The sequence below is a fragment of the Chionomys nivalis genome, chromosome 16, assembly GCF_950005125.1.
Source record: "Chionomys nivalis chromosome 16, mChiNiv1.1, whole genome shotgun sequence".
Taxonomy (NCBI): domain Eukaryota; kingdom Metazoa; phylum Chordata; class Mammalia; order Rodentia; family Cricetidae; genus Chionomys; species Chionomys nivalis.
Window position 1 is genome coordinate 53,500,842 of NC_080101.1, and position 71,634 is coordinate 53,572,475.

At 44.1% G+C, this 71,634-nt stretch overlaps 2 protein-coding genes across 2 annotated transcripts; both read left to right on the top strand.

The window, feature by feature from the left end:
- Positions 1-2,797: 2,797 nt before the first annotated feature.
- Positions 2,798-15,565, top strand: Tmem70 (transmembrane protein 70). Its single transcript, XM_057790609.1, has 3 exons — positions 2,798-3,090; positions 6,696-6,801; positions 13,620-15,565. The coding sequence occupies exons 1-3, from the start codon at positions 2,890-2,892 to the stop codon at positions 14,075-14,077; spliced, it is 765 nt and encodes a 254-aa protein (XP_057646592.1). The 5' UTR covers positions 2,798-2,889; the 3' UTR covers positions 14,078-15,565.
- Positions 15,566-23,863: 8,298 nt separating this feature from the next.
- Positions 23,864-47,835, top strand: Ly96 (lymphocyte antigen 96). Its single transcript, XM_057790882.1, has 5 exons — positions 23,864-24,104; positions 28,520-28,609; positions 34,966-35,094; positions 45,112-45,164; positions 47,726-47,835. Exons 1-5 carry the CDS (start codon positions 23,954-23,956, stop codon positions 47,822-47,824), a joined length of 522 nt encoding a protein of 173 aa, XP_057646865.1. The 5' UTR covers positions 23,864-23,953; the 3' UTR covers positions 47,825-47,835.
- The last annotated feature ends 23,799 nt before the right edge of the window (positions 47,836-71,634 follow it).

Sequence of the window (71,634 nt, forward strand, 5' to 3'; positions counted from 1 at the left end):
TGACTAGAAACCTAGGACCCTGTACATTCCAAATAAAACTCTGTGCTCTGTCCGTGTGTTCCAGATGAATTCATGAAGATGTCATCCACAGAATATCTGGTCCCAAGAAATCCCTTTGCCCAAAGTCTGGCATTTAGACAAAAAGCCAGCACCCCATCCTGAACTTGGGAAAATAGTGTCTACCTGCTAAAAGGAACTCTTTCATTAACACATGCCATTGGGGCCTATTAGCATATCAAGGTCTATTATACACTTCAAAGTCTTCTATTAGATTCCTCTCCTCCCAGGTACCTGTTTCCCTTAAACTCCTGTGTACATCCCCCTCCCCACCACCCAATTGCCTTTCTCGTTTCCCCGAGAGTCTGGGCAGTTTGGAATAAGCCTTTTCTTTTTATCCACAGCGGGGCTACTTTAGTTTCTTTACTGCACCTATATTTTTTTAATATTTATTTTACTTTATTTTATGTAGATTGGTGTGAAGGTGTTAGATCTCCTGGGATTGGAGTTATAGACAGTTGTGAGCTGCTGGGAATCGAACCCGAGTTTTCTGGAAGAGCAGCCAGTGATTTTAACCCCTGAGCCATCTCTCCAGCCCCTGCTGCACCCATTTCATTCACTGGGTGCTCAAAACCTGGAAGAGGCATAAATGAGTGTGGTGGTTTGAAAGAAAATGGCTCCCAAAGGGAGTGGTACTATTGGGAGGTGTAGCCTTGCTGTCGGGGTTGGGCTTGGAGGTCTCTTTTGCTCAAGCTTCCCTCAATGTGACCGTTAGTTAACTTTCTATTGTCTGTAAGATGTAGCATTGTCAACTGCAGTACCACATCTGCCTGCACACAGCCATGCTTCCTCCCTGTCATGATAATGGACCAAACCTCTAAAACAAAACAGAACAAAAAAAACAACTAATACAATGAGCCTCCCTCCAAGGACTTGTCCTCTCTCTTTTTTTTTTTTTTTTTTTTTTTTTTTGGTTTTTCGAGACAGGGTTTCTCTGTGGCTTTGGAGCCTGTCCTGGAACTAGCTCTTGTAGACCAAGCTGGTCTCGAACTCACAGAGATCCGCCTGCCTCTGCCTCCCAAGTGCTGGGATTAAAGGCGTGCGCCACCACCACCCGGCGGACTTGTCCTCTCTTAAATGAACCAAACTGCCAATTTTGCCCTCCTGGGTGTAGATCGCTTGCTCGGTGGGGCTGAATTCTGCCACCAGCCATATTTTGGCTCCAAATTCTGGAGTCCAACTCTTCAGCTGTGCTACCCCGCACCTATTCTAACCATCTGACTCTCCTAAACTATTGAGTGTCTCTTGGGCTCCTGAAACTCACCAAGCCTATCTGGGCATCTCTCCATACCAAGACACTTTCCTCTGCTTCTACTGAAACCCTCCCTTTCCCCCAAACCTCTTCCTATCCAGCTGTTTTCTCCTCTACCTGCTCTAACCACTCATCTCCCCTTGTCTGCTGGGTGTTACCCCAGAACTCCCTGCTTTGTCTACTATTCCCATAAAGCCCCACTGGCGTACCAGGGAGCTCCTCTCACAAGGACAAGAAACATCTTTCCTCTGGAATTTGGAACACTTCTCTTTGACAAATCTCAGTCTGCTTGGGGATGCCCTGGATTGATAGTCTTGTTACCACACTTACCCTCCTCTATTTCCCCTGCCTAAGTCTCCATTCCCCTCCCTGCTCTCCTCTGGACTCTCCCAGATACCCCTGCCTCTGTGGATGCTCTCCCTCATCTACCCGATAAACCTTCCCCTCCACCATACCAGGGGCTGTCGTGTTTCCTTTCCTTTTCTTCTTTCTTTCTTTTCCGTTTTCATTCACAGAGGAGGACAATAAATGGTTCTTAAGAGATCCTGCTGAGGACCCCAGGTAAGTTGGATCTGGATTTGCAACTCTCCACAATCACTGAATGGTAGGCAAGCTCCATTCCCCACCCCCACACGATACCTCTTTAAAGAGCAAAGAACAAATGTGTGTATGGATGAAAATATCTGTCAAAAATTAAAAACTATATTACGTGAAAAAGTTCCATTTTCTCCCATCTCAGTGATTGAGCTAAATTATCACTCGTTTTGTTCACAGCATAAAGTATTACATTCTTTTTGGAATGATAACTCTAGAATTATTTCTGATAGGTTAGAAACGTTTTCCCAAACCACTCCCTTCCACCCCCACAAAGACAGGGTTTCTCTATAAAACAGCACTGGCTGGCCGGGCGGTGGTGGTGCACGCCTTTAATCCCCAGCACTCGGGAGGCAGAGGCAGGCGGATCTCTGTGAGTTCGAGGCCAGCCTGGTCTACAGGAGCTAGTTCCAGGACAGGCTCCGAAGCTACAGAGAAACCCTGTCTCGAAAAACAAAACAAACAAAACAAAAAACAAAACAAAAACAAACAAACAACAACAACAACAAACAGCACTGGCTGTCCTGGAACTGGCTTTGTAGACCAGGCCTCTAACTCACAAGAGATCTGCCTTCCTCTGCCCCCTGAGTGGCCCGGATTAAAGGTGTGTGACACTAAGCCTGGCTTTCCATAATCACTTTTTAAGACCTAGAAAACGATTGCTAGGCTTCGGAGCTTTGTCTTTTTCACATGCCTCCCCACTCTGTCCTTGCGCATGGTCAGAAAGCCAACCAAATGCTAAGAACTCGGAACCCACTCTAGGCCGGGAGTTGGAACTCGACGATCCTTTGCTGCCCGGAACCCACTAGGTGGGGGATGGTTGCAGGCCGGCCGCATATTCTGCGCACGCGTGGGCACCAATCCGGCTGCGTGTACAGCTTTAGGGGGCGGGGCCTCGCCGCACTCGAGGCGTCGGTGGCGTGAGTCGCCTTTTGGCGTCCTTGGCGGCAGCTGGAGCCTGGCCGTGCTCTTACCAAGCTCGCGCCATGCTGCTGTTGGCTCTGGGTGGCCGGTGGGCAGCGGGGCTGCGGCCCGGCGGGAGGAGGACTCCATGGTGTGCGGCCGCCGCGCTCCGAGGTTCCGGGGTCGCCTTGTGGCGTGCGGCCTCCCGCGCCGAGCCCGCGCGACTGCTGAGCGGCGGACTCCTGCGGGGAGCCCAGCCTGGCCCGCGAGCCGGGGGAGCGCAGGTCGGCCATCCGGGGGCCGGGGTGGCGGGTGCGCCGTGCGGTCTGGGGGGCTCCAGTGCGGAGGGAACCCTCCGTGTACGGGTCCCGGAGGAGCAGGCCTCGGCCTCGGGTCCCGCCGCGGCTGCAAAGGGAGAAACTGATTCCTCTTCCCTAGACAGTGCAATCACTTCCCGGGTGGTTCCAGTTTGCGTGGTTTGTGATAACGACGCTGGGCTTATAGTTTCTTCTTTTGTGCGAAGTCAAGGCGTCTCTGTTGCCTCAGCTAGCCTGACTTCGCTAAGTGGACCAGGTTGGCCTCGAACTCCCAAGACCTTCCTACCTCTGATTCTCTAGTGCTAGGATATAAAGAGTGGGCTCGGGCTAGTTTCTTACCTAAAGCTGAAGGTCAGAAAGGTTGATTTGCTAAGAAATTAGTGCAGCACCTGGAAATGAACGTGAACGAACTCGTACAACCTCGTTCTGAGTTCTATGTTTGTCTCTGTTTTTAAGAATTTCTTTGATTATTGAGAGAAAGGTGGGGTATGAATGTTACCTTTCCATTTTAATATGAACAAGCTACGTAAGTCCACTTTCTAAAGTATCAGAATTAAACAATGCTGGGGAAGCGGGTGCATGGCAGAGACAGGAGGATCTCTGTGACTGCAAGGCCAGTCTGGTTTGCAGAGCTAGTTCCGTGACAGCTAAACAGAGAAACCATGTCTCACAACAAACAAACAAACAAACAAACAGTCCCAAAACATAATAATAGTAATAAGCTTTGAAGAAATGCCTAAAGTCGAAATTGGATTATTTGGTTTTTTTGGATCAGGGTTTCGATATGTAACCTTCGCTGTTTTGGAACATGTAGATCAGCCTGGCACTGGCTTCAAACTCCTCTTGTCTCTGCCTCCTGAGTGCTGGGATTAAAGGCATATGCCACCATCCTGGGAAGATACTAGCTAGAGTCTTAGCTGAATTTCAACACAAGGAAATTAGGTTTTGTTTTGTTTTTTGTTTTTTGGTTTTTTTTGGATTTTTTGAGACAGGGTTTCTCTGAAGTTTTTGGTGCCTGTCCTGGAACTAGCTCTTGTAGACCAGGCTGGCCTCGAACTCACAGAGATCCACCTGCCTCTGCCTCCCGAGTGCTGGGATTAAAGGCGTGTGCCACCACTGCCAGGCATTAGGTGTGTTTTAAATTTTTAACTATGAGCAAAGTGAAATTCATTTTGTTGTTTAGTTTGTCGAGACAGGGTTTTTTTGTAGCTTTGGAGCCTGTCCTGGAACTAGCTCATGTAGACCAGGCTGTCCTCGAACTCACAGAGATCTGCCTGCCTCTATCTCCCAAGTGCTGGGATTAAAGGCATGCACTACCACTTCCTGCATGAAATGCATTTTTATTTATTTATTATGTATACAATGGTCTGTCTGCATGTGTCCCTGCAGACAGAAGTTGGCACCAGATTTCATTACAGATGGTTGTGAGCCACCATGTGGTTGCTGGGAATTGAACTCAGGACCTCTGGAACAGCAGTCAATGCTCTTAACCACTGAGCCATCTCTCGAACGCCGAAATGCATTTTTATTTATTTTCTCAGTTTGCATCTAGTCCGAGGTTTATTCAACAGTCCTCTCACTCTACACAAGTACAAATGACTTTATCTAAAATACTACAAAGTCATAAAATTCAAAACAAAATTAATAGTACTGACTGTACAATAAAAGCAAAAACAGGCAATGAATACACTGCCACGGTTAACCTGCAACATCCCTGTGAACGGCAGGTGACAATGAGTGTGGTGGCAGGTTCCATGAGGACCCTGTAGAACTGGCTCACCAATTCAGAGAATAACGGAGACCTGGGGTAGGGAAAGATAAAGGTGTTTAACCCTAGAAGTTGACGAGGACTCCAAAGGGGACATGGTCAGGTCTAACAGCACAGCAGCTTGGTCCCCTTTCCGCAGATGTGGCACAGCAACAGCAGGAGCGCGACCAGGCTGCCTAGGTCCTAGGTCATCTGTGGAAAACCGTGTGTTGCAATATGGAGGCTTGCTCATCCCAGCTGGCTCTGCTATAAACCAGACTCTCAAGAACGGGAAGGGTGAACTTTCTAGCCAGAAAACTACAGGGCACTTTTATGGATGGGCACAGTCCTGAATCAACAGTACCTCTGCAGCCAGAATCCTCCTGCAGAGGAAATACCTCAACTGCTGTCTTCAAAGCCCACCCCGTTATGGGATCCTTCCCTGCAGATCCTCATTGGCTAAAGAAAGGACAAAACTGAGTTGGGGGAATATAAGTTACAGAGGTACGAATCAACGTCCCTGCTTATCCCGAAATGCATTTTTAGATACTCATTTTCATTCACATATTTGGTAAACTGCTAGTATAAAATTCATGTAGCTTTTGAGCAATGTTTTCTTTTTCTGAGATAAAAGGGTTGGGAATGGTGGCACGCTTACAATCCAGTGGTAGCTTAGGAGGCTGAGACCAGGGATCAGCATGGGCTACATTGCATTGTGAGCTGGAAGATTACATCTTGGCGACCTTTATCTTCAAAACAAAAAATGAGGTACAAGGTATTTACAAGGCTTTTAGGGAAGCAGTCTTTTTTTTTTTTTTTTAAATGCTAGTTATAATGTAAGTAGTTCGTAGGTACAGACTTTAAAGCCATAGGGTTGGCAGGATGGCCTAACCTGTGTGAAGGCTCTTGCTTTCATGACTATAGTTTGATTGCTGGACATGGATGTGCTCATACATGTACACACCCACCCACACAGAACAGCCTCAATTTACAGTGTTTTGCTAAGATCATTGCATTAAAACTAATTTTAGAAATTATTTGTGCATGTTTAGTATGTTTAAGTACACTTGTGAAGGTTGACATTAGGTTTCTTTTCCTTTTTGTTTTTCGAGACAGGGTTTCTCTTTATAGTCCCAGCTGTCCTGGAACTGTAGACCAGACTGACCTGGAACTTGGCGATCCACCTGCCTCCACTACCTAACTGGGTGTCTTTTCTGTTGCTTTCAATCTTATTTTAAGATTTTTTTTTCTGTTTATGTATGAGTGTTTTGTCTTTATGTATGTCTGTCCACCATATGCATGCAGTGCCCATGGAGGCCAGGAGGCCAGGAGAGGGTCTTAGATCCCATGGGCTTGGGTTACGGAAGGTTGTAAGCAGCCATGTGGATGCAGGGACTCAACTCTGGTCCTCTGGAAGAACAGTAAGCCCTTTTAAGCACCGAGCCTCTCCATCTCTCAACCTGATTATTTTTTTTAAATCTATTTATCATGTATACAATGTTCTGTCTGCATGTATGCCTGCACACCAGAAGAGGGCACCAGATCTCATTATAGATGGTTGTGAGCCACCATGTGATAGCTGGGAATTGAACTCAGGACCTCTAGAAGATCAGTCAGTGCTCTTAACCTCTGAACCACCTCTCTAGACCTCTCAACCTGATTTTTAAGAGATAAGGTGTCTCTGGATCTGAAGTTATCTGAGAATTCTTTATGTCAATATGTAACAAATTCTCTTCACACACACACACACACACACACACACACATAGCTTTGATAACTAAAAATTTCAAAAAGCCAGTTAGTCGATTGTTTGTTGTTTCAATAGATACCCGTTTGTTGGGAGCGTTGTGTTCGAAGTGCACATACACAGTTTGATAAACCAGAAGATGGAAGACTGATTTATACTGGGAACCTGGCCCGCACAGTATTTGGTAAGTATTTCTCCCTTCCCTTGTCCTGCCTTCAAACCCTCTTGTGTATTCCTTCTTACTCTCTTTCAATTTCATGGCCTTTTCTCTTCACTAATTGTTATCACATGCCTGTGTGTGTGTGTGTGTGTGTGTGTGTGTGTGTTCCTAACTATAACCTGCTGAGTCTGTACAGCGTTACTTGTTCGTGTTTTCAGGGCTGATGGTTTTGTACTGGAAAACCAATTGGTGTGCTCTTCCACCCTCTCACACCCAGCTTTACTTAGTTGCCTAGAGTTCTTGTGTGGGGTTGAGGCCTTCTGGGCTTGTCCTACCTAGTAAACCTTTTTAGCATATGTTACCTATGTTCTTAGCATCGCTGAATTATTATAACAGGTAAGGAAAATGGTTTTTTCTCTGAAGCCCATTGAGACAACGTAGAGGTTGATACTTTCCCTTTTGGGAGTTTTAAAATTGTTTACAGGCCGGGCGGTGGTGGCGCACGCCTTTAATCCCAGCACTCGGGAGGCAGAGGCAGGCGGATCTCTGTGAGTTCGAGACCAGCCTGGTCTACAAGAGCTAGTTCCAGGACAGACTCCAAAACCACAGAGAAACCCTGTCTCAAAAAACCAAAAAAAAAAAAAAAAAAAAAAAAATTTGTTTACAGATTGAATTGTGGTTTTGTGATCTTACAGAAGGCATTGAAGCTTCCCTTAAGTCACTCATCTTAGAAGATGCAACAGAAAAGTAAAACTATGTGAATAGTGTAAAAAGAGTGGGAGAATATTGTTATGGTTTGACTTAAGTATCCCTCACAAGCTTGTGCGTTTAATGTAGTCTCACTTCCCCAGCTGGTAGCACTGTTTAGAGAGTTCTGAAACTTTAGGAGAGTTGTCTTCCTCTGGAAGTCACTGGGTGTAGGTTCTTGGAGGGAGGATTTTGTTCCTGGCTCTTTCTTGTCCTCTCTCTGCTTCCAATTTGTCATGAAGGTCTTCCACTATCTAATAATACACTTGTAGGCATGATGTTGTCCAAGTACATAGGTCTAAGTAACTGTGGGCTGAAATCTCAGAAATTATGAGTCATAGTTACTTTTCCTTTTTTAATTATTTTTTATTTTGTGTGTATTGGTGTTTTGTCTGTATGCATGTCTGTGTGAGGGTGTTGGAACCCCTAACAAGATTTACAGACAGGTGTTAGTTGCTGGGTGGTTGCTGACAATTGAACCTGGGCCCTCTGGAAGAGCAGTCAGTTCTCTTAACCACTGAGCCATCTCTGCAGCCCCCACCTTTTCCTTTTTTCAAGTTGCTTTTCTCCAGTATTTGGTCACAATACAAAAACTGTGACTAAAAGCCTGGTAGCACCTCTGTTCTGTTGTTTTTTTCAGACAGGATCTCTCTGTAGTCCTGACTGTCCTGTGTGCCTGTCCCTCTCATAAAACCTCTTCAGAATGGTTGCTTGAAACTGGATGTTGTGATGCACACCTTTAATCCAGCACTTGAGGGGCAGAGGCAGGTGCATCTCTGTGAGTTCTAATGCTGCCTGGTCTGCAGTGTGTGTTCCAGGGCAGCAAGGACTACACAGAGAGATCCTGTCTTGAAAAACAAAAACAAAAAAAGGACAATTGTAGGTTGTAGAGGAAAGTTATTGCCTGAGCCTTTCAGTGCTATGGATAGTAGAAAGTCGCTGTGTCAGAGGTCAGTGCTGCTTTCTACGTGGGAATGCAGGGAGAAACACTGAGATAGTGCTGTGGTTCTGGAACTTCCTCACTGCCACATAGGTAGCCTCCAGAAGGCTTTTCTGTAGTCAATGTTAATTCAGCCCCAGATAATTACAGATACCATACTGGCTGTGTCTTAGGAATGAAACTTAAAGGTAACGCAGACTCTTACAGCCAGTAGGAAAGAAAAGTGAATATGCCATACAATCAGCCGTATTTGCATTGTTATGATTAGGTATGAGTTCAGGCTGCGGAGTGAAAGAACAGAGTGGTTGTATCAAGATGACTTCCCCTTAGGTCTTGTCTGATGAGTGCAGACTGTGAAGATGTGAAAGGAGCACATATGTCGCAGGTGCAGAAGTCCTCAGTACAAGCAGAGGCAGAAAGGTTGTCTTGGTTTGGACTGATTGACAGCTTGAAGGGATCTAGACTTAATGGAGAGATGAGCCTCTGGACATGTCTGTGAGAGATGGCCTAGGTTAGTGGAGCTGGAATGGTCCACCTTCAATGTGGGTTTGCCATTCCAAATGTGGGACCCTAGGCTGAGTAAAGAGGAGAAAGCTCTCATGACTGGATGCAGTGTACCTGGTCTCATCAAGTTCCTGCTGCCACGCCTTCTTATCTAATGGTTTCTTTCTTAAACATGGAAACAATAGAAGTAAATGTATTTTCTTACAGTTCTGGAGGCTAAAAATATAAAAGTAGGGTATGCACTGGGCCATGCCATGGTGATGGCTCAAGGAAGTCTTACCCCATCCAGCTTCTGGTCTCTCCTGGTAGTCCTTAACATTCTTGGCTTGTAGCTTGCCCCTCCCTGTGACTGCTGCTTGCTGTTCCTATGGCAGCCTCCCTGAATCTCTGATTTTTTCTGCCCTTATAAGGGCACCTCATTAGATTTAGAGCCCACCTCAATCCAGCATGATCTCATCTTGTTCTTTAGATCTGCAAAGATCTTATTTCCAAATAAGGACACATTGTGAAGTTCTAGTTAGGCATCAGTTTTACTACAGTGTAACAAAAGTAATAGGGAGAAAAGATACTTCAGAAGGGTGGAGGAGTTACATAGGAGGCACCATGGTCCTCATTTATCCCATGCATACTGATGTCATAGCAACCACCTGTGGGAAGAGGAAAGGAACTATTTTTAAATTACTGACAATATAATTAAGCTTTCATCCAATAGCACTATATGAGTGGCTGCTTAGTTCCAACTTTATGAACAGTTGTCAGACTTTTGCTTTTGTCAATTTGGAGCAAAACAGTAACATTAATTTTAACTACATGTATCTTATGAATGAGATTTTTGTACCAATTTATTGAAATTTATTTAAAGGGCCATTTATGTATTTACCCTTAAAGTGTCAAGGTTTTCGGTTTTCTCATTCCACAAACATTTTATATATTACGGATACTAATCCTTCTCATATAAATTCAGAATATTTTTGTCATGGACAGGATGTAGCTCAGAATGACTTCCAACTTGATAGGTAAAGTTGGCTAGCCTTGAACTGATCTCTTTCCACCTCAAATAATGAGTTACTGGTGTGTGTGGCTATGTTTTCCTTTTCTTTATTAAAAAAATGTAGTCAGATTGTCAGTCTTTTGACCCTGGCTGTTTCTGGAACTTAAAAAAAAAAGATTGATTTTAATTACTTTTTAAATAATGTGTTTGTGAATGTGTCTTTATGGGAGCATGCCACATGCATACAAATGTCCTCAGAGACTGGAGATGTTGGATCCATCAGGTTGGGGTTTCGGGCATTGAGAGCCACTGGAAGTGGGTGCTGAGAACTGAACTTTGAAAGAGCAGTACTGGCTCTTTACATCTTTGCCATCATGTCCAGCTCTGTCCATTCCAGATTATAAAGGACTTCATGAATACCTCTATGATTTTTTTCCCCCACATTTAAATCTCTGACCTTTTTGGATTTTTCATGGTTTATGGTATAATGGATGGATTGAAGTTTATCATTTTCTTTTTAAATTTGTGTGTGTGTGTGTGTATATGTGTATATGTGTATGAAACATGGCACATGTGTGGAGGTCAAAGAACATTATAGCCGGATGTGGTGGTGCTCTCATTTAATCTCAGCATTCAGGAGGCAGAGACAGATCTGTGTGAGTTCATGGCCAGTCTACAGAGTGAATGTAAAACAGCAGAGCTACACAAAAACCCTGTCTCAAAAAAGGAAAACAGAACAACATTATTGAGTCAGTCAGGGTTTCTCTGTGGTTTCTCTGTGGTTTTGGAGCCTGTCCTGGAACTAGCTCTTGTAGACCACGCTGGCCTCAAACTCACAGAGATCCGCCTGCCTCTGCCTCCCAAGTGCTGGGATTAAAGGCGTGTGCCACGCCCCCACTGCATAGCTTCTCCCGTTTTTATGTGGGTTCTGCGCATTGAAATTAAGTTGTCAGGCTTCTGAGCCATCTTGCTAGCCTCAGATTTTTCTTTTTTTTTTTCTTTTCTTTTTTTTTTTTTTCGAGACAGGGTTTTTTTGTGGTTTTGGAGCCTGTCCTAGAACTAGCTCTTGTAGACCAGGCTGGTCTCGAACTCACAAAGATCTGCCTGCCTCTGCCTCCCAAGTGCTGGGATTAAAGGCGTGCGCCACCACCGCCTGGCTAGCCCCAGATTTTTCACCATTTTTCTAAATAACAGTTTTTATAAACCTAACATCACTTACTAAAAAGTTAAATCGTTTTACCTACTGATTTGTTTGTTTGTTTTTTAAGACATGGTTTCTCTGTGTAGCCCTGACTGTCCTGGAACTGGCTTTATAGATCAGCCTGGCCTTAAACTCACAGAGACCCACCTGCCTTTGCCTCCCACATGCTGAGATTAAGAGGTGTGCGCCACCACCACCATCTCACCTACTGATTTTAGATTATGTCTTTATTCTGTATTAAATTTCAACATATATTTCAATGTATTTTTTTGTTTGTTTTCTATTTTGCTCTGTTTATTTGTCTCTTTTTGTATGCGTCTTTTTGTATACACCAGTCTGTCTTTTTTGGGGTGGGGAGAAGGTGCCACACTATTTTATATAGTTTATTAGATTTTAATATTTGAGATTAACCCTTATCTCTTCGCCATCTTTTCCCCAAATGTACTTTATGATCAACTTTTTAGAATCTCAACTTTTTTATTTTCTAATTTTCTATTAAATTTTCTATTTAAATTATTTTGTTTTTGTTTTTTTTTTTTTTGTTTTTTTTTTTTTTTGGTTTTTTGAGACAGGGTTTCTCTGTAGCTTTGGAGCCTGTCCTGGAACTAGCTCTGTAGACCAGGCTGGTCTCGAACTCACAGAGATCCGCCTGCCTCTGCCTCCCAAGTGCTGGGATTAAAGGCGTGCGCCACCACCGCCCGGCTGTTTTTGTTTTTTGAAACAGTCTTGATGTGTAGCTAAGGCTGAACTTGAACTCACAGTCTTCTTGCCTCAGCCTCATTCATGAAGGGTCAGGTTACTTGGGTTTGAATCCCAGCCCAACTACTTAGTAACTAGCTGTGTGGCATTGTACATTGCTTTTTCCCGTCCTCATATGTGGGTGTGGGGAATGTCTGTGTGACAGAGGTTGTTTTCAGGTATTTTCCTCCATTGCTCTTCTTCTGGTTTCACTCTGTTGCTGTTATACGATACTCTGACCAAAAGCAAAATGTCAGCTTCCAGGTTGTACTCCATCACTGAGGGAAGTTAGGGCAGGAGCTCAAGCAGGAACTTGAAGCAGAAACTTTGGAAGAATGCAGCTTACTGGCTCACTTACAGGCTAAGCTAGGTTTCTTTTGCAATGCAGGACCACCTGCCCTGAGAATGGTGCCAATCAAGACAGTCCTCTCTAGACATGCCCACAGGCCAGCCAGTATGATCTGGGCAGCCTCAACTGAGATTCCCTTCTCAAGTGACTAGGCTATGCCAAATTGGTGATTAAAGCTAATTACAGCAAATCTCTACCTTAGTTTTTGAGACAATCTTGAACTTGGAGATTTTTGGTTTTGATTTTCAAGATAGGGTTTCCTCTGTGCAGCTCTGGCTGTTCTGACCTCAAGAGATCCCCCTTCCTCTGCCTCCTGAGTGCTGGGCTTAAAGGCAGCATGTGCTATCATGCCCAGCTTGGAGATCACCATTTTGGTTAAACTAGCTGGGAATCTGCCTGTCGTCGCTTCCCCAACTGTTGAGTTCCAGCTGTGTGCTGCCATGCTCAGCGTTTATGTGGGTGCTGGAGATCTGAGCTCAGCTTCTCATGCTTGTACAGCAAGCCCTTTACCTACTGCATGATCTCTCCAGCCTGTAGCTTAGGCTGGCCTGTACCTCACTCTATCCCAGGCTCGATCTTCCAACCCTAGCCTCTTAAGTACTGGGATTATAGATAGGAGCCACTTAGTTTCAGTTTTCCTCGTTGTTCAAGATTTGGCAGTGCTGGGGATCAGCCTAGGGCAGCAAGCATGTTAAGCAGATACACTCCATAGAGTGAATTCTATTTACTTTCCTTCTCTTTGGCTTTTTCAGAAGCAGTCTTACCATGTTGTCTCAAAATTGTGATCCTCCTGCCTCACCCAGTTCTCATTTTTTAAATGGAGCAATGATAACAATTATACACCTCTCCTTGAGCTTTTATATATATATCTTATGAATAGAATATGTAAATTGCTTGAGACAGAAGGCAGAAGCCCTGACACATAATAAGCACTTCATTGTGTTTGTTGTTGATGGTGAGTTTATGATTATTATAAGTATTAGCTTTGTCATCACTGTGACCTAATATTCAAGAAAACTACTTCATGGAGGAAAGATACATTTTGACTCACAGTTTTAGAAGATTTGGTCATGGTTGCTTGGCCCCATGCCCTTGAACAGAACATCAGGGTTGTAGGAGTATATGACAGGAGCTTCCTTACTTCATAGCATAGGAAAAAGAGGTGGGACCGACCTCAGTGCAACAGCCAAGGTCTACCTCCTAAAATTTCCCAAAATTGTGCTTCCATTTAGGGACCAAGTGTGCAGCACATGAAACTAGGGGATCTTTGTGCATTCAAATTGTAACAATGGTATAGGAAGAAAAGGTTAGAAGAATTGATAGGGTAGATTGATTTATAAAACTTAGTTACTAATTTTTTTTTTCTCTTTAGGTGTGAAATGTTTCTCTTATTCTACAAGTGTGATCAGCCTTGCATTTTTACCGTATCTTTTTTCACAAAGTAATGTGACATTTGGAAGTCTGCCTCTGCAAATCTTATTTTATGGAATCATGGGAAGCTTCACAGTGATCACGCCTATGCTGCTTCACTTCCTCACAAAAGGCTATGTCATTCGGTTGTACCACGAAGCCATAAGTGACACTTACAAAGCCATTACATACAATGCTGTGCTTTCGGAAACCAGCACGGTGTTTCATCAAAATGACGTGAAGATTCCAGAGAGCACACATATATTTACCACCTTTTATGCAAAAACAAAGTCACTGTTAGTTAATCCAATGCTCTTCCCAAACCCTGATGACTTTAACCATCTAATGGGTTATGACAAACCATTTACCTTTGATATGGAAGAAGTCAGTGAAAAGAAACTGCGTGAGGATGGGAAATGAACCTATTCTTCGGTTTTGTTTACATGCCATGTATATTTCAGTGTGTAATAAGATTGCCTACATTTTGTTATTGTTAGTGAATGATTGTTTTTTAAAAAAATACAGTTTAAAGCCCGAAGACAGTGCAGTTGGTATAGTGTTTGCCTTACATGAGGTCCTGGGTTTGACCCTCATCATATAAGTAGGTATGCTTGTATACACCAGTAACCCCAGCACTTGGAAAATGGAAGTAGGAAGACCAGAAATTTGAGATCATCCTTGGCGATTCTAGTAGGTTTGAGTCAGTCTGGACTGTGTAAGACCCTGTCTTAAAACAGAATGTTGATCTGGGTGGCGCATGCCTTAAATCCCAGCATTCCAGCGGCAGAGGCAGGTGGATGTCTCTGAGTTTGAGGTCGGCCTGGTCTAATAATCGAGTTCCAGGACAGCCAGAGCTGTTAACACAGAGAAACCCTGTCTTAAAAAACCAAAACAACAGCAATAACAAACCCACCAAAGACCTCAAAAGTTGAAACTATCAAGCAGAATTTCTGATTAATTTTCAGATAATGATGTTCCCATGTAATAAAATACATTCAAGAACAAGTTGTTTCTGTTAAAAAATGCGGATAATCAGCCAGTTGCTAGGAGAGACAGTCTCACAGCAAACTCCCCGAGTCTCTGTGTCTTACAGTCTTCCCATCCCTTCTTCCTAAATATCTCCTGAACCTTAGCCCCAAGAGGTTTTGTACATATATCTGTTGGGACTGGGCTCCACAACTCTGCATTTTGATTGGTTGTGGTTTTCTGTAATGGTCTCCATTACAAAGAGAAGTTTGTTGCAAAGAGAAGTTTCCTTGATGGGGTGAAGACTGCACTTCTCTGTGGGTATAGGGGCAAATATTCAGAATGCAGTTAGGGATTATGCTAGTTTTGTAAAGCAGTGGTTGTAGGTTCTTCTCCAAGATCCATGACTTCCCTAACCATGGGTTGTTGGCTAGGTTTTTAGTACCAGGCATGTTGAGAAGGCCTGTTCAGTACCCTCATGTTGAGAACATCTTAAGTCTAATTAAAGACCTGCTGGTTACTGCCGAGGTGTGTTTATCACCGTTGCACCATAAGGTTATCGTGCCATTCAGGTCATCGTTGTGGTTCACAGGGGTCATAGCTGGGTAGGACCATTGGTTGCTTTCCTCCTTTGAAAGTGTGCATGGTGTTTTTTGCACCGTGAAAGCTAATCTTCAAGGAGGGGGCATTCAGATCAGTTCCACCTCAGGGGTCTCTGGGCCTGTGTCTGAAGTGCATGGTGGCTTCAGCCATAGGGATTTTTCCCTATTGTGAGGTAACCTTGGGCAATAGCAATAGTCTGTAACATTTTGGGAGCCTCTTGAACAATTTGGACCAACAATTCTTTCCTCCATCTTCAGTATTTATCTTCCTCCCCTCTGTAATTAGAGCCCTGCTCCTTTTCCCTATTTCTCTGATCAGATCATTTTCCCTGCTATGTCTTTATCTATTGCTCCCCTACTCCCCTTCCTTGGCGTTGGTTCCTTTTCCTACTTTCCCGACTTCTGCAGTTACTCCAGGATATGTGCTCACCCCAGAAAATTTGGACTAGGAGCCTCTGATGAGTGAGAACATGTGGCTCTGAATTGCCTCATTCAATATGATCTTCTCCAGTCCCATCCATTTATCTGCAAAGTTCATGATCTCATTTTTCTTTACAGCAGAATAGTATTCCATGATGTATTTATGTTCTCACTATCCATTCATGCATGGTTGAAGGACATTTAGGTTGTTTCCATTTCCTAGCGATTGTGAGTAGAGCAACAGTGAAGATGGCTGAGCAAATGTCTGTGGAGTAGGGTGGAAGGGTGTAGCTGGGTCATATGATAGCTTTATTTTTAGCATTTTGAGAATTCTCCACATTGATTTTTCCGCAGTGGCTCCACAGGCTTGCAGTCCCACCCACAGTGAAGGAGGGTTCTCCTCACCCTCCCAGAGTCTGTTGTCAGTTGTTTTGTTGATCTTTGTCATTCTGGCTAGAGTAAGATAATATCTCAAAGTTGTTTTGATTTGCATTTCCCTAATTGCTACAGTTGATGAATAATATGTTTTGAGATATTTCTTAGCCATTCTTTTTTCTTATTTTGAGAACTCTCTGTTCAGGTCCCAGGTCTATTTTTTTGAATGTGTCATTTGTTTTCTTTTGCTTTTTCAAGACAGAGTTTCTCTGTGGAACAGCTCTGTCTGTCTTGGAACTCTCTTTGTAGACCAGGCTGCCTCTGCCTCCGGGTGATCCGGTTAAAGACCTGAGCCACCAACGCCCGGCATGTCATTTCTGTTTGTTTGTATGTTTTTGATGCTTTGTCTTTTTTTTTTTTACACTTATTTATTAATTATATATACAGGGTTATTCCTGCATATATACCTTCAGGCTAGAAGAGGGCACTAGATCTCATTACTGATGGTTGTGAGCCACCATGTGGTTACTGGGAATTGAACTCAGAACCTCTGGAAGATCAGTCAGTGCTCTTAACCTCTGAGCCATCGCTCCAGCCTGATGCTTTGTCTTTTGAGTTCTTTATACAGTATGGACAGTAATCCTCTGTCAGATATATAGGTGGAACAGATTCCCCCCATTCTCTGGGCTTCCTCTTCACTCAATTGTTTCTTGAACTGTGCAGAAGCCTTTGGGTTTCATTAAGTCTCACTTATCAGTTGTTGGCCTTAATTCTCAGGAAACAGAGTCCTATTGAGGAAGTCCTTTTCTGCACTTATATCACGCAGGGTACTGTCTGTGTTTTCTTTGAGCAGTTTCGGTTTTCATGTTTGGGCCTTTGATCTTTTGGAGTTGGTTTTTGTGCAACCCGATAGATACAGGTCTATTTCTCTAACCTGCATGTGAGCGTCCTACTTCCCCAGCGCCATGTGTTGTTGAACAGTCTTTTCTTCAGCTTATGATTTTGGCATCTTTCTCAAATACTAAGTGGCTGAAATTACCTGAAAAACTTGCGCTGGGCTTTAGAACATCCAAATATGTAATTCCCATCATCACTAGCCTTTCATCTGTCTTCTGCTTGGGACTCCATATTGACTAATTGAAGCCCCAGTAAGATGAAGACAGTCAATAAGAGAAGGAAAGAGATCCATGGAAGGGAGAGGCTGGAGAGCTGTAATTTGAGATGAGAGGAATGTAAGGATTAGTATTTGGAGCAGACAGAGAGAATTCTCCCCCTAGAGTCTCCAGTAGGAGCCGCAGACTCTGGGAATCAGCCATAAAGCCTTTCTGCCCCAAGAACCATTGATGCTGTTTTTCAGGACACATTGCAGAATCCCAAGAACTGACATAACTGGCCCCAAGAGTTCATGGAGTTACAGTCTCCACAATGAGTGGAACCTGAGGAGCAAGAACAAGGACTAACAGCCTAGACTTGAAGAGAATGGCACCACCATTGACCCAGTGTGGACCAGAGTAGCAGACATCAAGAACTTCTGATTCCAAAACATTCACAAGTTCCATCTTGACTAGAGTGCAGATGTAAACATGGAGGAACCTCTGTCTCTCTTGTCTAGAGCCTTTACAATTTCTTCCTAACCTACCAGGAAAAGGGCAGATTGGAGTGGGCCTCTTATCTTCATGTGGGATATCAAACTTTTTCTTTTGGCAAAAAGCAATGCCATAGTTTTGGCTTCTATGGGGCAATGGGCCCTCAGCCAATGTCTTAGGGATTCTGTTGCTGTGAAGAGACACCATGATCATGGCAACCCTTATAAAGGAAACACTGAATTGGGGTGGCTTACTGTTTCACAGGTTTAGTCTATTAGTATCATGGCAGGAAGCGTAGCAGTGCACAGGCAGACATGGTGCTGGAGAAGGAGATGAGAGTTCTACAGATCAACTCGTAGGCAGCAGGAAACAGAATGCCACACTAGGCCTAGCTTGAACATCTGAGACCTCTTAGGCTCCTCCCACAGTGACACACTTCCTCCTGTTATGAAATTGCCTGTGGGTCCTGGCAGCTGGGGCTGGGCAGTGGATCCCAAGAGCTGCCAGCCCCTGGCAGGGCCCAGCCATGGGGGAGGAGGGGGCTAATCCTGGCGAGCCCGGTGGTGTGAGGAGTGGGTAGGAGGCACAAACACATGCTACAGAATAGAATTGGATATTTATTAGTTGAGTTATGGAATGGGAAGGAAAAAGGGGAGAAGGGGGGGGAAGAGAGGAGAAAGAGAGAGAAAGGGAAGAGAGAAACGAGAAAGAGGGAGAGAGACAGAGAGAGGGAAGAAGGAAAGGCTGAAAAAGGGAACAGAGAGACTCAAGATGGCAAGAGGAGGGGAGGGGCTGCAGGGAGTGGGTGTGGCTTGTCTCTTAAAGTGACAAACAATCAGAACACCTCCAACAAGGCCACTCCTATTCCAACAAGGCCACACCTCCTGATAGTGCCACTCCCTGTGGGTCAAGCATTCAAACACAGGAGTCTATGGGGCCATTCCTATTCAAATCATCACACCAATATCAATGCCTTGACTTCAGTTCAGTGAAACTGACTTCACAATCTGACCTCTGGTGTAATGATTTCAGCCACATAAGGCTGATACTTCCAGGTTCTAGGGGTTATGCAGGTGCAGACAAGCCCTCAGGCAGAAGTGCCTAAGGGCTCCCCGGGGACGTTAAAGGGCCCCGTGTGACTTCCCCAGGCCTGTACACGCCTCCTCTAATAAACTCCTAAGTGGATTTGTTGTATGTTCTGTGCTTCCTTCTCACTCATGCCAGGTAATTTCATCTGGAGCCACAGGGAACATTTGCATTGTTTTTAGCTCTTTCACAAATTAAATTTTAGATTTACTTTACGTGTTTTAATGTTTTGCTTGAATATGTATGTACACCATGTGAGTGTCTGTGTACCATGAGAGTTCAGAGGAGGGAGTCAGAGCCCCTGGAACTGGAGTTACAGATGGTTTTAAGTCACCCTGTGGGTGCTGAGATCCAAACCTGAGACCTCTGTAAGAGCAACAAGTGCTCTTAACCACAGAGCCAGCTTTCCAGCCCTGCTCAGCTCTTTACAGCTGTGCCAGGGAACTAATGAGTTCATCTTTGGTTCCTGAAACCCTTTTCAAATTGGCAGTGTCTCTGGTTCATCTTATACATGTTCTACCCCATACCTGGAGTCAACAATTTTTCTAAGAAAGTCTGCTTCCTTTTAGTAGAAAATGGTATTTTGAGACCTTGATGGGACATTCAGGTTGTTTGCCTGCCTGCCTTTATTTCGTTTGCTCTCTCACTTGTCTTTTTCTTGTATTTATTTATTTATTTATTTATTTATTTATTTATTTATTTATTTATTTATTTATTTATTTATGTCTTTGTGAGGGTTTCTATTGCTGTGAAGAGATGCCAAGACTTGGTGACTCTTAGAAAGGAAACATTTAATTGGGACTGGCTTACAGTTTTAGAGGTTTAATCCATCATTGCCATGGAGGGAAACATGGTGGTACACAGACAGACAAGGTACTGGGGAGGTAGCTGAGAGTTCTACATCATATCAGCAGGCAGCAGGAAGAGACTGTGACCCACTAGACCTGGCTTGAGTTTCTGAAACCTCAAAGCAGTGACACACTTCCTCCAACAAGACCACGCCTACTCCAACAAGGCCACACCTACTCCAACAAGGCTGCACCTCCAATAATGCTACACCCTATGAGTCAACGGGAGTCATTTCCATTCAGACCACCACAATTTATTTTTTTAATTTTATTATTATTATTATCATTATTATTATTTGGGTTTTTGAGACAGGGTTTCTCTGTGTAACTGCTCTGGCTTCCTGGAACTCACTTTATAGGCCAGGCTGGCCTCAAATTCATGGAGAGTCACCTGCTTCTGCCTCCTAAGTGCTGGGATTAAAGGCATGTGTCACCACTGCCCAGCCCATAACTCACTCATCCTTCCTTCCTTCCTTCCTTCCTTCCTTCCTTCCTTCCTTCCTTCCTTCCTTCCTTCCTTCCTTCCTTCCTTCCTTCCCTTACTTACTTACTTACTTACTTACTTACTTACTTATAGTAGGGCTTGATCCTAGGGTCTTGTTGAGCTCTATCTTTAGCACTTTAAGAAATTTTTGTTTGTTTGTTTGTTTTTTGAGGCAGGGTTTCTCTGTGTAACAACCCTAGATGTCCTGGAACTAGCTCTTGTAGACCAGGCTGGCCTCGAACTCACAGAGATCTACCTGCCTCTGTTTCCCAAGTGCTGGGATTAAAGGCATGTGTCACTACAGCCTGATTTAAGAAATATTTTTATTAAATTATATTTTAAAAAAAATTATATATTTTGTGTATGGTTGTTTTGTGTGCGTGTATGTCTGTGTACCTTGTGTGTGTCTGGTGTCCATGGAGTTCAGAAGAGGGCATTGAATACCCTGCTCTGGAACTGGAGTTACAGATGGTTGTAAGCCTCTCTGTAGTTGCTGAGAATTGAGCCCTGGCCCTTGGCAAGAGCCAATGCTCTTCATAGCTGAGCCATGTCTCAGATAAAGCACCAATTATCTATCTGTCTATCTATCTATCTATCTATCTATCTATCTATCTATCTATCTATCTATCTATCGTCTATCTATCTATCTTTGCTTTTCAAGACAGGATTTCTCTATGTAGCCTTGGCTGTCCTGGAACTTGCTCTGTAGACCAGGATGACCTCAGTCTCGCAGAGATCTGCCTACCTCTGCCCTCCAAGTGCTGGAATTAAAGGTATACACCACCACTGCCTAGTAAATTTTCTAAGCATTATATGTGTATGTGTCTCTGTGTGTGTATATTTGCACACATGAGTGTAGTTCCCACAGTGATCAGAAGAGGACACTGGACTCCCTTAGAGCTAAAGTTACAGGCTATTGAACTGCCAGATATGGAAACTGTGGTGGTTTGAAAGAAAATGACCCCCCCAAAAGGGAGTAGCACTACTAGGGGGTGTGGGATTTTGGAGTTGGTGTGGCCTTGTTGGTGGAAGTGTATCACTGTCGGGGTAGGCTTTGAGGTCTCCTATGCTCAAGCTATGCCCAGTGATACAGTGTACTTCCTGATGCCTATGGATCAAGATGTAGAATTCTCAGCTCTCAGCTCCTTCTCCAGCACCACGTCTGCTTGCATGCCACCCATGTCCTGTCATGAGGATAATGGACTGACCCTCTGAAACTGTAAACCAGCTGACTTAAATGTTTTTCTTTACGAGAGTTTTTGTGGTCATGGTGTCTCTTCACAGCTGTAGAAACCCTAACTAAGACAGGAAGCAAACCTGGGTCTTTGGAAGAACAGCAAGTACTGTTACCCCCTGAGCCATCTCTTCAGCCTCTGCATTGTAGTGGACTGATCATTTCACACGTGCATGTGGCAGCACATGTGCAGAGATCAGAGGACAACCTGCAGAAGTTGGTTCTCTCCTTCCACCGTGTGAGTTCTAGAACTTGAACTCAAGTTACCAGGCTTGGTATCATGTACCTTTGCCTGCTGAGCCATCTTGCTGGACCTTCTGCACTCGTATTTTATTTTTTATTGAGAAAGGGTCTTCTAAGTTGGCCAGGCTATCCTTGAATTCACTCTGTAGTCTTTAAAGTATAAGAAAGGTGGATATGTGTCAAACTCAAGGACTCAAGAGGTAGAGGCAGGTAAATCTCTGTGAGTTCCAAGCCAATCTGGTTTACATAGTGAGTTCTAGGCCAGGCAGAGCTATATATTGAGGGGGGGGGACCTGAGTGAGTAAAGCTGCTTGTTGCCAGGCCTGATGACTTGAATAGAACACCTTCAACGCATGTGGTAGAAGAAAACCAGCTCCCACAAGTAGCTGTCCGACCTCCACACATGAGTGAGGGCCCCACCCCCAATTATTAAAAATAATAGAAAGGTGCAGTTCTAGGTGTAAATCTTTTTATTGACATATTTTTTTTATGTGTACAGTGAGGCAGGCAAGCATAAGGAATATTCTAGTAACCTGGGGCTCTATTTGGATTAGGTTATGTATTACCCCCCCTTCTAACAACACAGTTGGCAGCCTCGCTCCTTTACCTGTGTGTACTGTGCAACCCCCCCCCCCCCAACAATGCACCCAGCAACCTTGGATATCCACCTGTGTATCCACACATATCCTTCTCTGAATAATGGATACGTATGTCCTCCCCTAACAGCCATCAGACTTAGACAGTTTCTATTCACATATATTCCCGGTGTATACAGTACAAAGAATGGAAAATCCTATTTGGCCTGAACTGGATTTGGGCACATGCTCACTAAGGTAAACTGTGTCCTGCACCTCCTAAAAGTGAACATTTAGGAGGAATCTCCTATTTACCATCTTACGCTAATGCATATTTGGGTATACATATAATCAAAATCAGATGCGTTATGGGAAGGGAATGTGTAGTAGGAAAATTATTATTATTTAATTTTTTTTTATACCTAGAGGGACAGCCGTGGTGCTGGGAACTGAACTCTTATATTTTTTGGTTGTGAGCCTAGCCTTTAACGTCTGAGCCATCCCTCCAGGCTGAAAATTATTTTATGACATAATGTATCAATCAAAATATAGAACCATCAACACTATGGCCCTTAGCGCAAGCTCCTCCTTCCTTTAGCCCCACAAAGGGGTCCCAGACTATAGCTTGGTATGGCCTCACATGGATCATTGCTGTCTTGCATATATTCTTATTTTTAAATACTTATTTTTATTTTATGTGCATTTTGTGTATATTGATTTTTTTCCCTGCATGCACGTTTGTGTGAGGGTATCAGATCTTGGAGTTACAGTTATGAGCTGCCATGTGGGAATTGTTGCCATGTGCTGGGAATTGAACGCAGGTAGCTCTGCAAGAGCAGCCAGTGCTCTTAACCAGTGAGTCGTCTCTCCAGTCCCATTCTGATCTTTTTTATTGCTTTGCTTGAAATAAAGTTTCCTTGCTACTTTCACAGATCTGTGTGGGCTGTTCAGTGTTACCCGCAGACCAGGATTGCAGGCCACAACTCCAGGCCATTTTGGCCGCGCTAATCCTACACTGAGATCCTACAAAGGATGAAGTAGCAATGCGGCTGAAGGAAGAGGCATTTGTCTAAAACAGAGTCCTGGCCTGAAATACATGCCAGAACAAAGCAATCACATTTCATTATTGGGATTCAAACTTTTGCCTCAAAATGTTACTCAGTGGAAGAGCACTCGTTAGCATGCACAGCACATCCAAACCCAATCCACTCCACTTCAACACCACTGCCTCAAGCTCAGCTTCTTTTTGTGTGTGATCTAGAGACTGGTGAGGTCTCAGCTGGGAATTGCAGCGGACATGACCATGTGGGGGTATCATCTAGCCTGTCTGTTTTGTGGCTGAACCTGTTTGTGGTTGGGTCGAAATGGTTTTCAAGAGACCACTGTATGAACTTGCAGGAGAGAAAAATGTGTACACAGGAAAGTAGTGCATCTTCTCTTAAATTGAAGAGGACTTCATTTCTAGAGATAGAGTCTCACTAGGTAGCCCTAGCTGTTCTGGAACTCACTCGGTAGATAGGTTGGCCTTGAACTGGCAGAAACCCACCTGCCTCTGCTTCCCAAGTGCTGGGTTTAAAGGTGTGCACCACTATGCCCCGTTGAGTTGATTTTAGACAGCGTCTCCAGTAGGGCATTTGGTCTCACCGAAAACTCGCTGTGTGCTGAAGTGCTAATTACTTTGATTTACATTAAGTGTTCAGAAACAGTATATTCTAGATCGGTCTTTCTCACTTGCCTTGCAGCAGGAAGTGCTCAGAGAGTAAAAGCAAGTATACAAACAGCCACACAAGCGTAAAAAGAGGAAACAGTTGGATGGGAACTTTGAAATCACATGACTGGTGACTAAGTTGAATCTTTCCTCCTTGCTGTCGAGTCCGATGGTCTTCCTTGCGTGTGTAAAGTGTTGGAGATATCACATCATGTTGCCATTTATTCTCTTCTCTACGCTGCTTCCTCCCACATTTGCCAAATCTGAGGAACAGTGGTTCTGCAACTCCTCCGACACGACTGTTTCTTACACCTACTGCGGTAAGAGATCGGCAGCAACTAACTGCAGCGCAGCTGTTTTCAGAGAAAGTTTTCACAGAACCCGAAGCTGGAGGGCCGGGGAGAAAGCCTCTGCGGTTCCAGCTGTGGGGGCTGCTGAGGTCTGGGGTGGGGATGGGGATGGGGATGGGGGTGGAGCGATCGACCACTTCCGGGTGTGGGTCGTCCGTGTCGTGTCGTGTCCCGTCCCGTCCCGTCCCCCCCCCGCCCCCCCCGTCCTCCCCGCTCCGGTCCTCCTTACCGATCTGAACCGTGCATTTTTAGCTCTTGTGTTTCTGTCGTTGCTGAGCTCTCAGTTTGCAGCTGTTTGTTTCAGAGTCCCAGACCCGACAAACTGATTCCTCCTAAGGAGGCAGAACAGGAGCTGCTTCCCGGTGGGGGTTTCTGCTCCAGTCGGTGGTACTAGAGGGCTCGTCGAGCATCTCTGTTCTTGGGTTATTAGCTTGATCTCTCTCTTTCACCAACTGTATGATCTTCAGCAACTTTTAGGCATTCTCTGCCTCATTTTTTTTTTTAGTTGCAAAGTGAAAGTGATTTTAGAGTTCACTTTATGAGGCTTGCTAGAGTTAAGAATTTTACCAAAGAGTCACTTATAAAAAGTAAGATTGATTTTTGGATTTATGCGGTTATTATTATTATTTATTATTATTATTATTACTCTATAATTCGTTTTGAGACAGGGTCTCACCATGTAGCCGTGGTGGTTGACCTGGAGTTGGGTTGGCTTAGAAATCACAGAGATCTGCCTGCCCTTACTTCCTGGGATTAAAGGTGTGAGTCACCACACCCCGCATATTTTATTATTATTTTTTAGACAGGATATCAGTGTATAGCCCTGGGCTAGCCTGGAACTTGCTATATAGACCAAACTGGCCTGGAACTCAAAGAGATCCCCTTCCTCTGCCTCTCGAGTTATTTGCTTATTTTTGCCTGGAACTCACTATACACGCTATGCTGGCCTCAAATGCAAGCTCCTTGTTTCCCCAACCTCCCCAGGGCTGGAACTGCAAATATTTTTCACTTGAGCTAAACTCTGATGCTACTGGTTTCTAATTAATGCCCTTGTCCCCGTACAGCTAGCAGATGCCTGGTTTGTGAAGACCTAGCGCAGGGACTGGGTAGTTGTTTCATTCTGTTTTCTCTTTCGTTGATCCCTCCATTGGTTGTCCATTTTTGACGCCTCTCTAAATATCTGGATGGTTGGGAGGTGATGCCTTCTGAAATGCCAGTTCTTAGAAAAGCAAGATCTGCATCTTGATGTCCGGAAGTGCTGCAGGGACTTTGAAACGTCCCTTGAGAACTGCGGTACTGAGGGCTGCATAGTCACAGCGTTTCCTGGGGGACTGGCTTGTGAAGCTCGCTGACTGCGGTTAATAGCTGTTCACTTCTGGGTCATTAGGAAAGTCCCCAGGCTGCTAACCTCTGTTTTCCTCTCCTTTATGGCCCCCTGTTTTGTCAATTTACTTATCTTTGTGTGTGTGTGTGTGTGTGTGTATGTTCTGGGTATTTATGTGAACCATGTACATGCTGGTGCTTGCAGAAGTCAGAAGAGGACATCAGATTCCTTGGAACTGGAGTTAACAGGCTGCTTGAGTGGACTAATGTGGGTGGATCCTAGGCTAGAGCTCAACCACTGAGCCACCTGAGCAGTTCCCAATCTGCCTCTTTGGTACTACATAGTGACTCGTCATATGCCTATTAGTAATATTTAATACACATTACTATTCATCTGTACTCTTTTAGTAACAATTTAGATCCCTTTGTCTTTGTTGTTTGTCTTTTGATATATAGTCTCTCTATGTAGCTCTGGCTGTTCTGGAACTTGGTATGTAACTAGGCTGGTTTCAAACCAAGAGACCTGCCTGACTCGGTTTCCTGAGTTCTGGGACTAAAGGCATGGGATACCACACCGGACACACACCTGGCTTCCTCTGTCTTCTGGTGAGACTTTCTGAGGTAGAACCTGCCCCTTTGCTCTGTAACACCAACAAGTCCTGGACCTTCCCTGGAGCCCCCTGACACAGGCTAGAAAGAAAGCATCAAGGGTCTCTATGCTATGATTCCATAGGCTGCCGCCATACTAGAACGTTATCACTTCTTTGCCTAGGAGAGTCCACTAAGACAGAAATACCTCCCTTTGGAAAGGGTTAATTCCTCTAGAATCGGCAGGTGAGTGCTAGTTATGATGACACCTGACTCAGTCCTTACTGTGAGAACCATTTCCTAGAAAGAGAAGAGATGCATCTTTTCTGGGCAGGGTTAGTGGTTTTGACTTGCCTGAACAAATCACTATAGAGTCCGGCATGGTGCTGCATGCCTTTAATCCCAACATTTGTAAGAGAGAGGCAGGCCAATCTCTGGGAATTCAAGGCCAGCCTGGTCTACAGAGAGAGTTCCAGGACCACCAGGGCTACACAGAGAAACTTGTCTGGAAAAACCAAAACCCAAAACTAACAAACCAAAACAAAAGAACAATCAATCAAACAAACAAACAAAACCAATCACTATAGTTTGGGGGGCTTAAATAAGAAACATTTATTATGGACTGATCTGGAATTCAAAATCAAGATTTTGGTACATTTGGATTTTCCTTGGCTTGCTGAAGGGGTGCTATGGTTTTGGATGCATATGCTCTGACAAACTCACGTCAAATCTATTTGTTGCTGTAATAATATTAGGAAGTGTTTTTTGAAGCAGGATTTCTCTGTAACTCAATATGACCTTGAACTCACTCTGTAGTGCAGGCTAGCCCAGATTAGCCTTAAAATTCATGGAGATTCTCCCATCTCAGGCTCTGGAGTGCTAAGATTAAAGCTTATCTCGCCAAGCCTGGCTTTTATAGTAATTTTCTAAGGTCCATGAAAAAAATCCTACTTAGCCTGGGCATGCTATTTTATTCTTCTAATTCTAGCATTCATGAGGTCAAGGCAGGAAGATTGTTGTAATTTTGAGGCTAGTTTGGTCTACATAGTGAGTCCTAGAACAGCCCATGCTAGAGCGTAAGATCCTGTCTCACAAAACAAAGATGAATAAACAGTTTGTTCCAAAGATGCCGGCAGACTCACTTGAATTATTTATTTACTTTTCATAGATTTATTTATTTAGTAGTTCTGGGCCTGAACTGTGCATGGCTAGGCATGTATTTTGACATTGATCTATGTCCCTCTCCTGACTTGAATTTATTTTGGACTGACACCCACCAATTCTAGCAACATCTTTTACCCCAAGAAGATAGATTGTGTTGTTCCACCCCGTCCATTGCGCGCCATGACGAAGGAGAGAGACAACACTTATAGGTTCCAGAGATTCTAATAAATCACCACACAGGCAGGTCACTGATGGATCAGGGCTGCAGGACAAGGACTTCGGAGCCTTGTTTCTTCTGGCAGCTCTGAGTAGGGGCAAAAGTGGGGTTTAAAAGTACAAAAATCATAAACAGTTATTGCCAAGTTACAGTTATAATTTTCACCAATCAGAAGCCAAAGATTAGGAACTTTTTTTGTGTGTTCCATCATTATCAACGGACACAAAATGGGAACGTTTTAGTCCAACCAATCAGATTCATTTGTTTTATTTCTGTGTTAGGAACAGCCATAATAGGAACTAAGGGGGATAATAGACTGTTTATATGGCTTAGGAAGGATGTTGTTCCGCCATTAGAAAGTTCTCAGCTTCCCTATAGCTTAGGAACTTGAACTGTTTCCCACCCTACAGATAAAATGGAGTGTGAAGTCAAAATGGCAGCACTCAGGCCAAGGTGCTTTTGCCTGCTCCCTTCATTGTCACCCACACTCATTAGAATTCCGGGATTAGTGAGATGGGTGTTAATTAGAAGACTATATCAATTCTTCCTCTTATGGAAAGGCTGAGAACCGGCAGCTTCTGTCTTCACACATGCAGAGCAGAAGTAGCGTCTGTCGGCTCCGATGGTGTAACTAGACTGTGTGGACTGTCAGAACTCCAAGATGCACAGCCCGGCAGTCAGTGCTTTGGGGAGCTGGACTGGAAGAGTTAGGGTACGAGCATGCAGGTGAGCCTGGGGTTGGAGAGGCTTCCTAATTGTATGGTGGTGCTGGAGTCAGGGACTCTCAAGAGAGCGTGTCCCGAATCTTCGTAGTGACACTACTAAGTACAGTTTGGGTGTTTGCATGTGCTGGAGACTTCATTACTTTCTGGATTTTTACACATGGAGTTTGTACTTGAGGGAAAACCTGGGTCCTCTTCTTCAACTGTACTAAACTGTCAGTGTTCTAGAGAGAGAGATTTTCAATGACCTCTGATTGTTCTCGTTATAGTTTTGAACACAAAAATCATCCTTTGGGGACTGATACTGAGAATGCCATATTTACTGGAAGTTATTTACAATTGTGTGTTAAGGTTTTCCTTATTCTTTTTAGATAACATGAAATTCCCCATTTCGATTACTTCTGAACCCTGTATAACATTGAAGGGAACGAGCGGATTTGTATATGTTAACTTCATTCCAAGTAAGTACAAATACAAACTTTTATTTTTGTTAATTAGCTGAAGGGCTGTAGAAATTCAACCAGAATAATTCTGTTCCAAATATATTTGTGTTTGTTATCTACTGCTATACTGTAAGTTACCACACTCTTAGTCTAGTGACTTTAATACAGCACTTATCTACTGTCTTTATGTGATGGTAGTCTGAGCATGGCTTACCCATGTTGTCTGGGGTCCCCCATAACCTGTAATCAAAATGTTGACCACGTTTGGGGTCAACTATGGAAGGAATTCCTTCTAAGCTCGTGTGGCTATTGGTAGCAGTTTCTGGATTCTGGCTGTTGGCTACATGAACTTTATTATCAGAGCTGCTTGCTTCATCAGAACTGGCAAAGGATAACAAGATGGAAGAGTATCAAATGGCTTGATCAAGGAAGTGATAATCTGTCATTTTTGCTGTGTTTTAGACCAACTCACAGGCATATGGAGGGTTTTACAAGGACATAGGTTAGAAATGGGAACAACTTCAACCTTCTAATAATGTATGGCCCTTGTCAACCATTCAGTTGTGAGAGACACTGAGTTTCAGTTGGAAAAATCTGTGATTTTCCTCCCCTGAGACTTGGTTTATCTGTATAAACCTGACTGTCCTGAAACTCCATCTGTAGACCAGGCTTGCCTTGAACTCACAGAGATGTGCCTGCCTCTGTCTCTCGAGTGCTGGGCGTGCAAGTCTGGCTCTCAGGAAATATAATTTTGGTCTTTAGCACCATGGTCTTTATTCTCGGCATAGACTTGGAGCATGTTTTATACTTTTCAGAGTGCCACCATGGGAATAACAAGCTTTTCTAAAAGATACATTTTTCATTATTTTACTTACGTACATGTATCTATCTATCTATCTATCTATCTATCTATCTATCTATCTATCTATCTATCTATCTATCTATCTGTGTGTTTGCCATATGTGTGGGTGCGTATGGAGGCCAGAGCAGAGTGTTAGATTCTATGGAACTGGAGTTAGAGATGGGTGGGTAAATGCTAGGAACTGAATTTCAGTCTCTTAGAAGAGCACTCTTAACCACTGAGCCATCTCTCTAGTATATTAGCCATTTCCCTAATGTCAATACTTTTTGTTGTTATTTTTCTCTTTCCTTCTGCTTTTGAGACAAGGTGTCACTCACTATGTAGCCCAGGCTGGTCTAAAAATCACGACGCAGCACAAATTGGCCTAGGACTTGTGGCAACCTTCTCTTCTCTCCCTCCCCAGTGCTGGGATTATATGTCTATCCACTATGTCCAGTATCATGTAGATAAGCTTAAAGAAACATTCCCCTCTTCCTCAGATTGTAGTTCATAAGGAAAAAGGCTGGTTGAGAAAGAAACTGGGTGTGGTGGTATCTGCTTTTAATCCCAGCACTTGGACAGAGGCAGAGTCCAAGAAGGAGTTAAAAATTTAGATGATTTGGGGGTAGTGTTGAGAGATACGTGCTTGTGAGAGCAGACCAGAGAAGGCGTGCAGGGATTGAGCAGATCTGAGACCTTTGAAAAGCAAGAGGCCAGCATGTGCTAAGCCCTTGTAGTCATATGGGACAGGAGTAGGAGGATTGCTTGAATTCATGAGTTTGGTGAGGTCATGTTTCAAACTCAAAAAGGATCATAAAAACAGCTTACAGAAGCAGGGAGGGGGGAAGGAAGGGGGAGGGAGGGGAGCAGGCAGGAGCACACATCTGGATACTGCCAGGCTGTGGAGCCTTGTTTGCTTTACATTAGATGTTAGTCCCAATTTAAAAGGATTTTTGTGAAAGGCCGCCCAAGGGCATTTGCATAATCGGCTTGGAATCCCAAGGACCCATTAGAAACCCAAGCCAATTGTGGGACTCAAGCCTGTGGCAATATGTCCACCGCACAGTGTTCCTGAGTCAAAACGGACGGGGGTGCGTGAGAAACCAGTGAGCTGGACATCTCCAAACACAACGAAGTCTCATCTCGGTGAGGCATGGCTTGCCGCGTGAATTGGACTTCCAGCACGGCCGCGACTTTATCGGAAAGTCCAAAAATCGACAAAAATAGATGTGAATGCCCCCCCCCCTCCCCCCCACCGACCCTACTGGCCATGTACTCCAAAATGGGAACTCACTGAATCGAAGCCGATATAAGCCTGGTGGAGAGCACATGAGAAGGGCGTTTTCCAGCACGTTGCGCTGAGCCCGTGGGAAAAACAGGCCCCTCTGTGGGAAACCTCCATCTATTAGGAATAATCTTAAGATGAGTCTCTCTGCCTATGCAAATAATTCCAGTCAGACTGAAAGACCCCGGTAGGGACCTTCCCTCAGGTGGAGACCCCCGGACCCAGAGACCAGGCTGAGACCAGGGGTCGGATGCAAACTGCAAGAGGTTTATTAGGTAGACAGAGGTACCTGCGGGCGGCAAAGTCTTTCGGAGGACTTGTGCGCCTGCAGACTGGGAGGAGGTCTTTTTATAGGAAAGAGGGTAGCAAAAGCAAGTTTTACAGAAGCAGAAGCGTGGTTATAGGAATGAGGCGGGGTGTGTGTGTGTGTGTGTGTGTGTGTGTGTGTGTGTGCATGAATGGTTTTTCCTCTCCCAGCATGGATGTCTGGCAGCAGACATCCTGTTCTTATCTTATAGATATTCTACTTTGCAGTCATCCTGCTTTGTAGATGTCCTATCTTATAGATATCCTGTTTTCCTCTCACGAGAGCAGGCTAGCTGCTGATCCTGAGAATCTTTTAAGCAAACAGGACGTTCTCCTGGGAGCCTGCTAGCTGCGGGTTCTGAGGAGGGGGTCTGTAGGGTCTTTCATTTCAGACCAAATTAGACCAAATCAATGCCCACGTTTACTGCTGCACTCCCAGGTAGTCGGGAGCATGGCAAGGGAAAAGGTGTGGGGGAGACGCTTCCAATCCAAATACCTCAGAGTCCTTGGATATAGGGGTGTCAGGGAGGCTTTTGATCAAACAATAGTTATAACCCTGAGTCAAAAATTGAGTATGAATGGAGATGGTATCTTTGGTACTTCTCAGGCTTGCTGGCGGGTCTCTGTGTATCAGAAACAAACCTATGAACACACCCGTGCAGTCGGTCAGTCCCTTCAGTGTTATTTCTGGCAATTCCTGGAGATGTCCTGGGCAAACTCAAAAATGTTTACCCTGTTCTGTCAAGGTGACCACTCTATTCCTCACTCCCATCCCCTACCCCACAACACCCCGCCCCCAACACTCACATTGCTGCCCTTGGCCAGCTAAGCCCCAGAAGGGCTGGGTCACTACAGCCATTGCTCATAACTGTGACTGTAGTCATGTCCACGACCACCGAGCTGTCCAAGCAGGACTTCCTGGAGACTGGAAGCACGCGGGGACTCTTGAGCCTAGAAAGAGGCTCTTTGTTTTGCATTGACATCACCCAGGATCACAGTGCTGTCTGCCATGTGCGCACCACAGAGCCCGGTCTGTGCCTCTTGAATTCCTTGTGGGATTATCTTTTCAACCCATACACACGCACACTCTGGAGTTTAGAGGGTCCATGGGACCAACTTTTTTTTTTTTTTTTTAAGATTTTTAACTGGTTCCAGGATCTATCCCTGGTGCATGAGCTAGCTTTTTGGAGCCCATTCCCTTTGGTAGGATGCTTTGCTTAGACTTGATGTGCCAAGCTTTGTTGACTCCCCATGGGAGGCCTTACCTTTTAGGAGGAGCAGATGGTTGGGGGGGGGTAGGAAGGAGGTTTTGGGGGGAGGGTTGGAAGGGAGAACTGTGGTTGAAATATAAAATGAATTAAAAAAAGGATTTTTAACTGATCCCATAATAATTTTTCCACACCTAACCCAGGAAGTAGCAATGTGGAGAAAATGTAGGCCATTTGCTGGTCTTCAGGCTTGGAGTAATATCTGCCTCTGCTGACTCTAGGGCAGTGGGAATAAAAAGGGGGCGAGTCAGATTTAGTGGGAAGTAGAATACAGTAGAAAAGATTAATTATTAGATGCAGATTTACTGGTTTATTTAGTGTTTTGTCTAAAGCACTGCTTGCTCCACCTACTCGCCAAGCACAACCCCACCTGCTCCCTGAGACAGGATGACCTGGAGAAAAGGCGGAAACCATTGGTTGCAGCCCTTCACACCCTTCTGACTGCACATATGCCTTTTGCTTGCTTGCCCACCCCACTGTGGTTTTAAGGTATGAAAAGAGGATGCAGCTGGAAGCAGGACCAACTAGGATCAGCTGGAAGACAGGATGGGTCCCGGCTTGAGTCCACTGTGATCTGTCTCTTCCAGTCTTGGTGTCAGAGGACTTTTCCAGAAAGATTCCTATAACACCAGTTTGTCGCTGATGATGGGGAATCCCCTTTGAGTTTCTTGTGTGAGGGAACTGAGAAACGTTTATCTAAGGATGTAGAATAGTATATGGTCCTGTGGCACCTAAATCCAGGAAGAATGTTCAGGGTGCAAGCTGAGGGCTGAGGAGACTCAGTGACACAGAGAAGTCGGAGATGTGGGTGGACAACGGAAAGCTGGTAGAACCAGCCTCAAAAAGGGGCCAGGAGAAGGATCTGGCAGTTCTGTCAAGCACAGCCAAGTTCAGTCTGAAGATGGAAAAGCTGCTTTTTATTGTCCTACAGTGATTTATGATGAATTTATCACACCTTTATTCCCAGCATTCAGAGACAGAGGCAGGTGGATCATTGTGAATTCACGGCCAGTCTGGTCTACCTAGTAGTTTTCAGGACAGTCAAGGGTACACAATGAGACCCTGTGTTAAAAAAAAAAAAAGCTATATCTATATATGTTTATATACATATATATATATATAACATTATAATGTTATATATATAATATTATACATCTTGGGACAAATGAATAACTCTGGAGAGTCAGAAACATGTATGTTTACTGGAGATGCTCTATCATCTATCTATGTATCCTCTATCAATCTGCCAATCCTATTACCGGGGATTGAAATCCTACTTGCTATGGCAAACACTGTACCTCTGACCTGTGTAACACCCCAGTCCTTTTTACTTTTTGTTTTGTAACAAGGTCTAAATTATCAAGGGTTTGCCCTGAACTCACTCTGTAGACCAGGCATTTTTCCAACTTGTGAGCCTTCTTCTTAAGTCTTCTTTTTCTTGTTATTGTTATTATTGGTTTATTTTATTTGAGCCAGGTCTCTTGAACTCAGAGAGATGGGCCTGCCTTTGCCTCTCGAGTGCTAGAATTAAAGGCATGTACCAATAGACCTGGTCTTCAATTCTATTTTTCAGACAATGTTCATCCAAACTCCAAAAGCTGATGAGCCTATGATTCCCAGTTCCTCCCTTTCCTTTGAATTTTCTGGGTGAGCTTACCAAAGCTAGAAATCTTACATCTTTGGTTGTAGTGATGAGGTGAGCAGGCCTGCTTTTCGTCCCGCCCAACTCCTGCATGGCTAGCTTAGCCCTGGAAATAATAACACGGAAACTGTATTCATTTAAACACTGTCTGGCCCATTATTTCTAGCCTCTTATTGGCTAACTCTCACATCTTGATTAACTCATTTCTAATAATCTGTGTAGCACCACGAAGTGGTGGTTTACCGGGAAGATTCTAATCACCGTCTGTCTTGGGTTGGAGAAACATAGCGACTGTCTCATTGCCTTCTTCCCAGCATTCTGTTCTGTCTACTCAACCCACCTATGTTCTGACCTATCAGGCCAAGCAGTTTCTTTATTAATTAACCAATGAAAGCAACAAATAGAAAGAAGATCCACCTACATCATTTGGTAGTTGTCACAATTTGAGATTTTTTTTTTTGGTGGTGGGGGAGGGGATATTTTATATAGCTGTCACTGTGGAACATTCAATTTTTCTACAAAGTTGCCTTCTTAGAACTTTAGTTTTAGCACTGGAATAAAGATACTAACACCTTGGGGCTAGAGAGATGGCTCAGTGGTTAAGAGTACTGGTTGTTCTTCCAAAAGTCCTGAGTTCAATTCCCTGCAATCACATGGTGGCTCACAACCATCTATAATGATATCTGGTGCCTCTTCTGGTGTGCACGGATACATACAGGCAGAACACTGTATACATAGTAGATAAATGCATCTTTTTTTTTTTTGTTTGTTAAAGAAAGATAAGCCCGGTAAGCCACCACTTCGTGGTGCTACACAGATTATTAGAAATGAGTTAATCACGATGTGAGAGTTAGCCAATAAGAGGCTAGAAATAATGGGCCAGACAGTGTTTGAATACAGTTTTTGTGTTATTATAACTTCATAGTCATGGCAAAGCAATGTAGGAAAAGAGCACACGGCACACATGAAGGCACAACAAACACTCTGTACACCTTACTGGCGGGACTAATGGGATCTCTTTTTCTTTTTAAGGAAGAGACTTAAAAAAATTATACTTCAACCTCTCCATTCATGTCAACTCTGTAAAGGTGCCGGTACGTGAAGAAGTTATTTGCCATGGATATGATGATGATTATTCTTTTTGCAGAGCTCTGAAGGGAGGTAAGCATTTGGCTTTAGAGTAGACCATAGTTCTTTGTGAAGCTGTTAGGATGAGGAAACACGGGAAACGTGAAGCTCCTTTACTGATCATGATGCTCGGGTTCCTGTAGGTGGAGATTTCCTGTCCCGACCGCCAGGTCATGAATAACTGGCACAGAGTCTTAATATTAATTACAAATGCTCGGCCAGCTCAGGCTTATTACAAATTAGCTCTTACATTTTAAATTAACCCATATTCTTTATTTATGCTCTGCCACGTGGTGGTGCCTTTATTAACATGGCACGTTCATCTCCTGCTCCCGCTGCATCTGGCTGGTGACGCCTCTGACTCCACCCTTCTTCTAGTCCTTTGTTTGTTTTTTCCGCCTATGCTTCCTGTCTGGTTACTGGCCAATCAGCTTTTTTTATATTAACAACAAGAGCAACACATTTTCACAGTGTACAGGACTACTCCACAGCAAATTCCCTCTGAAATTTTACTTTTTGAAGCATAAATATTTTACAGTGGTGTTCACATGCCATTACTAAAATGGTGCAGTGTGGATGTGTTTGCAGGGGTAATAAATTCTCACCTTTTAAGATGAAGGTCTCACATTCACTCTTGGCTACAGATGTCTTTTCCCAAATATTGCATGTAGAGCTTTCTATAGGCACTTGTCTGGTTTTGACTCTGCACTTGTATTGATTTCTTTAATGATCTTCTTTTTGTTTGAATCCTGGAATTGTTGTTATATTATTATTGTTGCAATTGATTTTTTTGAGACAGAGTGTCATTTTCGCCCTGGATGGTATCTAACTCTGTATGTAGTCAAGGCTGATTTGAACTTCTTGGACTTCATGCCCCATCTCCCTTTTGTCGTTGTTGTTGATGATTTTCAGACAGGGTCTCTCTGTGGCCCCGGGCTGGCCTGGGACTCACACGCCCGCTCTGCTTCCAAAGTGTCTGTATTAGAGGCACAGGCCACCACATCTGGATATACTTTTTTGGTGGGAGGGCCTACCTCAGCAATGGAAACCAGAATCTTATACATGCCAGGCAAGCAAGTGATCTACCCCTGATCTATTTATTTAGTCTTCTCAGCTTTTGGTCTGTTAACAGAATAGTAAAATTCAGAATTTGGGAATGTAAAGGTCACTTAATCCAAACTCATGCTTTTTCCCCTTAATAGTTTTAAGTATTTAAAATAGTTTCAGTATAGAAATAGCATACTTTTATATTAGCATAATTGGAAATAATACAATAAAATAGTGATAAAATCTTATTTCTAAAAAGCACTTTGGAACTTTTTTTCCTTGTATGTGTGTTTTTGTTTGTTTAGTTTTGTTTTTTTAGGGTATCTCTGTTTAGCCCTAGCTGTCCTAAATTTACTCTGTAGACCAGGCTGGCCTCCACCTCACAGAGATCCACCTGTCTCTTCCTCCTGAGCTGAGGGAGTAAAGGTGTACGCAACCACCGCCCAGCTCTTCTTGTTTTTCATTTGTATTTATTTTTTATTTATTTGTTTTTAGGCCGTATTCCACATTTATCCTTACAGTATGTCTATGACGTTTATATGGCTTAAGAGCTAAAATGTTTGAATGCGGGTGGAATATTTTATAATTGTGGAGGACTGCTTCATGAAGTGTCTATCGGGCATCCCTCAACACAACCATCCTAGAGTTTTTTTAGCACTTTTGTCCTTATTTTAGTGGGGTGGTTGTCTGAGTTGCTCTCTGTTAAAACACCAACAGAAAGCTCTCAGGAAGAGAAGTTTCATCTTCCAGCTTCTAGTCTGACATGGGGGAAGGTAGGACAGGAACTCACGGCAGGATGATGGGGCAGAGACAAAGCTGAGACTGCAGGGGATGCTGCTCAATGGCCTGCTTTTAGGCTCATGGGGAGCTGCTTTTCCTTTTTTTTCCCTTCAAAACTTCTTTTAAATTTTAAATTAAAATTATCCTGCTTCCCCTTTCCTTTGTCTCACCCCAACCTTTCCTAGGTACCTCCCGATCCCATTCTCCCTCAGATTCACGGCTTCTACTTTTTTTGTTACTGTATACACACACACATACACACACAGAGGCACACACATATACACACATGCACACACACACGCCTGTGCGCACACACATACACACATGCATGCACGCACACACATGCATATATTCCTAAATATATGGCTTCAACTTGCTCAGTCTGTGTAATGTTACTTGTATGTGTATGATTTCAGGGCTGACCACTTGGTGCTGGATGTCTATTTCTCCCACTCAGTGTTCCTTAGTTGAAGCATGATCCTAATAGTCTTAATCAATAAAAATCCAGAGTCAGATATCGGGGTAAAAGACGAAAGATCAGAGACACAGAGCAGAAGCTACCAGAGACTTCTTACTTCCTCTGAATCCTGAAACACAGAGGGGCGGAGATCCTGTCTGTGCCCCGCCTTATCACTTCCTCTCTTACTTCCTCTGAATCCTAAGTCTGAGAGGGGTGGAGATCCTGCCTGTGCCCTGCCTTATCACGTCCTCTCTCGGTGCTGTGTTCTCACTTCTTGTCTCCTCTCTGTGCGGATCTCCAGACCTCTGTGGCTAGCTAGTGGATAGATCTGCCCTCTGATCTCCATGCAAGCTCTATTTGTTAGAACACAAACAAAAACTCACAACCCTTAGTTGTCTGAAATTCTTCGTTTAGGGTTAAGGTTTATCTTAGTTAGGGTTTCTGTTACTGCGAAGAGACCCCATAGCCACAGCAACTCATTTATAAAGGAAAACATTTAATTGGGGTGCCTTGCTTACAGTATCAGAGGTTCAGTTCATTATCATCATGGTGGGACATGGTGGCATGGAGGCAGACACAGTGCTGGAGAAGTAGCTGAGAGTCCTACACATTGCAGGCAACAGGAAGTGATCTGAGACACTGGACAGTATCTTGAGCATATATGAGACACCCACTTCCTCAGCAAGACCACACCTACTCCAACAAGGCCACACCTCCTAATGGTCCCACTCCTTTTGGGGGCTATTTTCTTTCAAACCACTACAAGGTCTCACAAACTTTATCCTTTCCCCTGTTGGCATGACTATTTGTGTTATCTCTTTTCTGGTCATCTTTAGGCAGTCATATTGGTAAGACTTAATGGACATAACTTCTCTGACATCCCTATGATGCACTTTCACAATGAATTTCTTTCTCTCTGGCCTTTACAGTCTTTCTGCTCCCCCGTCCACTGTGCTTCCTGAGCCTCAGGTGCAGGAACTGTGTGGTAAATGTGTCAACAGACAGGACTGTATACCACTTCGCTATTTGTTCTCTGCATTTTGATCTGTTGTGGTCTTCCTTTCCCCTTCCTTCCTTCCTTCCTTCCTTCCTTCCTTCCTTCCTTCCTTCCTTCCTTCCTCCCTCCCTCCCTCCCTCCCTCCCTCCCTCCCTCCCTTCCCTCCCTCCCTCCCTCCCTCCCTCCCTCCCTCCCTCCCTCCCTCCCTCCCTCCCTCCCTCCCTTGTTTTCTGAGTTTCTCTGTGTAGTTCTGGCTGTCCTGGAACTCACGCTATAGACCAGGCTAGCCTCTAACTTGGAGATCTACATTCCTCTGCCTTCCAAGTGCTGGGATTAAAGGTGTGCAACACCACAGACCTGATTGTCGTGGTTTTCTGTAATTGTCACCATCCGTTGCAAGGGGACTTTTCTTAGATTAGTGTGAGTTCTTATGTTTAACAATGAATGAACATTGTTTATGTAGTTGCTATATTATGTTGCAAGTTTTAATTTTCTTTCAAGAAATTGAGTTTACTCTTTGAATCGTTACTTCACTTGTTTAACAAATCAGGACATACATATTAGAGAGGGATGTCTCACTTAGTGGGTGTTCTGGCTTGTTTTTTTTTAACACAAACTAGAATCACTATGGAAGAAAGAGTGGACCTCAACTGAATAACAGCCTCCATTAGATTGGCCTGTGAGCTTGTCCATGGGACATTGTCTTGACTAATGGTTGCTGTGGGAAGACACAGCCCAGCCCACTGTGGCTGGTGTCACTTCTAGGCATGCAGTTTTGGGTTGTAAGCAAAGTTGGGATTGAGTAGTAAGTAGCATTCCTCAGTGGTCTCTGCCTCAGTTCCTGTCTCCAGGTCCCTATTTTGAGTTCCTGTCTTGGCTTCTGTAATTTGTAAGCAAATAAACCCTTTCCACTTCAAGTGCCAGGGTTCAAACCCTGAGATGGGGAAGGGGTGTCGGTGCAAAGAAGGATTCTGACCAGGTGGATTGCACTCAAGTGGCCCCAAATAGCTTGAGATGTCTTTATTTACACCTTAACAGAGTTTTTTTTCTACCATGCTAGCCTGAACAGCTTTATTATTTGCTGTTTTTTTTTACTTTTAAGAAATATGTCGTATTTTAAGAAATACATTGTAATCATTATAAAAGCCTCCATCTTTCCCCTTTTAAATGCTTCCCCAGATATGCTTTCCCACCCTCTACACAACGTTCTTCTAGACAGAGCTCAGCATTTTGCAGGCTTAAGTAAAGGGAGACAGAAAGTCCTGCTCTTGCGGCAGGTTTGTCACCTGCAGCTACTTGTGGCTACAAAGTTAAAAAGTAATAGACATGGGTACGAAGCTTTAAGGACAACAGTATTTGAACCCAAACAATTCTTTCATGTCTGCAAGATAAGCTTTTATATCATTCCCTTTTCTGCAAGAGGGTCCCACGTCTCCATCTGTCTGCAAAAGGCAGACTTTGGTAAGGCACCCTTTTCCACCCCACCATACCACAGTTCTTCCACCAGCGTTAGCTCCTGTGTATGGCAAAGGTGGATCTGTCCATCCCACATTTTATATTGTGTTTTTTCCTCTTGGAGCATACCAGATCCTACCAGTGTTTCTACACTTGGTGTCCAGTGAACTTACTCTCTGCAGCTGGCACTATGTGTATTCCTGAGCCTTCCCCTGCTCTGTGGATGCATGCCTCACTGTCCCTGCCAGAACTGTAACACATGGTTCATGTTCCAAGCATTGTCTTCCCAGATGTAGCTGTTTCTGTTGAGTCAGAAAACTTCCCAGGATTAGGAGTTGTAGTTAGTAATTCCAGATAAGAGATTTGAGAAGCATCAATCCCCTTCTGATTCTTAGGGGAAATGAACAGAATTTCCAGAGAAAATTACAGCTGTTGCATCTGTGACTGACAAAATAAAACTAAAACCTTCCCAAAGAATCAATAATAACCAGAGAGAAAAGAGCCTGCAAGCTGCATGAATTCATCAAAATCCCGCGCTGCTCTGTGGTCTGCTGGTTTTTGCCAAGTGAGAGACTGTTGTCCATGGGCTATGCCTGGGGACCCATGGGACAGACGTTCATATGCTGATCCAAGACGAGGCTTCATGGCTCCCCACAGTCATGGTGTTTTTCACTGGAACAGAAACCAGACTAAGACAGTGGATATGCTTTCTTTTTACTTAATGTTTAATTTCCTTCTACTGCTTTCCCTGAAGAACTGAATTAGCTACTTTTTTTATTGTTGAGATCAGATCCTAAAAACAAACAAACAAAAAAAAAAAAAAAAAAAAAAAAAAAGAAAAAGGCCTTCTCTTCCCGGTTCTTCCCGGAGTCGGGAAAAGCTGGGTTGAGAGGGCGAAAAAAAAAAAAAAAAAAAAAAAAAAAAAAAGAGATCAGATCCTGACAAAAAGCAATGTAAGAGAAGAATAATTGGGGCTAGGGAGACTGCTGTGTGGTTAAGAGCCCCTGCTGCTCTTCCAGAGGACCCAGGTTCGATTCTTGGAACCCACAAGGCAGCTCACGACTGTCTGCAATTCCAGTTCGAGGGGACTGGATACCCTCTTCTGACCTGCTTGAACACTATTCAAACATGTGGTTCATGTGTATACATTCAGGCAAGACATTCATGCACATAAAATAAATTATTTATATAAAAAAAAGGAAAGAAAGAAAGTCAGACAGTGGTGGCACAGACCTTTAATCCCAGTAGTCCTGAGACAGAGGCAGCTGGATCTCTGTGAGTTTGAGGCCAGCCTGGGCTACAGAGCCAGTTCCAGGACAACCAGGGCTGTTAAACAGAGAAATACTGTCTTTAAAAATTGGAAGAGGGGGACTGGAACGATGGCTCAGAGGTTAAAAGCACTGGCTGTTCTTCCAGAGGTCCTGAGTTCTATTCCCAGCAACCACATGGTGGCTCACAACCACCTATAACAAGATCTGGTGCCCTCTTCTGGTCTACAGCATACATGTATACATGATAAATAAATAAATCTCAGAGGGGAGGCTAGGGGGAGTGGGAGCAGGGGCAGAAGGGCGAACTGTGGTCGCAATGTAAGATGAAATTGAAAAAAGATTAAAAAATCCAGAAAGAGAGAGAGAGAGAGAGAGAGAGAGAGAGAGAGAGAGAGAGAGAGAGAAGGGATTTATTGGGTTTCATGACCTGAGGACACAGTCTTCATGCTGAGGAGGAATGGCAGTAGGAGTGCCAACAAATGCTTGTTCACATGTAGGCAGGGCAGGAAACAGCGATCAGACAGGAAGTGGAGTATGGATGTAAACCTTGAAGCCTATACCCAAGAGATCCTCCAGCTAGGCCCCAGTGCTCACCACCTCTCAAAACACCATCAGCAGCTGGGAACCAAGTGTTCAGACACACAAGCCGGTGTAGGTCATTTGATATTCAAACCCTAACAATAATGTAATGAATATGTTTCTATGTATCGTCTTTTGTACATATTAGGTTTGAATATTTCCATTCTTAGGAGACTTATAGATGACTTCCAGAGATTTCTGGGTTAAATCATTTGAATATATTTACAGTTTTTGTTTGTAGAAATAAAACAAACCCAAGCTGCTTTTCACACCAATTTGTATCTTGTGCCGTCTTAAATCAACATTATACCAGTTTAATCTGCCTGTGTTAGGATCTAGCCTTATAACTTTAAAAACAAAGCTGAAGACTTTTGTTTTGTTTTGAGTCGGGGTCTCTCCATGGATCCTTGGCTGTCTTGGAACTCTCTGTGTCAAGGAAGCAGGGTGTGGAATCTTAGAGATCTGCTTGCCGCTGCCTCCCGAGTGCTGGAATTAAAGGAGCGTACTACCATGCCCAGCATGAAGAAATTTTTTAAAAATTAGGTTAAAATTTTGTACTTAATTTTTATTAACTTTAAAAACTTACTCTTGAAATTTGTTTTTCTCATATAATTATTTACCACTATTCCAGTCTTATTTAAAAGAGGATGCAAGGTGGCTTACAGGCATTTATTAAATTTAGTGGCATAACATGAATTAGAACTCAATGGGACAAAACTGGATGACAAGGACACAGAATTCATGGAATGAGAGAAGTGCAGAACTTCCTGGCAGAAAGGCCTGTACTTTGCTCTAGAGCAGTGGTTCTCAACCTTCCTAATGCTGCGACCCTTCAATGCAGTTCCTCATGTTGTGGTGACTCCCAAACATAAAATTATTTTACTACTACTTCATAACTGGTCTGGGACCATGGGTCACCTTTTGGAAGAGTAGAGAGGGACCAGAGAGGGGCTGTAACATGAGGTGCTGGCTTGTTGTTGGGGGTTCTGTCCTGCCCAATACTCCACAACTATTAAGCCCCAAAGAAAATCAAGCATAGGTCTCTATAAGTTATAAAGCTGATTGGCCCATTAACTTTAGCCTCTCACTGGCTAACTCTCTTGATTAACCCATTTTTCTGATCTATGTTAGCTCATTACCTTTTTTCAGTGAGGCAGATCACATCCTGCTGCTTCGGTGGTCTGGGCAGGAGAGAGAGGAATCAACTTCCTCCTTCCCAGAATTCTCCTGTTCTCATTACATCATTTCTACTTCCTGTCTGGTTTTCCCGCCTATATTTCCTGCCTGGCCAATCAGCGTTTATTTATAACATGATTGACAGATTACGGACAATTCTCCCACACCAAGGGGCCTCTGTCTTTATTTTCTCTGGTCCAGCTTGGTGTTTTTCTGGCTTCTTTAGCGCACTTAGAGGCTTCTAGCTAGTGTCGCATCAAAAAGAGAGGGACAACTGACCAACACAGCCCCCAGAGCAGAAACCTGGCTGCTCCTTCCGATTTCCTTCCCAGAACCCCAGGTCATTTTGTGTGTGTGTGGGGGGGGGGGGCGGTTTACAGGGTTTCTTTGTAGCTTTGGAGCCTGTCCTGGAACTAGCTCTTGTATACCAGGCTGGCCTCGAACTCACAGAGATCTGCCCGCCTCTGCCTCCTGTGTGCTGGGGTTGAAGGTGTGTGCCACCAGATACCCAGGTCTTAGTCTTCTCTTTTTCCACTGCGGATGTGCTGTGTTGGCTTCCCACTGAGACCCTGCACCCAGACACGCTCTGTGTGTGGGATTTGGTAGCTTGTGATCATACTCTTGAAAATTCTAGTCATTTGACCAGAGTGTGAAACCTGCTGAGACCATGGTGTGTGTCTGTTCCTCCGCTGGCACCTGGAGGCCTGCACCACACTTCTCTTCTCATTCCTAGTGGTTTCTGGGTGCAGGAAGAGTCAGAACCAGGGATGGATGCTCTGTGGTGTCGGGAGTTGGGTACTGTTCAGTGAGCAACCATGTGGGAGTGAATCCTTGCATGTAGGGTGCAACATGGTAACCCTGTGATAGGAATGGGGAGGGAGGGAGAGATGCTGAGTGCCGTCACCCTGGCCACCACCTCACAAACCTTCATCACTGTTTCTTTCTCACTGCTTTTTTTTCCTTTTTCTTTTTTGAGGCAGGCTCTTTCTACATAGCCCTGGCTAGCCTGGAGATCAATAAGTAGACCATACTGGCCTCAAACTTGCAGAGATTCCCCTACCTCTGCTCCCTGGTACTGAGTGCAAAGGAGCAAACCACCACACCCAGCTCCCATTGTGCATTGTATGATTGTTTTTTTACATATTTATGTTCTGAATAAATTAACTTGTTTTCAGGAAGAGACAATTATGGGCTAACCACCATTGTCTTGTTATTTCCAGGCACAAAGTGCGCTTTCAGTTAATAGTCTTTGAACTGTTCTTAAAATTTTAAATTAAGGGACCAAAGAGATGGCTCAGTGCATTGAGGACCCAGGATCTGTTCCAAGCACCTACCCTTCTGATCCAGGGACTTAGATGTTGTCTCGTGGACTCCCTTGGTATGTAGTTAAACAGCTAAGCTGGTGAGATGGTCCATTAGGTGAAGGTGCTTGCCGCCGTACAGAGCCATGCGGACTTGAGTTCCACTGCTGGAACCCATATGGTGACTGCTACATGCAGTGCACACACACACACAGACACACAGACACACACAGACACACACACACACACGTACAGTTTTGCTTTTTAAAGACCACTATTTCTTTTGTTTGACATTCAAAACATTTCCATCTTTCTGACTTTACCTCTACCTCAAGCTGTTTGGCTTTTCCTGCTGGTCTACCTTTATGCTCTGTGACTTATACAGACAGGGCCAGTCTCATGGCCGCTTATTTAATTAATTAATTAATTAATTAATTATTTTTATGGCTGCTTATTTAAATATAGGCTGAAGCCTTATGCTTCTTGGTGGTGTGATTGGAAGGGGTGTAAGGATTCTGACTGTGTTTGTACTGTCTCAGGGAGGATACAGCTAAGATGATATTGTGCCCAGCGTGCATGAGGCCCTAGGGTCGAGATTCTCAGCATTGCCAAAAGAAACATCTCTCCTGTGTTTAGGGAGATTCTTACCTGTTCTATCCAACTAGAGATGCATCTAAAAGTTAAGTATGTACGTACATAATCTAGCTTGATGTATATATTAATCAATTCACTGAGACTGATAGGTGGCAAAACTTCTGATGCCCTAGGAGATGAGACCTGGCTGGTTCCGGGAGGGGCTCTCGTGTACTTGAGTGTCAGGGTAGAGCACTGTGGATGGAGTAGGTACGGGGTAGGAGTCATTTCTCTACATTTTTCCTTAGAAATGCTTCTGTTATTAGTAAGGGCACTCCATAAAACTACACTTCATATTTTTTTAAAAAAAATCACCCAAGATGACTAATAATGTTTGTGTTTTGTTTTCAGAGACTGTGAATACAAGAATACGATTTTCCTTCAAGGGAATAATACTTCCTAAGGTATTGTTCAAGAAATATTTTGCTCTTTCTTCACTTGTAAACGGAGGCTGCTCATTCATTTCCTGGCTGCCCAGACCCAAATAATCACACAGAAACTATATTAATTACAATACTGCTTGGCCAATGATTTAGGCATATTTTTAACTATTTCTTACATCTTGAATCAACCCATTCCTACTAACCCGTGCATCACCACAGGCTATTGCCTACTGGTAAAGTTCCTTGAATTAACCCATTCCTACTAATCCGTGTATTACTGCAGGCTATTGCCTACTGGTAAAGTTCCTTGAATTAACCCATTTCTACTAACCCGTGTATCACCACAGGCTATTGCCTACTGGTAAAGTTTCGGTGTGTCCTTCTTTTGCTGCGTGGCATCTCTTTGACTCTCTATCTCTGTTCGAATTTCCTGCCTAGCTTTACTCGGCTAGACTTTTGGCCAAAACTGCTTTATTCATTAACCAATAAAAACAACACATATACAGAAGGACTTCCCACATCAGTCAGGATTGCTGTGAGCCTCCATGATCATGGAAACACTTATAAAGGAAAACATTGAATTGGGGCTGGCTTTCAATTCAGAGGTTTAGTCTATTATTGTTATGGTGAGAAGCATGGTGGCACTCAGGAAGATACAGTGCTGAAGAAGGAGCCCAGAGTTCTGTATCTGGATTGGCAGGAAGCACGAAGAGAGATACTGAACCTGATTTGAGCTTCTGAACTGTGCAAAGCCTACCCCAGGGACACACTTTCTCTAACAAAGCAACACCTACCCCAACAAGGCCACACCTCCTAATAGTGCCACTCACTGGTGATCAAGCATTCAAATCTATGAGTCTATTTTTTTTTAAGGTAAAATTTTATTTATCTACATACCAATTCCCCTCCCTCCTCTCCTCCCGCTCCCCCACTTCTCCTCCACCCCACACCCCATCTGCTCCTCAGAGAGGGTAAGACCTCTCCTGGGGACTCAACTAAGTCTGTCTATGGGGGCCATTTTTATTCCAATAGCATATGTTAAGAATTGAAAAAAGCAATTCACCACTTTTAAGAATAGTTATTCTCACCGGGCGGTGGTGGCACACGCCTTTAATCCCAGCACTTGGGAGGCAGAGGCAGGCGGATCTCTGTGAGTTCGAGACCAGCCTGGTCTACAAGAGCTAGTTCCAGGACAGGCTCAAAAACCACAGAGAAACCCTGTCTCGAAAAACCAAAAACAAAACAAAAAAAAAGAATAGTTATTCTCTAGGTGGTAGTGGCACACGACTTTAATCCCAGTTCTCGGGAGGCAGAGGCAAAGTAGATGTGAGTTTGAGGCCAGCCTGGTCTACCAGAGCTAGTTCCAGGACAGGCTCCAAAGCTACAAAGAAACCCTGTCTCAAAAACAAACAAACAAACAAATAAACAAACACCAAACCAAATAAAACCAAAAAACAGCCAAACAAAAAGAATAGTTATTCAATTGAGATTGAGTGTGTTCAGGGTAGCGTGACCACAGTCAAGAGTTTTGGTTTTAGGTATTTTGTTATTTTTTTATGTCAGTTCTGGGGATTTGAACTCAGGAGCTTATGCTTGTACAGCGAGGGCCCCTCCCCTCTGAGCCATTCTGTGGACACTTGTGGACTATTTTATTTTTTTAATATTTATTTATTTATTATGTATGATGACGAGGCATTTGGCTACCTTAAGAGAGTTATAGTTACTCCCGCCGTTTACCCACGTTTCATTGAATTTCTTCACTTTGACATTCAGAGCACTGGGCAGAAATCACATTGTGTCAACACCCACCGCGGGCCTTTGCGACTGTGGACTATTTTAAAAGACATCCTCATTTTCTAATTGAGAAACAATTAAAATGTGTGCAGAGACCAGTAAGATGGCTGTGGATAAAGGTGTTTATTTCCAAGATGAATGGAATTCTCACATGACAGGCGGAGAGATCTGACTCCCATTAATTGTCCCCTGGCCACCACCTGAATGATGCGGCATGCTCAGCTGCACCTCCCCCCATGAATACATGCGCACACTTACACAAATGCATGCACACATGCACAATTTAAAAGGCATGCATGTAGGTTTTTATCTGAATGATCTGGCGTGCTCAGCTGCCTGCCCCCCCACTCACATGAATGCATGCACACACTCACCCAAATGCATGCACACAGGCACAATTTTAGAAGGCATTCATGCAGGTTTCTATCTTATTGGGAAACTAAGAGAGCGAAATTGGGCTTGGGAATTAGCTCTGTGCTAGAGTATTGAGAAGCAGGCATCAAGCCCTGGGTTTGATTCCACTCACCACACACACACAAAAAATTCAGTTTCAATGTACCGATAAGAACAAAGTTCTTGCCAGGCTCACGTCTTAAATCTTAACAGATGTATCTCTGTGAATTTGAGACCAGCCTGTCTACGTAGTGAGTTCCAGACTAGTTAGGGCTACATAATGAAAGCCTGTCTCAAAACAACAAAAAGAAAGAAAAGAAGAAGGTTCTTACAGAGTCTGTGAATCACAGCACCTAACATTTTGTATTGTTTGTCTTTATTGTTCCTTATTCTAGGGCCGATACAGGTGCATTGCAGAAGCCATTGTAGGGGATGATCAAGAAAGGCTGTTCTGTTTGAATTTTACTATCATTCATGGTACTAATGTCAAATAGAATAAACTCAGAATATATATATATTTTTATTTTTGGAAAATGGTGTTCTCTGTTTTTCTTAAAAAAAAAAAAACTTTTACAATTATTGTGTGTGTGTGTGTAGATCAGACTGGCCTAGAACTCAGATCTTACTGCTTCTGTCTCTCCAGTGATGGAATGAAAGTGTGTAGCCTGATGTCCAGCTGCTGCTCCTCCTCTCACTGCTCCCTGTTTCTCCTCCCTCTACTTCCCCTCCTCTCCCTGCGCCCCATTTCTCCTCCCTCTGCTCTCCCTCCTCCTCCTCCTCCTCCTCCTCCTCAGTGACACAGTTTCTCCAACAGAGCCACACCTCCTAATAGTGCCACTCCCTATGAGATTATGGGGGCACCTTACATTCGAACTATTACACCATATATTCATTCTGTTGGTTCTACTCCTCCGGAGAATCCTGCTGGACACACCTAGTAGGCCTGACAATTTGAGCCTGATCTCCAGAACAGTCAGAAAGTCGCAATTCGAAGCAGAGAGATCCTGCTGAAAGACCCCCGGTGTGGGGAGACTCTCACTCAAGTCTCAGGATAACACGACCCCCCCCCCCCCCAGTAACTCACGAGAGACTGTCCTTGCTGCAATCACACAAGGTTTATTGACAGGTACCAGTGCACTGGGACCGAAACTCATAACCCACACAGGGGAGGAGTTCAACCCTGAGTAGCTGGGAGAAGGGGTATTTAAGGGAAGAAACCACAACCCAGTAATCCGAAGGGGGCAGGGAGGGCGTCATAGAAAATTCCGAAAATACCAGTGATGATCACAAGGGGGGCAACTCCCTGTTTCTCAAGATTATTCTCAAGATTACAATCTAACTTTATCTTCAGCTAGTTCCTGAAACAAGTCACTGAACCGGCTAATCCTAGATTTTTGGCTCTTCTCTTCCTGCTAGAGTGGTCTCTGGATTTATTCAGGTCTTTCACTGCCCCCGAAACTGCTAGGTGAGAAATGACTCCTGAAAGCGGTCTTCTGACCTCTGTCCCTCCCTCCAAAGAAGCGGTAACAGAAAGGGGAAAAAGGAGCACTGAGCAGAAGCTTTTTAATGCATGGATAAATACCCAGGGGTGGTACACAGGAGGGAAGTTTCCCAGAGCAGCCGGAAGAAGCTAATGTAGGTCACTTATCCAATGAAGAAAGAGTATGACATGACTGTGCACAGCATCACAACCTTGCGTGTGTGTGGCTTCTAGGTCTACAAGGCTTGCATGTTCACAGAGTCATGAGCCTCCCATATACATCCCATGTGTGGGCAGCCTTCTTTCTTCCTGTTAATCAGATTTTCATTGAGTCAGTGGAGGAAATGCTTCTCCTTACCTACGTAGGTGGGGCAGCTGCTACACGCTCCTCTGTGATCATCTGTCTGGAGGTCATCACTATTTGTCTTCAGCGAAGTGACGTTTTGTATATTTGGTACAAGCCGTGTACATTGGCTATGACGGGAGCAGAGCCTCTAGAAGCAGAAGTGGCTTCAGCAGAAACAGCTATGGTTGCAATGGTGTTCACTACTGGATTGGAAATTCCTTTTGACATCTGGAAATTTTTCAGAGCAACTTAACTCTCATGATGACAGTGTGGCTGGTTTCCGCAGAAGCAGTGGGCTGATTGATTGCTCCCTGTGCAAGGCAATCAGACCCAGGGAAGGAAGCATTTGACAGTTGTCTGTCAAATGCTGCACAGTCACAAGAGCTAAGCTCTGACAGCTTCCATCATTTGAAAAGGAAAACTGGAAAACTGGAAAAGGAGCTTACAACAGAAGCCTATCCCAGAATCAACACTGTCTACAGATCTTACCAACATTCAGCCCCTAGCTACTCTTAAGGACCCATGGGGGCCTAGTTAAATGTCTCAGTGTCAAGGCATCAGAAGTACACAGTTAAAAAAGGATATGGTTTCTGGGTGGTGGCGGCACACACCTAAGAGGCAGGTGGAGCTCTGTGTGTTCAAAGCCAACCTGGACTACAGAGCAAGTTCCAGGACAACCAGGGCTACACAGAGAAACCCTGTGTTTTTTTTTTTTTTTTTTAAAAAAAACAACAAATGGACAAATAAAAACAAAATAAAACTACCAACAATAAATATAAAACAACCAAAAACAAAACAAAACAACCAAACAAACTGTTATGGTTTTATGTCTCTTTAAGACACAAGCCACGCCCACTCCCTCCCCCATCCGCTGAGGCAGGCTGATCTTCAGCTTCCGGCCTGAGCTTGCTCTCTTTGCCTCTCTCCCCACTTCTCTGCTTCCCCCTTCTCTGTCTCTTTCTCCTCCTCCTCCTCCTCCTTCTCTCTTTCTCCCTCCCTCCCTCCCTCCCTCCCTCCCTCCCTCCCTCCCTCCCTCCCTCCCTCTCCTCTCTCTCTCTCTCTCTCTCTCTCTCTCTCTCTCTCTCTCTCTCTCTCTCTCTCTCTCTCTCTGTCCCCCCTTCACCCTTCCTCCTCCATAACCCCCTGAATAATATTCAACCTCACCCTGCAAGTCGTGTCTATCCATGTCTCTGTCTCCTGCCCGCCTGCCATGTGTCTCCCTGCCTGGGACCAGCCATTGCTTGAGCTCCGGCAGCCATCTCTGGCTGCTCCCAGAGCCCGCTGCCTGCTGCCATATGGCCTGCCACCACTGCTCGGGCCACCGCTCTGGGACCAGCAGCCGTCTCTGCCTGGGACTGGCTGCTCCCAGAACCCACTGCCTGCCACCACGTGACCCGCTACCACCATTTGGGACCTACAGCATTTCTGTTGCCTACTGCCACCGGGGATCTTGCAGCATTTTTTTTTTTTTTTAAAAAATATTAAATTGAGTTCTTGTGAGTTCCAGGGAGCCGAATTAAAGAATCCATCTTAAACAGGATAAGAGACACCAGACATTTCCATGCTACAGACACCAATCAGAAGCAAAGAGACCAGCTATGCCAGGATGTGGCCAGCACACAGCCTTCTCAGGTTCCCCCCCCCAAAGACGACGCCCACAAATCAGCAGGAAGCAGTTTTGAGAATTCGCTGCCCCAATTTCTTCAAACTGTGGTGTCTAATCTCCTGCTTTTTATTATAAGGAAGACCTGGGAATGTTATGGTTTTCTGTCTCTTTAAGAGACAATCCACACCCACTCCCTCCCCCATCCACTGAGGCAGGCTGATCTTTAGCTTCTGGCCTGAGCTTGCTCTCTTTTCCATCTTCCTCTTGGAGAGGCAGCTTTGCTTCTGCCTCTCTCCCCACTTCTCTGCTTTCCCCTTCTCTGTCTCTTTCTCCTCTCTCTCTCTCTCTCTCTCTCTCTCTCTCTCTCTCTCTCTCTCTCTCTCTCTCTCTCTCTCTCTCTCTCTCTCCCTTCACCTTTTTCCCTCCACACCCCCCTGAATAAATATTCAACCTCACTCTGCAAGTCCCGTCTATCCATGTCTCTGTCTCCTGCCCACCAGCATGTGTCTCCCTGCCTGGGACCAGCCAATTGCTCAGGGACCAGCAGCCATCTCTGCCTGGGACTGGCTGCTCTCAGGGCCCGCTGCCTGCTGCCACATGACCTGCCACCACCGCTTGGGCCACCACTCTGGGACCGGCAGCTGTCTCTGCCTGGGACTGGCTGCTCCCAGGGCCCATTATCTGCCCCACATGGCCCGCTATCACCATTTGGGACCTACAGCATTTCTGCTGCCTACTGCCACCGGGGATCTTGCAGCATTTTTTTTTTTTAAATAAAACAAACAAACCAGGATATGATACTTTTTCATGGTTTTTGCACTAGTAGAGAGACTTTTTGAATTTGTTGACACTTTCTATTTTCTGCTGTTACTTTGGGGAGATCTCTACTGCTGCCCTCCCATGCTTCTCCACAGGCCTCTCCAGCTGAACTTGCAACTGTGCAAGCAGTTCTCAAGCCCTGCAAAGCTCTGGTCCTGCTGCTGCAATGCGAACCCCGAAAAGTGAACCGGAAAAAAAGAAAAGAGCCCTCCCTGTGGCTTCTCATTCTTTTTGTGATAAAAGTATCATCTGCAGGAAGGCCGTCAGCTCGGCCTACCCTTCCCCTTCTCATCATTTGATCATTCATCATTGGGCTAAACTCCCTGAGCCTGGCAGGATGGTCAGTTGTTTGTTCACCTCGATTGACAAGCCACCAGGAAAAACCCAGGCCTGCATGTGTTGGACAAATTACCTGTTGTAAAAGTTCAAATAATGTGTGTGTGTCATTTTTGGACGAATGCTTAGTGGTTACCTGCTGTATGCCCATCTCTGTTTTAAGCGTTGCAGTTACAGCATTTAACAACAGAAATCCTACTACAAAATAAAATCTCTGTCTTCACAGAACCTATATGTTTGTGGAAAATGTCCGAGTGACACTATTCACAAGCACACATGCCATTTAGGCGCCACACTTACAAGGACGGGAGACACGGCAGCAGGGAAGGATGTGACATTTGTAGCTTTACACTGAGTCACTCAGAAGGTGGAGTGTGCACGGTGTCCTTGAGGAAGGAGATGGAGGTGCTCAGGTGAAGTGTGTGAGGTGAGTCAGGTGTGGGGAGTGGCTCAGCACGCGCTGGAGTTCAGCAAGCCGTCCTTAGGACTTGAGCTCTGCTCTGGAAGAGAAGGAACACCGCTAGAGGGCTGTAGGGAGCAACATCACTTACACTTGAAAAGGACACGGTCTGGCATCTGTCTGTGGACACAGAAAGAAGTTGCAAGAGTTTTGGCAGCATTTCAGGTTGGGAAGGAAGAAGGAAGTCCAGGTCTGAGAGGGAAGAGATGGAAGAGTGATCGCTACCAGATTTATTCTGAAGATGGAACCAACTGCAAAATTGTTTTTGGCATTGACTGGATGTAAGATATGAAAAAGAGAAGCTGGGATGATTTCATTGCTTTTGTTTGAGCAAATGAAAACCTGGAGCTGTTATTGTTCGAGGCAGGGAAGTCTGGGAGGAACAGGCTTTAGAAGGAAAGGATTTGGAAAGATATATATATTTGAGCCATCTACGTGGAGACTGAAAAGGCAAAAACTGTTGAGTCTGAAGTTCAGGAATGAGTTCCGAACTGGAGACAAAGACTTGGAAGTTGTCAACAAACAGAGGTAATGAATATATGTATATGTATGTATATACACACACACACACACACACACACACACACACACACACACACATATGTATATCAAAAGTAAGGCTCTGGGTCTGAGGTCCAGAGTTCTCTGCTGGCAGAGGGTATAAGTTCTAGAAGGAGCTGCAGAAAGACTGAACTGGAAGCAGGACCTGGTGACTCAAGTCTGAATGAGGTAGGAGGATCACAAATTCAAGGTCTGCCTGGACGTCTTGTCAGGACCATTTCAAAATAATAGGCAAAGGGCTTGAGAAATGGCTCAATAGTTAAGAGAGTGCCCTGCTCTTCCAGGGGACCAGAGTTTGGTTCCCAGCCCCCATGTCAGGGAGCTTACAAACGCCTGTAACTCTGGCTCCAGGTCCACAGGATCCAGCTCCACACACATACACACATTACTTAAAATGAAAGAAAATCTTCAAAATAGCAGTTAAAAGAGAGGGCTAGGGATATAATGCCATAGTAAGGCACCTGCGTAGAAGGAGGACCTGCATTTGATACCCAGTGAGGGAAAGAGGGAGAGGGGCAGGCGAAAGAGGAGGAGGGGGGAGGAGTCGGCAAGGTGGTCTACTGGAAGTCGGATGCCTTTGAGCTGCTTTGCTGTGCTGCTGTGTTTGTTAATGAAGATGGAAACTGAATGTTGACCTTTATGCTTAGCATGTGGAGGTCATCTTGGGGTTTGATGATGTCACCAGTAGGGAGCTACTAAATTCTGTCAAGCACCAGTTTTGGTTCTGTGTCTCTCAAGTGTGGGGTCACACAGTAAGCTCTGTGAGCAGCCCTGTGGTAACCCACTAAGGCTTGAGGTAGGGCATATCTCTACCCACCTCTGTTTTGTTACTAAAGACTGGGGAGTGTGGACAGGGCTTGTAACACAGCTTTCTTTCAGAATATCCTCCACAAATCTTATTTAAGATTCTCCCTTGTATTAAAAGTTCCTTGAGAGCTGGATGTGGTGACTCATGCCTTTATTTCAGCACTTGGGAGGCATAGGAATGTGGATCTCTGAGTTTGATACCAGCTTTGTCTACATAGAGTGTTCCAGGATAGCCAGGTCTACATATTAAGACCTTGTCTCAAAACAAACAAACAAACAAACAAACAAACAAACAAACAAACAAACAAACAAACACAAAAGCAAAAAACAGAAAAAAGGGACAGGAGATCCCTGACCTACATTTAGTGAGGTGAGGGGTTCTCAGGACTATGGAATGGGCTGCCAGATTTCTTGTTCCCTGATTTTGCTGCATCTCTGCTCTGGGTTTGACCTGGATTCACCAGGACAGTCAGTATGAGGTCCTCCCCAGGTACTGTGATTGTCTAGGTTGGGCATTCAACAGGCACCAGATTGTCAGCAGGGAAGGGCACAAGTTCCTTATCTGTGTAATCAGAGGTAGACCAGAAGGCTTAATGCCCCCTTTCTGCTCATGCATCTTGGATAGCCACAATGGAACTGGCCTCCGGATGACTCTGATGCTGCACATAGGGAATGGTCAATCCAAGGGAGCATGAGCACTGCTAATGCCCGTGAAGGAGCCCAGCCTGCATCCCGGCAGGCTCCGAACTCCCCACTGACAGGCTGAGTGCACGGAGGAGCTCTAGTGTTTGTACTGCCAGCATTCTGCTTGTTTCTCAACTACTCTGCCTCTCCATCCCCCAAGCAGGCCAGTGTTAGCATCTAGCCCTTTCTGCTCCATTTCCTCTTGGTGCTTTTTACCCTTCTTTTTCTGTCTCTCTCTCTTGGCTGGGTATCAAAATCAGGGCTTGGAGCATTCTAAAGAAGTTTTTTTTTTTTTGGTTTTTCGAGACAGGGTTTCTCTGTAGCTTTGGAGCCTGTCCTGGAACTCCCTTTGTAGACCAGGCTGGCCTCGAACTCACAGAGATCCGCCTGCCTCTGCCTCCCGAGTGCTGGGATTAAAGGCGTGCGCCACCACCGCCCGGCTTCTAAAGAAGTTCTTTATCACTGAATTACAGCCTCATCCCCACTTTAAATGTTTCTATTGCTAATGTTGTCAAGGCCAATGTATACAGCAGGCGTAAGTGTGGACTTTACGTATCTGTGCTTTATTTTACTTTATTTTGGAAAGAAGGTCTTGCCTTAGCTCTGGCTGGCCTGGTCCTCATTTTATATAGTCTAGACTGTCCTTAATCTCACAGCAATCCTCCTGTTTCAGCCTCTTGAGTGCTGAGACTACAGGTATGTGTTTGTCATATCCAGTTTTATAAATGTTTTAATTTTAATTTCATTTAAAATCAGAATTTAAAAAATGTGATAACATAGCCTCCTTGGAAGACCGAGTTAAGAACATCTCTTTAGCTCAGGACCTGGGAAACATAGTGAGAACCTATCTAAAAAAGAGTAAAAGAAGGCAGGCGGTGGTGGCACACGTCTTTTTAATCCCAACACTCAAGAGGCAGAGACAGGCAGATCTCTGTGAGTTCGAGGTCAGCCTGGTCTCCAAGAGCTAGTTCCAGGATAGGCTCCAAAGCTCCAGAGAAACTATGCCTTAAAAAAACAGAAACAAACAAACAAACAAAAAAGAGTAAAAGAAAAAATAAAATAAGGGGTGGGATGGTTATACACAAAGTAAAAGCAATAAATATATAATAACATTTATTTATCACTGTATGAAGGTAGTTATCAAATACAATTAATTTTTTTGTTTTTAGTGAAAGAAGGGAGTTCACAAAAATCAAAGGGTTTTGAGCCCCATGAAGTCAAAATGTGTCTATAGGATTAGTGATCATGTTGTTCACTGTGAGGAATTTTGCCAGTATCAAAGGCTGCTATGTAAACAGACTTCGACATTATATATATATATATATATATATATATATATATATATATATATATATCATGCTATTTTTTTTATAAACTGCATTAAGACTTGATTAAGACTTAAGACAGGGTGACAAGACAAACAATAACAGTCTCTCACTTCCCAGAATTTGAATCTAGCTGAAAAAGCAAGCCACAAAACAAATTATTGCACAATTTGGTGGAGGTCATCACTAGGGAGGAAGTATAGAGTGACGGTAAAATAGTAAAGGAGACATTCGTGGGGACAGGACACAACCTGTTGTGCCCTTAGTCCATAGAAGATATTATACAGGGATTAGATCATACTTGTCCTTGCATCCGTGGCCACAAGAGAAGAACTTACCAAGAACTCACCTGCAGGGTGTCTCTAGGGACGACCTGCCCATTGCACAATTTCTTACATGGGAAATTCCCTTAAGTCACAAGGAAGAGATTTAAAAGAAAGAAGCCAGCCTCCATGAGTAACTCCTTCAGAGCCTTCGGCAACCCCGGTACAATGTTTGCTCTTGTTCTGTCAGCGGAGAGCTTGCATGTTCTTTAGACTAGTACTGCTCTCTTTTCTCCAGCCCCTTTCTTTCCCTGTTCACTTTTCCCTGATAATTTCTGGGACGTGTGCCCTTGTGTGTGTCATCAGTGAGTGGGGAGACAAGAGGAGACCGGATTTAGAAGGGGCACTGAGGAGGGAATGCTGGACAGGGATGAAGTGAATGGCCGCAGTAGATACTTTTCTTGTGACAAAAGCAAGCTATGGTCTGAGAGTAAATAGTACATTACAGAAAGGAAGTTATGGCCCTCCTGATGGCAGGAATGTGTAGCTGAGATTCCTTAATCCCCACTTTTGGAAGAAGACTAAACAGAATGGACAGAAAGTGTACCTGGCCTATAAAATCTCAAGATCGGTCCCAGTGACATGTATCCCCCAGCAATGCTCCCAATTCCAAATAGCTCAGTGTCAACTGAAGTGTCCCTATGGGGGACATTTCTCATTGAGACCACAACAGTGGGCAACCACTTGCCCAGTATGCCAGCAGGAGTCAGTGACATTGCAGCTGAGGTCTGGAAGGTGCATTTTAAATTAATTTAGTGAAGTCTAGTCCAAGCACAGGAAGAGCTTATGTCAATGTCTAGAACTGAGACTCAGAGTATTAAAGATATTGACAGCTGATGTCAGCACTGGGAGCTGTCACTGAGCCTGTCAGATGATAGGCTCTTTTCTTGGCATTTTGCACTTAATCCTCGTAACAACAATGAAGAGATAGATATTAATATACCAATATAAGATGAGATGATTAGGCATAGATAATTAAAGTAGTAAGCTATACTTTTTAGTGGTATACCTGAATGAGTTTCGCACCCTGCGGTTTGGCTACAGGTTAATTTCTCATCTTGCTTTCTAAGAACAGCCAGGCAAGGTCAGAGACATCACAATCTAACTGTTGTTGGACATGTTCTAATAGATATACCCAGCTTTACTAACCCGAACAGCTCTCAGTCCATGTCGATCATGAGCCCCCGTCCCCAAGCCTACCTTTTCAATTCTGTTACCCGCTTCTCTTGCCACCTTTAATGTGGTTCTGGGTCTGCAGTCTCTTCCTCGAGTACCTTCAGTATTTGTAGTCATCCTTCCTGGGCATGGGACAGCTTTTCTATCTGGTCACATCATGTATGCCCCTTTGCCCAAGATGGTATGTTAAGTCGTCCATCTCTGAGTGGTGTTATGAGGTCATACACAAGGGTGGTGCCAGGCAGAAGCTTAGTTTTCTCTTGTCCAGGAGGGATGTGATGCAGGGACTCAGGCAACTTTTCTCTGGATCTGGCCTGCATAGTCTGAAGTGACTCCTAATCAAATCTGTGACCCAGATGGCACCTTCCATTTATAATACACTCCAAAGAGAGTTATGAAGTAATACCATTGTTTTATATTTTACTTATTGTTGTAGTCTTGTTACTATTAAGAGCTTGTAAACACACGGCTTAGGGTTTGGCCGTGGTCTTTCTCTTGTTGTCTTGTGCTTTTCAGCATAATTATTCTGAATTTCCCCATTGTTATTCACAGTGTTCTGACTGGGTTAGTTGATTTCAGGATTTAATTCACTCTATAAGTCCAAATAAAGAAAGAAGTTTCTGGAACTCAACTTTGTCATACATCTAACAGTTTTATGATCTCATGTTTCTCTTGCCCACTCTGCTTCCTCCTCTCTTCGAGTAATTGGTTTCACCTTTCAAGGAGATAGGTTTGTAAGAATTTCTGGGGATTTCCATGTTGTTCAAGGAAGCAGGACTTTCTTCTATGAGGTAATAGAGAAATTCCTACTCTGCTTTCTTGTGCTGTTCTTACAAACTATTTACAGTCATGTACGTTACTTTTTCAGTTCTTACCTCTCACGCACAAGTAGAATTGCTTTTAGGGAGTTCTTTATCTGCAGACATAATTCAGATACCAAATATCAAAAAATACCAAAAGTAATTTTTTAAAGTTCACTTCTGGCATCATCTCTAGCAGGTTATGAAAAATCCCATGGCTCGTGGCAATTGCCCTTTCCTCCACTGTCAATTTCCTGAAGGAATTGGAAAAAGACTAGATGATGGTCATAATGGTTTACTTTAGTGTCCCTGGTAGCCCAGGCTGACAATTGACATGCATTGTTATTCTGCATAGAGAAAACTCATGTGGTTAATTTTTCTTTCTTCTTTTTCATGTAGTGTGGTGTGCTGGTGGTGGTGGTGGTGGTGGTGGTGGTGGTGGTGATGGTGGTGGTGATGGTGATGGAGGTGGTGATGGTGGTGGTGGTGGTGGTGATGGTGGTGGTGGTGGTGGTGGCGGTGGTGATGGCAGTGGTGATGGTGGTGGTGGTGATGGTGATGATGGTGGTGATGATGAAGGTGGTGGTAGTGATGGTGATGGTGGTGGTGATGGAGGTGGTGATGGAGGTGGTGGTAGTGATGGTGATGGTGATGATGGTGGTGATGATGAAGGTGGTGGTAGTGATGGTGATGGTGGTGGTGATGATGGTGGTGATGATGAAGGTGGTGGTAGTGATGGTGATGGTGGTGGTGATGGAGGTGGTGATGGAGCTGGTGGTAGTGATGGTGATGGTGGTGGTGATGGTGATGATGGTGGTGGTGATGATGGCAATGGTGGTGGTGATGATGGTGATGGTGGTAATGATGGAGGTGGTGGTGGTGATGGTGTTGGTGATGGAGGTGGTGGTGGTGGTGGTGATGGTGATGGTGGTGGTGATGATGGTGGTGATGATGAAGGTGGTGGTAGTGATGGTGATGGTGGTGGTGATGGAGGTGGTGGTAGTGGTGGTGGTGATGGTGATGATGGTGGTGATGATGAAGGTGGTGGTAGTGATGGTGATGGTGATGGTGATGGAGGTGGTGATGGAGGTGGTGGTAGTGATGGTGATGGTGGTGGTGATGGTGATGATGGTGGTGGTGATGATGGCAATGGTGGTGGTGATGATGGTGATGGTGGTAATGATGGAGGTGGTGGTGGTGATGGTGATGGAGGTGGTGATGGTGGTGATGGTGGTGATGGTGATGGTGGTGGTGGTGGTGATGGTGATGATGGTGGTGATGATGGTGATGGTGGTAATGATGGAGGTGGTGGTGGTGTGTGTGTGTTCACATGGGTATGTGTGCATGCGCACCTGCATGTATGTATGTGTATATGTGGAGGCCAGAGGTTAATGCCCATGTTCGATATCTTCCTCTATCACTCTCTGTGCTGAATAGTTTTATGTTTGCTTGACACAAGCTAAAGTCATCTGAGAGGCAAGAAGTTCAATTAGGAAAATGAATGCTTCTATTGGGCTCTAATAGGGAATGCATGGATCTCCGCGGGAAGGGGAAATAGAATAGACTTTGTGGGTGGACTGGGGGTGGGTGGGTATGGGAACAGGAGGGATCAGGTGGAGGGATGGGATGAAGGGAAAGATATGGGGAGAGACGATTGGAACTGAAGGGTAGGGGGACACAAAGTAGAAACCAAGTGCAGTAGAAACTCCCAGGATTCTATGAGGGTGACCCAACTGGTCTTCTTTTATAACCAGGCAATTTTCAGTGATGGGAAAGCCTCAACCTACATTCTATATGTCTGCTGGGCAATGGAGATGCAGAATTTATGGGAGTGGTTAACAAATGACTGGTCTCATTTGAGGTACACATCACTAGATGGAGCCCGTGCTTGACACTGCCTAAATGACCAGGAACCAGATCCTGGATAGTCCAGAGACCTAGGATAGAAAAACAATCAATAAAATAATTCCTAATGATATTCTATTATGCTTACAGACTGGTGCCTAGCCCAGTCATCACCAGAGAATCTTCATCCAGCAGCTGACAGAAACAGATGCATGGACCTACAGTCAAACATTAGGTGAAGAATGAGTTCAAATTGGAGACCTCCATCCACTCCCTCCCCTCAGAGCTCAGGGAACCTGGAAGAAGAGGGAGGAGAAGGATTGCAGGAACCATAAGGGTTGAGGTCACCAGGAGAACATGATCTGCAGAATCAGCTAAGCAGGGCTCATGAGTACATATCCAGCACAAAATTCAAGAAGGCCAAACCATCAAGATGCTGGATGGAATCCTTTGAGAAACACACATAGGGACATATTGACTATTTTCTGCTCAGTAGGAAACACTTATCTAGCATTCAAAACAGCCGATCATTTCCTAGTGCTGACTTAGGGTCAGATCACCAACTTGTTATGGCCAACATTTAACTGAAACTTAGGAGAGGCACGCCAGGCAAGATGAACCAGAAGGTCAATCTAAACAACTGATGAACCCAGCTGTACAGAGAGAATATAAGAGAACCCATAGAAAAAGATGAGGGAATTGGTTAAACAAACCTTTACAAATATAGAACGTGATCAGAGAAAATCAAAAGAGCTATACAGGAGGCTTCAAAGGAGACCCTTGGTCATGCAAAAAGGGTAACACCAGAAGAATGGCTTACTGCAGAGACGATCAACCTGGCTGAAGAAAGACGGAAGCTAAAGAGCAAACAGAAGGCAATCCACAGTCAGCAAAACACCACAACTATCTGTGCAGGGAGGGCAGAAGAAGAGCAAAGGATAGAGAGCTGTATATACAAGGTATATGCAAAGAGGTTGAAGAGGTAAGACTCCATAATAAAACACATCTTGTCTATGAAGCTATCAGATGGACAACTGCCAGATATGCTCTGCAGATTCAGGTGATTAAAGATGGGCAAGATCATTTATTAACAGAACCAGAGGGAGTAAAGCAAAGATGGAGACAAGACTTTGACACCCCGTACAATGGCCCTAATGCTGTCAATGTAGACTACCATGAGAAACACTTCGGTAGCCACTCAAACACCAGAGACAACGAAGAAATATTAAATATCAACGGGAATGAGATAGAGGAAGCTATCAAGAGAACAAAACACAGAAAGGCCCTAGGAATTAGTGACATCACGGTGGAGAAGCTAGAGGTGGATATAATAGGCTCAAGGGCCGATGCGCTTCTCAGTCTCTTCAGAGAGATATGGGAACACAAAGTGATTCCCACAGAGTGGAAGCACTCAGTCATAATTTCCAAACACAAGAAGAAGGACAAGCTGGACTGCTCAGATTACAGGGGCAGTAGTCTGTTGTGCCACAGCAGCAAGATCTTCTCCTTCATTATCCTGCAAAGGATCAAGGGCAGAACAGAGGAAATCCTAGCAGAGGCCCAGGGCAGATTGAGAGTTAACAGGAGCAGAGTTGATCGGATCTTCACTTTGAGGCAACTGACAGAAAAACACGAAGAATTTGGAAAAGACATATGTCTGTGACATTTACTTCAGAAAGGCATTTGACAGTATTTGGAGGAAAGAACTTTGGGAAACAATGAGGTTCTACAGGTACCCAGAGGAAATCATAAGGATTCTAGAAGATGCCTGTAAAGATAGCTTTGCACAGCACTGCTTGATGAAAGTTCAAATGAGCTGCAGGCCTTGGTAAATAGAGTGGTGGAAGCCAGTGAAAACCTTGGTATGAAAGTAAACATCGAGAAGACTGGGATACAGCACATGGGAAGGGGGCACAGGATTTTAATATCGCAATAAAGAATCAGAACCTCAAGCAAAGAGTCAACTTTGTCTATCTGGGAGGAAACCTCAGTTCAAAGGAGGGAACTATTTCAGACATCAAGAGGCAGACAGGGAAAGCAAAGGCTGCATTCCAAACACTAGGAAAGGTTTGGTCAGCAAGAGACATAACGACAACGACAAAATTGCAAGTATATGAGACACTTGTCTTGAGCTGCCTTCTTTACAACTTCAAAGCTGGACGATGATATGTTCCTCAGAACAGCGGCTGAATGTGTCTGAGATGGCATGTCTCAGGAGGATTCTAGGTGTCACATGAAGAGATAGGCTGCGCAATGATGACATTAAGAAACATCTCCATCTACAGAAGGATGTAAAGTATAGGACACAGCAATGGCACTTGAGATACTTCAGCCATGTTATGAGAATGAATGACTATAGATGATGGAGGAAGGTCATCGGCTAATAAAGAAACTGCCTTGGCCCATTTGATTGGCCAGCCTTTAGGTGGGTGGAGTAAACAGAACAGAATGCTGGGAGGAAGAGGAAGTGAGCTCATATGCCTTAGCTCTGCTCTCTAAGGCAGACACGATGAAGCTCCGACCCAGGATGGATGTAGGCTAGAATCTTCCTGGTAAGCACACCTTGGGGTGCTACATACATTAATAGAAATGGGCCAGGCAGTGTTTAAAAGAATACAGTTTGTGTGTTGTTATTTCGGGGCATAAGCTAGCCAGGCAGCCGGGAGCTGGGTGGCAGGAACGCAGCCCACAGCTCCCACAACAGGTAGATACCTGAAGATAGCACTACTTGGAGGAGTGCATAGGATAAGGTGAAGAGGAAGGCCCAAAAAACGCTGGATAGACAGCATAAAGGAAGACCATGAAACCTTGGGTATGACAATAATGCAAGCATCTAGGACTGTCCAGGACAGGACAACTGGAGAACCACCGTAAACGGGCTGCCCATGCCTGCTTAAGCATTGCCGGGGCATAGATGATGATGATGATGCTTCTTTCTCCCTACTGCACATGTCCCCCATCTCTGCCCCAATTCTTCTCCTTAAAAACTTCTAAGATTGGCATTTTTCTCCTTCCAAGTCTATTAGCTTATTTAAAAATTCATGAGTTAACTACATTAACTTACTTCCAAAGAAAAGAAAAACGGCTCAGTCTCGTATGTCTTGACTGCCCTATCAGCAACCTGTCAAGTCAAAGGATTCCTTTGACATTCCTCCTAACTCCTTATTCCCCGTGAATAAAAATGTCCTTCAGAGTGGAAAAGTGGAAGGCTGGGCTCATTTCTAATTCTTGACTAACATTATCCAACCTCTGTTACTAAGCTGTGGAGCTTCTCACCTCCCTGGCAGTCACTGTTACGCTTCAGAGAATTGAAAGAAGATCCATTCCTTGGTTGAACTAACTCCTCTCTCTCTCTCTCTCTCTCTCTCTCTCTCTCTCTCTCTCTCTCTCTCTCTCTCTCTCTCTCATTCATTCTCTTCAGTTAATCCTTTTCTCAGTTTGTCTTAGATTCCAGGATCACAGATCTGAGAGAGCCATATCCAGTGACAGAAATGGAACCTGCGCTCCAGCAGCAGAGACTTTTTTGACTCCAATAATGACTTTGTGTGGCCAGTCCTTGCCAAACTATCACCTGACTCTGCTTGATGCTTGGCACTTTTCTTTGTGTGTATTACCCCAAAGCTTTCGCTGATACCCCAAAGTCAGCACTCTGGTATTATCCTAGGCCAGTCACCCCACAAAGAAATTCCTTTCATGCTTTGTTGCTGTGAGTCTCCTGTTTGATCACCTGGGGCAAGCAGCGGAGACTGTCCCATTGGGCCTCCCAGAATAGCTTTGGCCTAAGACTCTGGTAACAAAACAGCTCACCTATGCCCAGATGAGCAGAGCACTGTGTGATGATCTTTGTTCATTAATTGCTGGCATTTATAATGGCCATTCTCTAGGCATTCAACGTGTGTGTTCTGAGTTCTAGTCTATGCCAAACACTGTGCTTGATGCAAAGGACACAGAGAGCTTACGTACACAATCCTACCTAAAATATACCGCCGTAGGGCCAGGCGTAATGGTGCACACCTTTAATCCCAGCACTCAGGCAGGCAAATCTCTCTAAATTCGTAGCCAGTCTGCTCTACAAAGAGTACAAAGAGATTTCCAAGATAGCCAGGGCTACATAGAGAGACCGTCTCAAAAGAAGTTGGTGGCAGTCTGAGGCCTGGAAAGGTGACTCAAAATTAAAGAGTACTAGCTGCTCTTTCAGAGGACCCAAGTTTGGATCCTGGCACCCTCATGGTGGTTTACAAGTATCTATAATTCCATTTCTTGGAGATCTGATGCTGTCTTCTGGTCTCCACGGGTACCAGGCACACATGTGGTACACAGATATACATGCAGAGCTTTACAAAGGTTTAAATCATTGGATCCAATTGATCCCAACTGACCGAGACAACAAAAAAGTGTTAGAAAGGTCATTCTTTATCAGCCAATATCCATGAATATATGTTTAACCTTTATGGTAGATTTTGGAACACTGTTTTCAATCCCTGTGTCTGCAACCTTCAGCAAATGGATGCCGTCTTCTGGGTCAGGGACATGTAAGAGTGAATAATTTAAGATTACAGCCCTACATTAGGTTGTAAAAGTTGATGGGAAATCCAAGGCAAGTAAGGGTGATTGTTACATTGTTCTGTTAAAAGTAGGGTAAACAAATGAACTGAGTACACAGTAGAACAGCAGTCTTAAGTCCTAAGTGACCTCAAGATATATTATTAACTCTTGCTGTGAGGTCCAGCAAAAGTTCCAGTCTCTTCGAATGTAAGAGGTATTTTTATACTATTGCATCAGGGCAGTCTTGATGTTTACAAGGACTATAGTGTTAGACAAGAACACCATCATTTCTCTCTTGACAGAAGCAGTACAATCTGGCCCAATAGTACTTAGTCCCACCTAGGAAAATTTATCTGAAACATAAATCTGATGAGCTCATTACTGGGCTTAATATACTTTCATGGCTTCCCAATGGTTCATACAATGTCCACCTCCTTAGGAAAGGACCTACCCTATCCCTTACATGTCTTTTCTGCAAACCTCTCTTCTAATGTTTTGAGACTGTGTCTTATGCATCCCAGAATGGCCTTAAACTCACTGTGTACCTGAGGATGAATGACCTTGACTTCTGACCTTGCTTCAGTCTCTTAAGTGCTGAGATTCCAGGCATGTGCCACCAAGTGGTACCGGGGATCAAAACCAGAGCATTCTGTATGCTGGACAAGCACTCTATGGACAGACAGATATCCCTAGTCCCCAGAATGCCACTCTTTGTAGTTAAGAACTAGATCTCCTGATGAGACAGAAAGCAGAAATCTTTAATAAATAAATAAAAAGAAACTCAGAGTGACTTTAATAAGACAAATGTTTCTTTATGGCTTTCAGTGGCACAGAGGAAAGCAGTCCAGGGCTTGACTGAAGGCTGCACTCTTGGAACTGTTTACTTTTGGATTCAGTCATCCCTACGGACCCACCAGTACAGACTCTATATTGTACCTACTTTCGAGTGGCTGGGAGGGGTGGAGGACACACCTACTGCTTATGAGAGCATGGACCTAGCAAGCTTGCACTCACTTCTTACTTATCAAAAGTTCATTATGTGGCTATATTTAGCTGTAAAGGAGCCTGGAAAATGCCCTTACTTGGGCTCAAGTATGAGCTCAGAGGTCTGAGTAGATAATGGGGACACCTAGTGGTCTCTTTCAGAATGACTAATTTAGATTAATTACTGTGATTAATTAATATATAAATATCTTATTAGACTGCATTCTCTACAAGAGAGCATGGGCTTTGTATGGCTTTGATCATCACCATGTCCTTTCCATCTATCCCAGTGTCTGGTACTTAATAGGAGCTTAATAAAGCATTTGATGAAAATAGGAACGCATGGGTCTGGTTTCTTACTACAGCTTGCATTTCTCCATCTTAGACTTGAAACTCCAGCTGGACCAAATCTCTGTGGTGACCTTGAAATTTATCCATTATCGATCAATGCAAAACACTTCTCTAATCTGCTAAGAAAAAGCAGTTGCCTTGGACTGAGTGTGTAGCTCGGTGGTAGAATGAACGCTTTGTACAGAGTGAGGTGACATGTTCAGTCTCCAGTATATGCTCCAGTACACACACACACACACACATACACCATTTTGCTGTTGCTTAAATTTCTTTGCTGAATTTTCAAATTGTATAACTTTTTTTTTTCTTGTGATAGGGTCTCATGTATCTCAAGATAGCCTACAATTCTCTCTGGTAGTCAATGCTGGCCTTAAATACATAATCTTCTTGCTTCAATCTTTCAAGTGCTGGGATCTCCGGCACGTACCACCACACCCAGTTCACTAATCCTCTTTTAAAAATATCTACAACCTATAAGATGTTATTGGTAATAGAGAAAAGCAGAGGGGAGCTGTTCTAAATATAGACACAAATGTGGCTAATGTGCAGAAGCGCGTTTTCCTGTATAAGATTCAATTATGATTCTTAAAGCCAAGAAAGGAAGTGGGAAGCTTCTGCTTCCTTCATGCTCACACGCAGAGGAGGGGGCCTGAGCAGCTGGATTGCTAACGACAGCAGCATGCTGTCAGGCAAGGGGGGAACACAGGGCTTCTGTGTGCAGAGAAACAGGATCGGCAATTAGGAAGCCAGGGCTGGAACCTGGAGGCAGGAACTTGAGCAAAGACAACGGGGGAATGCTGCTTCATGGCTTGTCATTGGATGGCTTTCTTTCTCAGGTGCTTTCTTCCGCATCACAGGACTGCCAGCACAGGGACAGCATTGCCCGCAGTGGGCTGGATGCTCTCATGTCAACCATTGGTAAAGAAAATGCCACACGGATTGGCCTAGAGGCCAGCCTGAGGGAGATATTTTTTCTTTTTTTTTCCCTTTAAAATTTTTAATTGAAATTTTAGGGGGTTCACACCATCTACCCCAATTCTATTTACTTCCTGGTCCCCCCATAGTACCCCTCATCCCTGTTGCACCCCCCATGAAACAACATAAGACAAAGTAAGCAAGCAAGCAAGTAATCAAAAGCAAGAACAATAGACAAACTAACAAACAACAACAAAATTTAATAAACCAAAACAGAACAAAAAACCACACCCCAAACAGAAATATCTCTGCTTCTCCTTCTCTCCTGACTCTCGATTACCTCTTCATCAGCCCTGGTGGCATTGGAGGTTCAGTGTGTCATATATTATACCCCTGTGTCCCATCAGCTTCACTGGCAATGAGTTCTTGGTGTGGTTCAAGGCCTCTGGTTTTTGGTACACCATCTCTGGATTCTCACCGGAGCTCTTCTGGGGTATCCTGTGTCTTGTAGAACTTGCATGTATCGTTCTGTAGGACCAGTCCCTTCACGAGCTCCAGAAAGACCCAGATGGGATAGATGCTATGGTGGGTTAATCCAAGGCCCGGTCGTGGGCCTGGGTGGTAGAAAGGCAGGTCAGATCGAGCAGCTGGGGCCACTCAGCTCCCTTACATGCAAATCCTCAGGGTAGGATCACCTCGCCTGTGGTGAGGGGTGGGGTCCTTCTCTTCAGAGTGCAGGGGCCACCTTTAGAACTTAAGTAATAGGGCTGGGTGTGGGAGCTAGGGGATAGTTCAGCGTATAAGGTTGCTTACTGCTCAAGCACCAGCACCTAAATGTGGATTCTAGTCAGCCATGCAAAAATCTGGGCACGACCACATGAGCCGGCAACCTTAGAGGTCCTGGAGGATGGAGACGGGATTGTTGGGGCCCATTGGCCAGCCAGTCTAGCTGGGAACCAGGGAGTTCCAGGTTCAGTAGGAGACTCTCTCTCAAGGGCATAACAGGAGGGATAGAGGAGGATACCCAACATCCCATCCCCTTCAGGTCTCCAGGTGTGAGCACCCACATACACATATGTATACACATGTACATTTCTCTCTCTCTCTCTCTCTCTCTCTCTCTCTCTCTCTCTCTCTCTCTCTCTTTCTCTCTCTCTCTCATACACACACACACACACACATGCATACCTGCACACATGTGTACCCTCCTCCTACACAAACACAACACATGTATACCTGCACATATGTGTACCCTCCTTCTACACACACACACACACACACACACACATATACACACATGTACAAACATATTTACCATATGGAATAGTGGTCCGCTAGGGTCAGATATAATTCTCCAAGAAAAGAAGTTAGACTTTTATGTAAAATATAGTCACCCAATCCTGGCAATGGACTTGAAAAGTCAGAGAGCACCAGGTATCAGGTCCCTCTAACAACTACCCCCCTCTCCCCTCAAAGTCAGTATTACCCAGTCAAGGAGGTGAGCAGTTTTTCCTCCAGTGGGGTCATGACATACTATTCTATGACTTTCATTTTTAGCTCTGGAATACCAGAGTTAAATTCCCTGACTATCACCCAACTCAGCTCACCAAATCTGCCCTGTAAAATGGTACTAGACATTCCATTAATTAGCTCTAATTTAAATATCCCACTAATCCACCTCACTGCCCATCCCTTTTCCAAGGCACACGGACAGAGGCACCAACCACTGGGGTCAGCACAGCGCACCAGCTACTCCCTAGAGCACCCATCCCCTTCTGCTTCCTCCAGTAAATAGTTGGATGCTTACTCCAAATCATTATGTTTGTTCCCAAACCTGCACATGCTTTGTCATCTGAATGGAGACTGTACTAGGCAGAAAAATTCCACCCCCAGACGTCCACATCCAAATCTCCAAAATTTGAAAATATGTCACCTTCTATGGTAAGAGGGACCTAGAAAGTATGATCAAGGTAAAGGGCTGTGGGATGGAGACCATAGCCTGGATTAACCAGCACAGATTAACTGTAGATATGGATGCAGTTGGACATATGGAGTTGGAGAAGATGAGGAAGTTGCTGGCTTTGAAGGCCCAGGAGGGGAGATGTGAGGCAAGGAGTATGGAGTGTCTAGATGGCCGGGCAAAGGGAAGGAAACAGACTGCCTAATGCAATGAAGCTCTTCAGACAGCGGTCAGCACAGTGAGACCTGTGTTGGGCTCCTGACCTACAGACTGCACCATCACAAGTTTGTGTTATTTTAAACCACTAAAAAAAAAAAAAAACAGTTTAAAAGCACCATGTGGGACATTTCTGTACCTGCCAAACAATCCTTTCACATCCCACAGCCCCTGATACTCAACATGTCAAAAATGGAACTCCATCTGTATGCCCCACGTCAACAAATGGTGCCACTAACAGCCAAGAACCCAAGTTAGGAAGGTGGGCAGAGCTCCGATGCCCCCCTCTCCTTTCCTTCCCACAACCACCAGGTGACACAACCTGATTTGGCCTCTAGAAATCTTTGTCTCTTGGATTTATTTCCTTTACATCCCTACTCTCAATGCCTTTCAGGGTTTCATAATTTCTCTCCTAGGTTAAGTGGTTTCTCGGTCTTCATTTCCACCCATTTCGAATTCACTAGTGATGTGTGTAGAAACTGAAGCACGTTGTGGCCGCGTTCCCACATTCTATCTTGCTCGGTACCCATAGGACACCGTCTGTGTGCCTGGCCTGACGCACATTTGCATGCTGTTATGGCTCTCGAGTCCGCCTTCAGCCCCATTCCTGAGTGCTTTTATCTCATGCAGAGCTCCAGGTGCCAAAGCAGGGGTTAGGCTGCTTTCTTCCTCTACGCCTTCACTCTTCAGCTCCTACCTAGAGCCAACCTATCTTTTCTGTGTTGGGATGTGCTCTGCTGTGAATAGCATAACCCCCCACTCAAAGTGGCACAACTAGTAAAGGAGATTACTGGCTCATGAAACAGAGGGGCAAGCTCACTTCCTGTGGGCCAGGGACTCTCAAGAGTTCTAGACATAGCAGTTCAATCCACAGTGGCCATGTATGTGATACTATGATTTCTGTCTTACAGATGAGTAAACTGAGGCACTCACATGATTAGTCATTGTTCTAAGTCACAGGGTAAGTCAGTAGTGAAGTCAGAATTTGGACATTGAACTCTTAGATACCTCTTCAGCACCACTGTCTGCCTGCAGGACACCATGTTTCCCAACGTGATGATAATGGACTAAACCTTTGAACCTGTAACCAAGCTCCAATTAAATGTCTTCCTTTATAGGAACTGCCATGGCCACGGTGTCTCTTTACAACAATAGAGAGCCTAACTAAGATGTTAGTTAGGTAATTCAAAGTTTAGTTCCACTCTTTGTAACTCTGGTGCCCCCTTTCCAACATCTTTCTCTGTTGGTCAATAGAGCAAATATTTATTACCCCAAAGTCTTGATGCCAGAAATCAGAGAGTATCTTGGTTGTCTTTCTAATGAAGGATTGAATCAGTATAGATTCATTCTGTTTCCATTAGAAGGCAATAATAAATGCTCTCCATGTTCAGAGAAATTTTCCTAAAATATCTTGCACTTGTGCCTTAAGGGCGTTTGGAGAATTCTCCAGCACCCTTTGCTGGTAGTCAAGAGAAAAGTGAGTAAACAACAAAAACCAACACAAAACAAAGTACAGAGAAAGAAACAAAAGCAAAGCCCACTAATAACACATGTGTTCCATGCTATGAAAGCTAAGTGTAGACAAGGCTCCCTAAAGGGTGCCAACCATGAAATACCCTGCAGGACCAGCTGAAGACTATGCACAGCGAGGATTCATGGTGACCTTGCAGGAATGGTTTTGTCTGAAGACTGGAGGATGGAAGCCCCAAGGAAAGGTAAGTCCAAAATGGCAGAGCCCAGAATTTATGGTCTTACGACTTAGGGACTGAAAGAAAGAACAAAGATGGCAGAGAGGAAGGTGAGCTTGCTCAAAACACACAGACCCCCAACTGTTCCCTCTGACTGGATCTCAGCTGTGCGCTAATAGGAGCCCAACTTACATTCAGGTCCAATCCTACCAGATTTTATTGAAAAAACAAATCAAAATCAAGCATTTTTGTCTTTTCCCTGCCCATTATTCTGAGAAAACAATTTTACAGGTATGTATTAACAATTTAATTGGTTCTGTAAGTCTGAAAATATCCAGTCTATTACAAAATGTTGATTTTTCGTGTGACTGTGCATTGGGAAAAAACTTATTCAATTATATCATTTTTGAATGATAAAAAGGTAGAGAATAAAACACAAAGGTAATTTTATATTTCCTCTATGACAAATTAAGTTCTTGAAATTTGTTATGATTTCATAAAAATCTTCTAATTCTGGTCCATTGTAGCTCAGATCCAATCAGTGCCCAGCACTTAGTTAGTGTTTGTCAATAGATTTAAATCTTTGGAATTAACTGAATATTTCTTTGCATTTAAATAAATATTTAAATACAATTTCAGATGTGTTTATTTCTTATATGATTAAACTTGAAACTCCTTAATCAGACTTTCAATGTTCCTGAGGTCACAATGTATATATTTTATATAATTTTTGTACCCCAGACCTATAATTTAGGGGGTTCAAAGCTTAAATTTTAGAACAAGCTATATTAGTCATGAAATGATAGTGCCTGTAGATGTATATTTGCAGCTAATACTGACTTCCAACTTTGTGTATTTTGTGTGCTTGTGTCGTTTGTAGAGATAGAATTTTGATTTGTTGTTGTGGTAGATAATATGAATTAGACAACTAATGCCATCAAATTTTTAGCCATAGATTTAAACTTTGGAACAGTTTTCATTTTTTTTTTTGGATGGGTGATTTACCTCCAGTTCTAAATTAAATTGATAAACATTTTTGCATTTGGCAACTTTATAAAAAAGTCTATAAAACATGAC

What these genes read in the sequence shown, in the direction of transcription:
- Tmem70 (XM_057790609.1), top strand. Translation starts at nt 2,890, where the DNA reads ATGCTGCTGTTGGCTCTGGGTGGCCGGTGGGCAGCGGGGCTGCGGCCC. An exon ending in CGCGAGCCGGGGGAGCGCAG is followed by an intron (nt 3,091 to 6,695) that starts GTCGGCCATCCG and finishes TTGTTTCAATAG; the next exon opens with ATACCCGTTTGTTGGGAGCG. An exon ending in CCTGGCCCGCACAGTATTTG is followed by an intron (nt 6,802 to 13,619) that starts GTAAGTATTTCT and finishes TTTTCTCTTTAG; the next exon opens with GTGTGAAATGTTTCTCTTAT.
- Ly96 (XM_057790882.1), top strand. Translation starts at nt 23,954, where the DNA reads ATGGTCTTCCTTGCGTGTGTAAAGTGTTGGAGATATCACATCATGTTG. An exon ending in ATATGTTAACTTCATTCCAA is followed by an intron (nt 28,610 to 34,965) that starts GTAAGTACAAAT and finishes TTTCTTTTTAAG; the next exon opens with GAAGAGACTTAAAAAAATTA. An exon ending in AGGGAATAATACTTCCTAAG is followed by an intron (nt 45,165 to 47,725) that starts GTATTGTTCAAG and finishes TCCTTATTCTAG; the next exon opens with GGCCGATACAGGTGCATTGC.